The sequence below is a fragment of the Euleptes europaea genome, chromosome 4 (genome assembly GCF_029931775.1).
Source record: "Euleptes europaea isolate rEulEur1 chromosome 4, rEulEur1.hap1, whole genome shotgun sequence".
Lineage (NCBI taxonomy): Eukaryota > Metazoa > Chordata > Lepidosauria > Squamata > Sphaerodactylidae > Euleptes > Euleptes europaea.
In genome coordinates, this window is record NC_079315.1 from 70354509 (window position 1) to 70426597 (window position 72089).

The 72089-nt window shown below is 41.8% G+C and overlaps 1 protein-coding gene across 3 annotated transcripts; it reads left to right on the forward strand.

The window, feature by feature from the left end:
• Positions 1-311: 311 nt before the first annotated feature.
• Positions 312-49632, forward strand: TRIM36 (tripartite motif containing 36). Of its 3 annotated transcripts, none has more exons than XM_056848774.1 (10): positions 312-374; positions 21847-22084; positions 27915-28258; positions 36344-36490; positions 38272-38367; positions 39922-40175; positions 40860-40984; positions 41679-41972; positions 43903-44200; positions 49217-49632. In XM_056848774.1, exons 1-10 carry the CDS (start codon positions 312-314, stop codon positions 49572-49574), a joined length of 2217 nt encoding a protein of 738 aa, XP_056704752.1. In that variant the 3' UTR covers positions 49575-49632. The 3 variants fall into 3 exon arrangements, with proteins under 3 accessions (XP_056704752.1, XP_056704753.1, XP_056704754.1); XM_056848775.1 differs by lacking the exon at positions 312-374 and adding an exon at positions 17724-17760; XM_056848776.1 differs by lacking the exon at positions 312-374 and adding an exon at positions 17724-17760 and having other exon boundaries at positions 27933-28258.
• Positions 49633-72089: the final 22457 nt, after the last annotated feature.

A 72089-nucleotide genomic window follows, 5' to 3' on the forward strand; every position in this document is an offset into this window, starting at 1 on the left:
GTTGAAGAGATCTGCTTGGGGAGTGAAGAGGAGGAGGAGGAGGGGGGGGGGAAAGAAAAACTCTAGGCGGAGCTTGACCGTCCTGAGATGGAGTTCAGCTAATGAAAATTTCCCATCCCTGCAGCCTCTCACGTTTGTTCTTTTTCCGCTCGCTCCTCTTCTCCGTAACCCATTAAGGCAGCGGTTTTCCTCCGATGCGTCCGCCTCTTGCAAGGCCGGAGGAGGCGAGACCGATCGCGGGAGGCTTCGGCTTCTCCGGGGCTCTCGGGCTCGGCCTCTGCCTGCTCGCTCCCCCGGTCCTTAAAGCCGGGATGTCCGAGCCAGAGGGAGGCAGCGAGTTCGGCTACATCGTGGAGTTGTTGGAGAAAGGCAAGGTAAGGCGGCGGGGCGCCAGGCAAGGAGGCGCGCCGCTTCTGCAGCGCGGGCGGCCAGGCGTGGTCCGTTTCCCCTGCTGGGGCGGCCAGGCTTGGTCAGTTTCCCCGATGCCTTTCCCGGGACGGGCGCGGGGAGCTGCCCTGGTTGTCAATTACACGCAAGACAGGTAATTCCCAGTGGGTCGCCGTGTTAGTCTGTTTGCAGTAGTCAAAAAGGGCCAGAGTCCAGTAGCACCTTAAAGACTAACAAAAATATTTTCTGGTAGGGTAGGAGCTTCCGTGAGCCACAGCTCACTTCTTCAGATACAGCTAGAATGTGACTCCATCGGTCTTTAAGTAGAGGAACAGTATGTAAATGTGAATAGCAGGCTTGATGGGATGAGGTGTGATATGCAGAAGAGTCTGTGATGTCCAGGGGAGATGGGTGTGGAGAAATCAGCATTGGTAATGGGCCATGAATGCAAGGTCTTGCATGAATGCAAGACAGAGGAAGACGGGGCTGCGCTTGTCAAGGCAGGTCGCGCTCCGAGCGGTGGAAAGAGAGCGAACAGCGTGGATACAAAGAGCTGTAGTTGTCCCCCCCCCCCAACTACACACACCCACTTTCCCCCTGCTTGGGAGAGACTCGTTTGCATTTCCGAGCGAACCCTGCAAGGGATGGGCGGCTGTAGCAGCCGCTTTGTCAGTCAAGCGGGGGCTCATCCCCTCCACCCCAATCAATAAGCCGTTAGCCAGTCCGGGGCAGGCGGCAGTCTTTGGATGGGCTCTCACGCGTGCCACATAAAGCACTTTCACGATCGCTTGCAAGTGGATTTTGCCCTTTCGCGCAGTCAAATCTAGCTGCAAAGTGCATTGAAAGTGCATTGTTCGGCATGTGACAAAGTACCTTCTCTTGTCCCCCTGATGAGCCCATAGATCAGTGGTTCCCAACCTGGGATCTGGGGACCGCTGGGGTGTGCGTGTGCAGAATTATGGCAAGGGCTCCACGAAACCAGATGTGCACAAAGCTGTGTCATTTTGATCGTTTTCTCATTTTGCAGTTTCTCCATCAGCAGATTCTAACAGGACAGTTACTATCGTATGGGGGCCTGCAAAAGGTTAAGAAGGGGTTCTCGAACTTGAAAAGGTTGGGAACCACTGCCATGGATAGAAAGCTCCTGCTAAATTCAGAGATAACTCAAGAGGGGCCTCTCTCGCCCCAAGCTGCAAGGTGCAGGTGGCAATGCTGATCTTCGGGGTGGGGAGTTGAACGGATGAACTTGAAGCACTTTCAGTTGTCTCCAAAGGTTGTGTCAGTGCCAACTAGGGATCGCAAGATCATCATTTTACAAAGATACTATGAAACTGCGTCTAAGGGGGAAGATGGGTTGGACCCTCCTCTGGTTCCCACAAGCTCAACAAGGCTGGGGACCCTACTGTGTATGCATCTGGAAAACCTTAATTTATCTCTGGTGTGGGGGAGACTCCAGGTAAGAAAAGCAAATCTGTGTGAGGTGTGCACTTAGATTAAACATTTTAAGGATGGAAAACTGCCTGTGAACAGGGAAAAGCTACCTCATGCTGAACTCTGCTATGCTGCCAACATCCTCCTGACTGCTGGTCTAACCCTGCCTGGATTATGGAAATACCAAAGCCGGTGGTGGCATTTTCACAAACCAGTGTTAAAAATGTGTTCTAACCAGGGCTGATTGGAGGGGGCAGCATTTAGCTGGGTCTGATACACAAAGGGGGGCTCAAATTTAGCCACTTGTTAATTTTTTGGCATCTAATAAGTTTCTCAACTTGTCATTTTTTGAAAACAATTGTTATGGCTCCCACTCAAAAGATGGGAGTGGCCCTGGTCTCTCTGGACCTCTGAGAGGGTGTGGTTCTTACCTGTCTCCCAGTATTTGTATTTTTTTCATATCTGATCGGGTAGTCAGTGACGTATCAAAAAATAATTTTCAAGTCAAATGAGCAAGTTCCTGGCCGGAAGATGGATTTACATTGGCATTTAATCTTGTTGAGGTTCCCCCCCCCATTTGCTGGATAATGAGCTTGTTCCTTCTGAATTGCCTTATTGGTTTGGAATGTATATCATAGGGCAGCTACATAATGTTGTACAGTGAGGGGTCTGACTGACTGAACTCGGCGAGGATATGTATCATGTTGCATTATTCAGGATGCAAGTAAAAGTGTGGCAGGGAAGTTCTAAGAACTGGCAATTAGTAAAGTAGTATGGTTGCTCACAAAAAGGGCCTTATATTAAAAGGGGCATATTTGGCCTTGTGCTGGAAGGGGCATCTATATGTCTCCTCTATGGTGTGTGTAGCTTTAAAACCATAATGCTTAAGTGTGAAGCCTTGATCTGTAGATTATGGAATGGGATTTTGCCCCCTTATTATAGCAATTGAAATGAAAATGCTCTTGGTGTTCTGTGTGTAGTGTTGTGAAGTCGCAGCCAACTTATGGCAACCCAGTAGGATTGTCAAGGCAGAGGTGGTTTGCCATTGCCTTCTTCTGCATAATGACCCTGGGTATTCCTTGGTGGTCTCCCATCCAAGTGCTAACCAGGGCCGACCCTGCTTAGTTTCTGAGATCTGACGAGATCAGGTTAGCCTGGGCCATCCAGGTCAGGATGCTCTTGGTGTTAGACCAGTGGTTCCCAACCTGGGATCTGGGGACCGCTGGGGTGTGCGTGTGCAGAATTATGGCAAGGGCTCCACGAAACCAGATGTGCACAAAGCTGTGTCATTTTGATCGTTTTCTCATTATGCATTTTCTCCATCAGCAGATTCTAACAGGACAGTTACTATTGTATGGGGGCCTGCAAAAGGTTAAGAAGGGGTTCTCGAACTTAAAAAGGTTGGGAACCACTGTGTTAGACAATGCTAATATGAATAACCTTTCCAAGAGTTACATGCCTGAAGGACCCAACCCTGATATTTTCTAGCTCATAGACTATAATGGGGGATGCAATTAATTGCATGTACCATGGTTCAAACAAAACCTCTCCATGTCTCATAGAAGATCCTTCTGGGAGGGAGGAAGGAAGGTAAAGGAGGGCTCAGGAACCATTCAGATTCTCATGACCTTTCCCACATGGGTTATATGCCTCAGGTTCAATGTAGTTAGGAAGTGTCTCCCACATTTCCATCCTCACAGCATTGTGGTGCATTCATGTACCTCCCAGGTTTGCTCTGATCTTTCCCACAAAATTTGTGAAAGATTGCAACAAAGCCTGGATGGCTGCCATGTGGCAGGAAATGTTGGACTTTCCTAGTCCCACCCACATGGCAGCCACTGTCATTGGACTTTCCCAGTCCCACTAACCCTGCACCAGTCACAACCATTGCTCCCTCCAGGGAGCTTTTTTTTTTAATCAGCAATTGAACATCATTATAACGATATGTGGATCAGGTTCTTTGAACTTCCAGGTTTCATTTTTTAAAAAGGAAGTCTCTAGCCCCTTTAGTTGCAGCAATATACTTTCCCCCTTACATCACTGCAATGAAAAAGACTAGAGACTTACTTTTAAAAAAGCTGGAAATTCAGACCCCAAAAGCTGTAATAGACCCCAAAATATTCGGAGTCCTGAAAAAAAGCCGGGGAAAAACCCATACTGGTGGGAGGTTTCAGCTTTTTACTGGTAAATCTAAAAAGTTTTGGGTCTAATATACCTGAATCCAAAAAATACCAAAGTGATTTCCAGTGCACACCACTACTGGAAAGCCTGCCACAGCTCTGTTGCTACTGTGTTGTATCATCATAAATGACTTCCTATCAAAAGAGCGATTATATGTAGATATTGTGTCCAGGCAAAGATCCTTCAGTTCAGTTTTTCCCCAAGCCACCCTGCTCCTCTGTTGTTGGGAAATTTTAGTTTGGAGATTGTTCTCAAGTACTTTCAAATCTGCTAACTCCATAAGACTTTCTTTGTCTTCTGTAGTTGCTCTGCTCATTTTTTCCAGCTGCAAGACATCTTTCACAACACTTAAAGACATATAGCTAATATGTGTATGGCACCCCAGAAAGCAGTCAGTGGTGAATCTTCACATCACATGTTTTTAATAGTTCCTAAAATCCAGGGAGGCATTTCCCCTTCCAAACCAAGGATTCAGCCTTCCTAAAGTCAGGGATGTCCCTGCTTACTCAGCCTGTGACCTTTTTTAGGCTCACTGAGGATAGCATTACTTGGACGAACATTTTCCACTCGCCTGCTTTGCAGACTTGCTTACCAGGTCTTTGCTTGGCTACCCATCTGGAGAGGATAAAGTGAGGTTACGCTAATTAGAATGAATGGGAACAGTGCTTGAGTCACTCAGGGTGACTTTATTCTACAAGAACACTTCAACTGACTTCTGTGGCGAATATATACTTTCTGCCCTTTACACTAAACTCTGGAAGAAGTTTCATATTTCAGCACTTACATGGACATCTTGATTTTTTGTTGCTAAACGTTATCTCTGAAGGTATTAAGATATAAAAAGGCTGCAAAGGATCAGTGAGACTTCTTTTGAGTTCCCCCAACCTCTGGTTCCAGAATTGTAAAATGCAGATTTCAGAATGCAGAATTGTAAAATGCAGATTTCAGGAATCTGAAGGGTCCTGTCTTCCCATCCCAGGTGAAACAAGATGTCTTAGCTGCTCCTCTCTGAGCTCACTTGAGCTTCTCCTTTCCCTGCTATTCTGAAGTAAGCCTGAAGGCTCACAAGTGGCATATAAATTCTTAAAGTAAATAAAAGGGTTGACAGTGACTCAGGAATAGATGTAACAGGCACGAGACCAATCTAGTTTAAGCATGTTTGGGGTGGATAAAGAGAATGTTGCTTAGTCAGAAGCAAAGAGCTGGTATAGGCCTTAATTGGATGAAATGTGATTAGGTTAGAAGATGAGAAACTGGAACTATTTACTCTGGTTTCGGTAATTTGATCGTTGTAGCTGAAAGTCTGCTCTAACAGAAGAGAGGGGATGAAAGGACAAAGGTCCTGAGCAATGTATGTTTTGTTTGTTCCTTATTGATTCTGGTTTGTGTTATCTTAAGGCACTTCAAGAAAACTCTGATAGAGCTCGAAAGTCCTTAAAAAAAGCACTTCTGATCATTGCAAGCCATGTTTGTGGGGTTCTTTAGCTTGCAACAGTCCCCCTTTTCTGCATGGTAAGCTAAGCCAAGCATGATTTGTATAGTCTGACTGACTTCCCTGATTATAAGAATGCCCTGGAGGAAAAGGCAGGCCAGGGATAAATTGCCTTCAGGACTAACCCTTAGGAAAGGAATGGTACTGGCCTTGCAAAATGAGATGGATGATCTAAACAGATCGTCTCAACGAGAGGTATTGCATAAGGCTAGTGTTATCATGAATCAGTGTCCTTTTTGGACAGCCTATTACAGAGAGGCATCATTTTCTACCCCCAAAACCTTTCTTTGGATGGTCTAACATAATTTCCAATACAGTGCATGTGCCACTTTGACTTTGTGCCTTTGTGCCAAGATGTCTTACATGGTCACTGACCATGTAAGCAGGATTAGTGCAAGCAGCACAATTTGAAACAGTGCCCTTTGAACTGATAGGCTACTTGGTATCTTTCTTTGTAATATTTATCACAATCCACTCTCCTTGCTTATCTTTTCTTTATCATGAACTCAGCTATGGGAAAAGGTGCTGTGTGGATAAACCCTAAAATATTATAGGACAAACCTCAGATTGAAAGCACAAGGTATGGAGGCCATACAGGAGATACATATGTGGGACTGATGCTTAGCAAATGTTTCTCTGAAGGCTCCTCTGCAAGTAAATATTTTACATTTATCTATCAAAACAACAACAACACAGACATGCCCCTCTCAATCTGTTAAGTAATCATTCCCCCCAGCAAATGTATCTTACAGAGATATGCATTGGAGATATGGGCCTGGCCAGTCCTCCCTGTTTCACCTATAGGCAAATATGTTTGATACTGTATAATCAGTGAGATGACCCTGAGAGAAGACCAGCCAACAAAGACGACTAAAACCTTTTAGGTTTACTCTGTTCTGAAAATGAATTTTCCTGTCTGAGTGGTAAAGAACTTTTATAAGGAAAAGGATGCTGGGTGAAACAAAAGCCTTTCATGAACTGAACTTGGTGTAGATTTTGGAAACTTTTTGCACCAGTTAACTTGTAATTCTTATTTTCATATCAGCACATTGGCCTCAGCCTGAAGAGGAGCTATGTTTTGCAGGGTTAGTACTTATCTCTCCGGCTGGGAGTTCCTTATGGCTATTACGTGGATTAATATATGCATAAGTAATAGCCCTGGGTTATGTGACACTCCTAAACTACTTGCACTTTCTATAGTGGGTAGTGACTATAGTAGGAAAAAGCTGTCATCTTTCAGGAAGTGATCCAGAGTTTTCAGATTTATGTTAAAGGAGAAACTGATGATGATGCATCTTCTTAAAACTGTAAAAACTCTCCCCCCTGCTATGATATCACTTATTTAGTAACTCATGGCTGTTTGTCTTTCCCTATTCCTCTTAAAATGGGTAGTCTGTAGCTTGTAACTAGAGAAGAAAACTTGGCATTGTTATTTTTCTGTCACTTCTCTTTCTTCCCACCATTATTCAGCTGGGGCGCATGTGTGTGCGCTAAGCATACACACATTCACCCATTTCTCCTTCCCCTCTCCAATGTTCCCTTCCCTACTGGGGTTTCCCAAAAGCCACCTCCCCTCCCATAAGCATAATTCTTGTGCCCTTCATATACATTCTATTGTCGCCTCCAGCCATGCATAGGTGTGCCCAGTGATAGAACTAGTCTTTGTCAGTGTGAGATGAGAAATGTTGCACGTCTCAAATTTAGAAAGGAAGAGACTGAAGCATTTTTCTTCACATTTATGAGTGAAGTCTTTTGTACGTCCTCATTAATGACCCGTTTAGAGTGTCACAATAGCCCAACTTAAGACAACAGGAGGCTGATTGTGACTGAAAAGGAATAACGCTGGAGTGAGGTGGTTTCAAACTGGTTTAATAATAATTTCAAGGTAGCCTTTAGGGGCTGTTGAGTATAACTTTTCAAACATTTGTGCAGAGGTTTCTTCTTTGTTATAGCCTTTTTGAGTCAGTCTTCTTCCCTCTCTGGGTTCTCCCTTCAACTGCTCTGTGTGCTTACCTGTCCGTGGCTTGAGGCACAGAGAGGTCTTTTGGATCAAGAAGCCATGACATTACACCCCTCCCAAAGACTTCGCATTGTGTTAGAGAAGCCATAAGCACGTTAACATGTCTAGATCAGCAGCTGCTTTCAAGTTCTGGCTTTTTGATGTTAGGCTAAGTCTTCAATATGATTTGAGGTTGGGGGTAAAACCACTTCCTCAGCTTATTCATAAAGTCTGCTTATAGTGGCTGGTGGGGAAAGAACTTTCTTGTCTGGAATGTTCTTTAAGAGGAACATTCTTTGGAAACAGAAGTTTTAAATATATACAATATGAAATGCACTGCCTTGTGAAGGAGATGATTCCGGTGCACTGCTGGATATTTTATTTGCAAAACAGCACAAGAAAAATATTTGCTTAATTGTATTTGTGTCTGAAAATTAACAAGGATTTAGCATTTCTCCTTAATATTATTTTTTATAGACTGGATATTATCCACCTTCCCCCACTCCACACCCTTGGGTCATATCTGCAGATCTGCTGAAGAAAATCTGCTTCCAGCTTTGCTTGAGCTGGTTCCTTTCAACAAGGTCAATCAGCAATGGGATTCCTTAAAAAAAGTGTTGGACAAAACTTAAGATATTATGAAAGTTTTAGAACCTTTTAAGAACAAACAAAACCCAATCAGTATCCTCAACAAACGAAAAAAGCTTTTAAAATCAAGAGTTATTAAAGCTTCCTGCATTTTAGTTAAGACTTCTGCTATTGCAACCACTTCCTTAACATTATGCAATCAATTTTTGTTGTGTTTTTTTACTTATTGGAGTCCAGAACATTCTACAGAGCTGAAAAACACAATTCATACTCTGGAAGTCATACATACTTGTAGAAAACATAAATATGCTTAGTATTGCATTTTATTTAAAAGTAAGCTCCACTAACTTTAAAGGGGCCTTCTACTGAATGCATTTAAGACTGTAGTCCTAATTTGTAAGGAGTTGGTGGGTGCATGGGGGAAGACAAAATAGATATTTAATTTATAAAAATGACCTCATCAATTATGCTGACCCACATGGATCTAAAAAAGAAATTAAAAATCCATATCTAGCTATATTTGTTATAAAAACAAAATCTTTCCCGCATTTGTTCTGTAAATTCCTGTCATCTTGAACTCTACCAGTGGCATTCTACATTCCCTTGCCCATCTCTTTTGGGTAGCCAATGATACAAATGCTCTTGGCTATGGAAATGAAAACAACAGAGGTGTGCCTAACTCAGAATATACAGATGATTTTCTCTGGTCTGTGCATGCACTCCTGCATTTTCCAAAACAATGGCTAGGAGTTTTGGCACTTTGGGGAACAGAGGACCCCTCAGGGTGCACCCCCCCACCACTTCCAATTATAGTCCTCAGGCACTTTTAGGGAAAAATTAGCCTTTGTAGAACATATAAACTTTATCAGAAAAAATAATCATGCACCCTGCAAGTAACTTGTGGTGTTTTTAGCCTTGTGTTTGTTTCCCATAACATTTCCCCTACATAGAGATAACCTGCATGCCTTGCTTTACTGATTAAGGTGTCCGTTTTGGCTGCAGATAACTGCTAGGAGTAGGATATGGTCTGACTCCAAACAGTAGTGCTTCCAGAGTCGTCGTGTCCAACACAGTGTTGGGATAAGCAATTTTTCTCTGCTAAGTGAAAAATGATTAATTCAGGGGCAGACAAAGAGTTTTATTTGGAAATATTTTGTGCCCTGCATGAGTCTTCATACTTGATTGAGATTTCTGGAGCCTATAACTACTTCATGTGTCTTTCCTGGAAGCCATACACACCCTGTGATTTCCTGCATTGGGGAGTGCAGAGTCAGGGCACTTAGGCCCACTCTGCAATGTATGAAAATGCTCTTAATGTAATCATGGAGGAAATTGGAATACATCTCTGGAGGCTCTGCGATGAATCAGAGGTATTTTGATCCATCTCGGTATAAGTGAGGTGGGGGTGGGGCAAATAGTGAGTTTTGATATCCTAGACAGAAATTGAACATTAATGTGATTAACAGCCCAGTTCTAAAGCCTGCCATCCTGCTTTGCCACTGCTGTTGGCATAGCTAGTTATTCTCCTAACAGGGAAATGACAGAATAAAAATATTCAAACTCCAAGGAACTGAGAGCACAGCAGCAACTGGAGTCCGTAGCAAACTGCCAACAGCTACCAATCACGAAGTAGCGTAGTGATGATGCCTGTTACCAAAGCATGGCAAGAACCAACCAATACAGGCCAACGCAAAACAGAACAAGGGAAGAGACAAAGGCAAGGCATAATCCTAAACTGTATGGAAGACTGTTGCTGGCATGCCCGGTAGGAGCTTTTTGAGAGCCAGTGTGGTATAGCGGTTAGGAGTGGTGGACTCTTATCTGGAGAACCAGGTTTGATTTCCCCATTCCTCCACATGAAGCCTGCTGGGTGACCTTGGCTAGTCACAGTTCTCGCAGAACTCTCTCAGCCCCACCTACCTCACAAGGGGAAAGGGAAGGAGACTGTAAACCGGTTTGATTCTGCCTTAAGTGGTAGAGAAAGTCGACATATAAAAACCAATTCTTCTTCTGAGCCCTATAAGTGCCACACTTCTGGAATCTCTGTGGATGTGGGGTTGAATCCCCTCCACAAACAGCTACCCTTTTGACAGGCAGGCAGACAGGGAAGGAAGAAAAGGCAATCTGAGCATATAATCTACCCACTTTCACCACTCTCTTCCAGACAAGAGTTCAGGTTCCACTCAAGGAATAATGCCCATAGGAGGACAGAAGGCTTTTTGGGAGGCCAGTAACAGTCCTATTGGCAGCAAAATATAAGGAGGCAACAAGATGATAACCCACACCTCGTGCACAGCATTCTTTCAACCACACACAACCAACTGTGCACACCGAATAAAGAGACATCATGGTGATTAGATGCTTTGTCTCTGTCATTTGTGGGAGACACTGTTCTTAACTGTTGCAGGATGTAAGATTGATAAGCCAGTCCTCAGTAGCTACACATCACCAGGGTGTGTGTGGAAAGACAGGAGATAATTTGCTGCAGTCCAGCTTTGAGGAAGGGGATCCCCTCCCCATGCTTACCTGTATGGGGTGCATTGTCCTTGAAGTTGGAGGAGGTTCCTGTTGGGTGTGTGTATGAGGGTGCAGTCCTACTTAGGGTTCTCAGAACAGAAAGTAAGTGTTAGCAGTATGGTATTCTAATATTAATAATCAGCTAAACTGTTTGTGCAAAGCGCACTTTCTTTAGAGTACCCACTACCCAAGTCCCCACATGGACATGAGGACAGAGGAGAGTTGTGTCATACAAAGCACTCTTTCACTGGGGATATGAGTGTCCTGACTAGGGTTTTTATACAGCTCAAGTGAGCCCTGCCCTAAAATCCTAATGTAGCTTTAAATAGGATGGTAAGGAACAGATGATTGTGCTGTCATGATGCAACCCAAGGATTGAGATGTGGAGAAGGATCTTGCACCTTCTTGGGTAGGGCAGTTTTGCCTATGTTTTGTGATTCTGGGGCAAGATAGAGAAAACTCATCCTGAGCCAAGAGAACAATTTGTAACTGTTTTAGTATATGCTTATTCTGACTTCTGAGGCAGTGGTGGAATGTCAGTGTTTGTGTGTGTTTTAAGACAGGTAGCTTTGAAACAAAAGTGTTACAACTTAAAGGACGATTAAAGAGAATGTTTGAAATGCAATGCAGTTGGCCTGGTCTGAAGTATTGTTTAAAAGATAGCAGCATCTGAGTTAAATATATGCTTCCCATGTCTACTAGCTGAAAGACCTTGTGAACAGTTTTATCCATTGCAATATGCCTAGAAAAGCAAGATAACTGAAATCTTGCTCTGAAAGCACCTTAAAGCCAAATCAAAGGTTATCCTCCCAAACAAATCCTCTCTTTGATCTGTCAGAGGGAGGATTGCACAAACAGTCCTTCACAAAAAAGTCTTGACAATAACAAAGGTTGGGAGGAATAGCAAAAACATCAGTAATGGATAATGTACTTCTTTTTGTTGTTGGTCAAATCAACAATTGTTGATCGCACACATTCACTAAGCATTAAACTTAAAATAGACAAACCATGCTCAAAATGGTTAGAAATTGGGGAAGTTTAGATAATTCTTGTTTTCATCCATGATCTACACAAATTCACTGCTGCTGTTTACCAATGAATGTTTATTTGCATAAAATAGAGGATAATCCAAGGGTGGAGTAGCATATGGAAGGTGCAGTTACTACTTACTTTGGAATAGTCCCTGTGGATTTACTAGGTGCATTCTGGGAACTAAAGAGTGCAATTCTCATGTAATATGCAATTTAATTTCACAAATAATGCTGGGTCTACATATTCAGGACAATAAGGTGGTAAATTGATTCTACTACTTGTATGATTATGTTCTCTGCAGGTATTGTGTATGCCAATAAAGGTTTTGATTGATTGATTCTACCACTTCAGACTGCAGATGGAAGATACTGCTTTTAATATAAGGGGAGCTTAGAAAAAGTGTGAGATTTCACCTGTTTTCTCATGTAGTCTGGTCCATTCTACCCCCTCATTCTGCTGAATGCATAGATCATGTCTAATGTTGAAGTTACACTGGTATGTGGCATCAATAACTCAGGCTCTTCTTTTTGTCCTATTTGACTAAGCTGTACATGTGCTCAAGTGTAAAATTATTCATATGGAAATCAAAAGGGCTTCCTGCCATTGTTAAAATTTAGCCGTACAGCTTAAAACTCTAGCAACAATTTTTTAACCAACCTGTTCCAAGCTCCACATCCTGGCTCTCCCCCCTACATTTTTTTTTTAAATCTCACTTTCATGTTTAAAAAGTGGGACCTGTAGGCAATGATGTAATAAAGTTAGTTTTCTTGAATCTTACAAAATCATCCTATACTAGTCTATTCAGCAAGGTTTACTCCCAGGAAAGCATTGTTAATCCTTTGAAGAGCATGAGCTATTTGTCTAGTTGTAGAAGGAAACCAAAAAGTGTTTTGACGGCAGTTGTCTTAATGACCTTTTTCAAAATATGTAGGTCAAGTTTGAAGCTTCTCAAATTTGGCAGTCCTTTGGCATTGTCTCAGACTCTAATTCAATTTATTTTAATTAAGCCTTTAAAAAAATGCCAGCCAAGGACACTGTCTCTGAGTTTCAGAAGTTCTAGACCAGTGATGGCGAACCTTTTAGAGACCGAGTGCCCAAACTGCAACCAAAACCCCACTTATTTATCGCCGAGTGCCAATGCGGCAATGTAACCTGAATACCACCCCCAGAGGGGGCCCAGAGGGAGAGGCTAGGGTTGCCAAGTTCCTCTTCGCCATGAGTGGGAGGTTTTTGGGGTGGCGCCTGAGGAGGGTGGGGTTTGGGGAAGGACTTCAGTGCCATAGAGTCCAATTGCCAAAGTGGCAATTTTTTCCAGGGGAACTGATCTCTATTGGTTGGAGATCACCTGTAATAGCAGATCTCCAGCTAGTACCTGGAGATTGGCAACTAGTTCCTTAGTGTTTTCTCTCTACATATCAAGACAAATGGAAAGGTGTTTGGAGGATAGCTTGTGGGCACTTCAAAGGTGGAATAGGACTGCACGCCCCTCCCCCCGCACAGACCCAGAGGGCGCCGGAGAAGCCGCTGGAGGGAAAGAAGGAAGGAAGGAAGGAAAGAAGGGAAGGGAGGGGGAAAGGGAAGGAAGGGAGGGAGAGAAAGAAAGAAAAAGAGAGAGAAAGGGAGAAAGAAATGGAGCAAGGGAGAGAAAGAAAAGGACAGAGGGAGACAGAAAAAGAAAGAGGCCATTTATACATGGGAGGTTTTGCCTTGGATTTGCCACTCGGTGGGGCGCGGCGGCAGGCTTGTGAGAGGCGAGCAGGGTGGGGCAGAGGGCGCCTCCTTCGCACCCACCGACCAGCCATGCCCCTCCGCCCGCACAGGCCCAGAGGGCGCCGGAGAAGCCGCCAGCCATGCCGAGTGTGAGCGCTCAGCTTCTGTTCCCCGCTCTCCCACTCGCCTGGCTGGCCACGCACGCTCCAGCGGCGGCAATGGCGGCAGCTTCTGTGGGAGAGTCCGGGGGCCACAGCCAATGATGTCGGAGGTTCCCCACCCCTGGGCTACAGCCTCCCCCATCTGGGGTGGGGCAGAGCCGGAAAGGCCAGCGGCTTGGAGGAACCGTGCGTGCCGGCAGAAAGGGCTACGCGTGCCGGAAGTGGCACCCGTGCCATAGGTTCGCCAACACGGTTCTAGACAATATGTTTTCAGAAGCTTAACCCTATATGACCACAGATGGCATTGTTCCCCCTCTCCTGATGGAGATTCTGTTTATGCTAAATGTAGACAAAGAGAATGTCTGCTACCTATTTCAGAATGATTACTCTAAATATATTTTCTTAGAACTACTAACTTTTCATTAATCAGGCTGACTTGAGTAGTATAAACAAAAAAATTGTTATATTAAGTCGTTCCTCTTTTGGGCTTTGGTTTGGGAACATTAACAATCATTTTGAATCTAAGCCTAGTGTGGGTCATTTGGAGTCAGATCCATTACTTTTGTGCAGACACAATACTAATTTTGAGTAAGATTATCTAAAAAGGTCTGCTTTTGCCTTCCACTAATGCTTTTTCCTTCAGTCTAGAAACTGAAATCTAAAAAAAATCTGTCTTATACACCTAAATAACTTTAAAATGGTTCTATTATAAAATGACTATTGTTGTCTGATTTGAGACAGCACTGATTTGGCTTAATTTTAGAAGTAGAAGCTTGTGAAGAAATGCTGCAGTGAAGGGCAGGAGGATGAGGAAAGAAGATTTTTCTTCTTCATGCCTTCCATTTCCAATTTTGAGTTATTTAAAACACTTATCACTTCTTCAGAGACCTCCTCAAAGCAGCTCACAAAATAAAAGATTAAATCATTAAAAACTATCCATTAAAAACCCAAAGCATAAAACATCCAGAGATCTGGCAGATCATCGTAACAGTCCTTACGCTAAAAGCAGATTGTAAAGACAATTAAAAGAGCAATCCCCTAGTTAAAAGCTTAGGTATAAAAGTGTTTTGGCCTAGTGCTTGTTCTTGTAAAGTCTTGCTCTTAAAGATCAGCCCTCAGGTGGAGATGCTGGAGCCACTGTGACAGCTTCCAGAAGAAGGGAGGCTGATTCTGCTCAGCCCCTACCTGGTAAAGTGTGAATTGTTGTATTACAACTAATTGTTCAACTTTGGATGGTGTGGAAATCCCCCCCAAAAGTTTCTCAGAAAAATATGCTGTTGTTCGATTATTCTTTATTTCTGAAGGCTGGTGCTGGAAGCTGGCTGGAAGCAGGATTAACAAGGGAGAGGTTTGCAAATGTTCAGGGCAACTAATTTACATCCAGTGATCTCAGTCATGGGCTGTTTGTTAACCTTGGAAGATTCAGCAATGAGGCTGCAGTGGGTTCCTTGTTCCCAATTCCTTATTTAGCACATTACTGCATGAACAGTTTCAAAAAAGGTACCAAATGTAATACAGGTTGAGTATCCCTTATCCAAAAATCTGATATCCAAAATGATCCAAAATCCAGAACTTTTTGAGTGCCAACAAAGGGTAATAAAATGGCACATATGCAGGCCAGTTGCACCAAACGACAGGTTCCCCATGATGCCCCACATACACAAAATTATTTAAAATATTGTATAAAATTACCTTCAGGCTTTGTGGATAAGGTGTATATAAAACATAAATGAATTTAATGTTTAGACTTGGGTCCCATACCCAAGATATCTCATATATATGCAAATGTTGGGTTATTTCACCCCAGGTCTGTGTTTAGCTAAATAAAGAACTGTTGCTTTTAACCTCTTCCTTGTTGTCTTTATTGGACTCTATAAGACAACCAGGCACTTCACAAGGAATTTCATGAGAGGGTAATAGACTGGGATCTCTGCAGAAAATAATATGAGGCTTCTCATGGCATTCATCCTCCATTCTAGGATGCTGTAAACTGTACTGCATCTTAAAAGTGGGTGGTCACCCACAATAAAATATTTTTAACCTTTAAAGTGCCACAAGACTTCTGGTTCTTTATGTAAACTATTAGGGACTCTGCCCCTGGGCAACTTAAAGAATTCTGGGAAGGATGTAATTAGTTAGAATCAGGAAGGTTATGCTTTTCCTCTGAATTGATCCTGATGCTCAGAACTGTTTTCGTTTCAAAATGTTTGGAACCCAGAAATGGTTACAGCATGCTGGAATGGCAGATGGGAAGGGGATCCAGATTCTAATCTTTCCTTCCAGTTTAGGGCTCCAGCAGGCCAATTCTCACTCCTTCCCCCCAAATTTAATTGCTTTTAATACTTCATGTTTTCTGGAAGACTATTATCATGGTTAGGTTTGGAGGTCGTTTCAACTTTCTAAGTTTTTTTTTTTGCACATACCTGAGAGTGGGGTTGCCTTAGCATGCAAAAGCCCCTACCTGGTCTGCCATTTTGCTGTCCTACTGATAATCGGGGACAGAGTGGTACAGGAAAATTCAATGAACTACTATTCCACCAAAGCAGAATTTGGAGGTTAAATAAGAAGCAAACATAAACTCAACCTATTGTCGAAGGCTTTCACGGTCATAGTTCATTGGTTCTTGTAGGTTATCCGGGCTGTGTGACCGTGGTCATGGTATTTTCTTTCCTGACGTTTCGCCAGCAGCTGTGGCAGGCATCTTCAGAGGAGTAACACTGAAGGACAGTGTCTCTCAGTGTCAAGTGTGTAGGAAGAGTAATATATAGTCAGAAAGGGGTTGGGTTTGAGCTGAGTCATTGTCCTGCAAAAAGTATCAAAGGTAATGTGCTAATCATTGTCCTGTAAGTATCAAGATAATGTGCTAATGAGGGTGTGGTATGTTAATATGGAACCATTGTATCCTGAAGTGATCGGTTAATGTGTGAAATCCAAAGCTAATCCACATGGTTATTGTGGACTGTAGTCTTCTAAAAACCTCCAGACTAACAAAGGCAACAGTCCACAATAGCCATGCGGATTAGCTTTGGATTTCACACATTAACCGATCACTTCAGGATACAATGGTTCCATATTAACGTACCACACCCTCATTAGCACATTATCTTGATACTTACAGGACAATGATTAGCACATTACCTTTGATACTTTTTGCAGGACAATGATTCAGCTCAAACCCAACCCCTTTCTGACTATATATTACTACTCCTACACACTTGACACTGAGAGACACCATCCTTCAGTGTTACTCCTCTGAAGATGCCTGCCACAGCTGCTGGCGAAACGTCAGGAAAGAAAATACCAAGACCACGGTCACACAGCCCGGATAACCTACAAGAACCAATGAACTCAACCATTTGTCTCTTCTGTACTAAGGAGTGAGGGCGGAGCTTCCTTTTTCATACCGATCCGCTGTCCTCGTTCCCCCCTGTTGAAATGTAGATTGCAAATTCCTCTGGAGAGAGACTTGTCCTTTTAAAAGAAAATGTGCACTGCTCTGTAACTTGCCATGGGCATGCTAGGACGATAATAATTCAGCCTCCGTAGCCTTCCATGCCGTCTTTCTCTGCACTTCTGCGCTTTCCACAGCTCCCCGAGGCATGGAAGCAACAGGTGAAGCGTCCCTTACGGACTGCCTCTCAACGTCGGGAAACGCTGCACCCGTTGGATTTCTGCCTGGCAGGGAAGTATAAGGGGAAAAGGCAGCCGCGACCCTAGTGAGGTGTGCTGGACTGGGGGGGGGGGCGGTCCTGGCGCGCGGCGTCCTGCTGGGAGGCCAGGAAGGGCGACCGCGCGGCTTCCCGGCCCCCTCCGCGGCTGAGGCGTGCGGGGGACGCGGCCTTGCCGTGCCGCCTCGCCGCGCCGAGCGAGGAAGAGGCCCCGAGCGCGTCGCGCCAACCGCCTCGGCGGGCTCGGCCGACAAAGGCCCCGCCTCAATTGTGCCGTGGGCGTGGTTGCCAGGCGGCCCCGCCCCTCCCTCGCCCCGCCCCCGCCCACCGCCGGAGAGTTTCCTTTGGGGGCAGAGGCAGCAGCTGCTGGGCGCCTCGTAGCCGCTGGGCGCGCGCTCTCTCGCTCTCTTTCTCCCCCCCCTTCCCTCGCGGGGAGGGCGGACCGACCGACCGAGCCGTTCCGAGAGTCAGCCGGCGAGGAGGAGGAGGAGGGTCGGCGGCACGCGCGCGCGCGACCGGGCACCTTCGACCCTACGGCCCGGCGGCGGTGGCGGCGGCGGCTCCAGGATGGAGGGAGACCGCCTGGAACCCGCCGTGAGTGGCCCTGAGGGGGGGGGAGACCGGGGGGGGGAGGAGCGGCCCGTCTCCGGTCGGCCGGGGTGACACGGGAGGCGCGGCGCGGGGTTCTGAGGGAGAGTGCGGGGAGGGCTCTGCAAGCGGTGTGACCCCCCCGCCCCCGCCCCCGCCCCCAGGAGAGCCAGGATCCCGCTTCTCACGGGTCGAGGCGAGGGAGGATCCCGGTTCCCCTTCTCTTGAGGCGGCTGTGGAAAGAGGGCGCCGGAATAGGTGACCCACCTCCCTCCGCTCTCTCGGAGAGTTTGCCTTGTGTGTGTGTGGGGGGGGGCTGCTCCTTTGCCCTACTGGGAAACTGCCGCGCGTCTCTCTCTCTCTGTGTGTTTAATGTAGAGAAACCTCAAGCGCTTGAGGACTTGGGCGTGTGCCTTCCTCCTACCGGAGCTTTGTGCAAACTCATCCTCCTGCTGCAGTTGTCCACTTGGTGGACTCTGCCCTAAGGAGGAGCTGTCAGTTGCTGCAGTCTAGCCAGGGGCGCTGGAAATCTTTTAGGAACGAGCGTGCTGCTTCTGCAAAGGACACACGCGAAGTGCTGATAATAGTGTGTGAGGGCGGTACTGGTGCTGGGAGGCTGTGGTTTCTGGCTGTTCGGTGCATGCACACACGTAGGTGCGTGTCTGCGCCACACCCAAACTTCGTAGATGCGAAATTCGTAGGTGCACACATATAGATGCATCACAGTGGGTAGCCGTGTTAGTCCGTCTGCAGTAGTAGAAAAGGGCAAGAGTCCAGTAGCACCTTAAAGACTAACAAGAATATTTTCTGGTATTCTCTTTCGTGAGCCACAGCTCATACCCTACCAGAAAATATTTTTGTTAGTCTTTAAGGTGCTACTGGACTCTTGCCCTTTTCTACTACATATAGATGCATGTCTGTGTCATGCCCAAAATTCGTAGTGTTGAAGCTCAATTCACTCCTGCAAGACTCGTGGTAGATTAAGGAGAACAATTATGGTGCCGCAGAACTGGCTGATGTTCAGGAATCCCAGATCTGATGTCTGTAGCCCATATTAATTTGGAAGTCTTTTTCTACACGCCAAGCATGCATTGGAAAAGTACAGGTTTACCATTCTGTAAATCACAGTGGTTAACTATGCCACATTAAAGGTCTTGGTCTTGAACACGTACACTGAGTAGCAATGCTTGTTAGCCACTGGCAGCTAGCTATGGAATGAACTGGGATGGCAACCTGGGATATTCTTCTGGATTGCTTTTGCAGAGCAGTCTTTTCATGTCGCTCAGACTGTTGCCAAATTACTAAAGGCTGGAGAATTGCAGATGGTATGATGGAAACATTACGCATAACGTAGGCGATTGTTATACTGTTCTGGCTGTTCACTGCATCTGCAGATTTTTGTAGAGCTTCAAAAACCCTGCTTGCTCAGAACAGCAGTTGCATGCGACTAAAGTGTGTGTGCACCTAGGAAGGGATGCCTCTGCCCTTTCCCTTCTCATCTTCATTAAAAACCATTGTCTCTGGCTAGCCACTGTATTGGTGACTTAATATACACAATGCCTGCTTCCTTCCCCCTTTTCTTGGAGGAGTGGAAGGTGTGGTTTTTGCTTCAGGAGAATGAATGGAGGGTCGATCATCACTCACTGAATGGTTGACAGCACAGTCCTACAAAGCTCTGTTCCCAAAAGGCAGGGCACTGCAGCGCCATCTCCTAATTTATTCAACCAGGCTATAACTTATTCTGACTGAATTGTAACTGGGACAAACAACTCTTCTCTGTTACTTAACAATGTGCTTTCTTATTCTTCACAATGCTTTTGAAGAGGGGCAGAGCAAACTGATACATACACACCAGAGTGTGTCTGTTTAAGATTATACTAGTAGCGTATTTCAAATACCGTCTTTCAAAATACCACTTTTCTAAGCAATGCATGGAAATAAAGTTAACAAATGTTGTAATATTAGTACTGTAATGTGCATAAGGATTTTTAGCAGTTATGTCTTGATTAGAGGGACATGTTGCGAAACAACGCACAGAGGCGTTGGAGTTTAACGCCACAAGAAGCTGAGACTGGCTTTAAAATTGGAGGAGATTTTCAGTGATTTATTCATTTATTTAGGATATTTTGTGCCACCTCTTCAGAGTCCAGCTTGAGGTAGCTTACAATTAAAGCAACATCACAATATAATTTTTTTTTAAAAGCCATTGGATATAACAGCATGAAAACTATTCATAAAACTGAAACAGACCATTAAAAAGCTGGTAATTAAAAGCCTGGGTAAAAAGGTGTATTTTGGCCTAATGCCTAAAAGAAAGTGAAATAGGTACTAGGAGAGCCTCAAGGGGGAGGGTGTTACAAAGGCAAGGTGCCACCACAGAAAATGCCCTGCCTCTAGTCGCTACCCCCTCACCTCTGAACGCGGGGCGGGGACACTGAGAGCACGGCTTGAGAGGTAGATTTTAATTGGCAGGTTGGATAGTAAGAGAGAAGGCAGTCCTTCAGGTACCTTGACCCCAAGCCATTTAGGGCCTTAAAGATAAGACCCAGCACTTTGAATTGTGCTTGGACATAAATAGGCAGCCACTGTAGATCTTGAGTTCAATGGCTTACATCAGGTAAGTATGTGTAGAATGGCAGCTGTAGTAAGTTTTTACTGTTTTGAGGGGGGGGTGAAGTCTGAAAAATAAGAAGTACCTTCCTGGTAGTTTTCTGAGGGGTACCTTTTGCATGTGTATTTTGGGTTTATTTCCTTCTATACAGTGCCCCCCGCCCACCATTCGGAGAGGAACATGTGCACAGGGGGAGTACCATATGTCCTTCAGCAGCAGATCTCTTATTTACAGTGCAAGCAAATGCATCGGATGAATCACCTGAAGTTTATTCATTAACTTTCAGTTTACAGCTAGTGATGTAAATAGGAAAGAAAGTCTTATGCTTCTACCCAACCACGCAGTTCTGAAGACTCAAGGGCACTTGCGTTCTTTTAAGACGTGTTGGTAAGTTCTGCTGATTCCCCCTTTTTGCTGCATCCCGTTAAAATTGTATTCCTGGCAGTCTGTAGATCCTCAGGAGCAGCACAGTGGGGGCAGCAGGGAGATGGAGGAATTGGCAGAATTCACTGCTTCCTCTTAAGTGCCCTTAAGTCTTTGAATTGTGCTTGGATATGGGCTACGGTAAGTCTCAATGCTGCAGTTGCACCCTCTCTTTATTCATGCCAGTTTAGTACCACCCTACTCTGTCTTTTTCATGCCCCTTCTTTAAAGAAACAAATGTGAAATAATAAAGTACCTCTGGACATGTATAGAGTGTTTTTTACAGTCCTGATGTACTTAACAAGCAGGACTTCTTTTGGTACAGATAGTTGGGCTTCCATACAGGTCTGTGTTCTGGTACCTCTTTTTTTTTGAATGAACACTGTCTCACACCCTTTGACTAAATTCTGAAGTAAGTCCAATCCCCCTCCACCAAAACATTAACAAAAAAGGATGCAAGAACACCATTCCTGATTGCAGTTACTCATTTTTCTCCCTCTTTACAATACTAAATCAGAACAGCAACAATTATGTTGGCTTTAGTTATAATAAGAGTTGTCTTTAAAGCAGCTCTGTGTTTGAATACACCGAGGATGGATTCCTATATGTTACAATAAATTGAGGTTTCTGCAACATATGCTGGTTAGTTACTAGACCTAAATAAGAAATCGTGGGTTGTATATAAAACTCGGCTTGTCTGTTTTTTGGATCTTTATGTCAAGTTTGTGCTCAACAAACTGGATGTAATTTGGATGTCACACTAAGCCTGCAATTAGTACAAACTTTGATTAAGAAATTGGCTACTAATCCTAGTTTGAAATCCTGGTTTGGTGCCAACTGACAAATCCATTTGTAGGACCGCCTGCACGTAGATATCACAACTAATGAAGGTTTGATGAGGCACAGTTTATCGTGATGTCTGGCTATATCCTGAACCTAAGGCGGAAATTTTTTAAACATTTGCAAGAAGGTTTTATTAAATTATCTGAAATGAAATGAATACACACTATTTTGGTATATAGTCTTTTTTCTTTTTATTCTATCTTGTTTTCTTCCAGGTTACCATTAAGAATATTGAACGAGAACTCATCTGCCCAGCATGCAAGGAATTATTTACCCATCCGCTTATTCTCCCTTGTCAACATAGTATCTGCCACAAATGTGTAAAAGAAATTCTCTACTTCACACTTGAAGATTCGTTCAATGATGCTGCCTCCGAGACTTCCAATCAAAGTAGTCCTCGTATCCGAATTAGTTCACCTAGCATGGATAGAATTGACAGGGCTAGTAGATCAGGTATGTACAAGAAGCCCTGCTTCATCAGCACAAAGTCTGAGTAGTGGAATTTGTTTGTAAGTAGTCAAAGCATTCAAAAAACTGTAACATCCCTTGTAACTCTTTAATGATCATCAAGTGTTCTTAGAACATATGTTCTGAGCGAAACAGGTTCCATATAGTTTCATCAAGCCATTCTAGTAAGTTGTGACTGCTTGATGAGACACCACTTTGCTTAGAATATACCTTGTTTTATACTGTTCTAATTTCTGCTCTTGCAATTGGTGTTCATTGCCATTTTTTATCTTAATTCTTTTTCTACCTGGGAGTAAGGTAGACTAGTGTGACTAGAACTGTGTTCCCTGATTGTTTCTCAATTATACATAGTTTCACCACCAGTGCAGTGCTGAAATTCTTCCCATAACCAACTAAAATAACTCATTGTCTAGCATTCTTTCTTGTCGTGAACTTCACTGATGTTACTGTGATAGATGCTAAATTCTTCAGAATATCTTCTGTGAATATCTACATATATGAGATTTTATTCAATAGAGAAATGTTAATGCTGTTACATCAGCTCTTCCTACACTGCTGTTCTGCAACTAGTTAGTTGGCCTTGGATTGTTGAGCTGAGGGTTACAATTTACTTCCTCAGAAGAAGTGTTCTGTGGGTCCAAGCTAATAATAAATAGTTGAAACGTGTTAAAATAATGAAGAAAGGTAACCCCTTCTTGCAGTCAGATACGTTGAAAACTTTCTGTTGTTATTAGAGGACTTTGTATTATGAAGTAGTGTTTCCTTATCTCATGTCTCGTAATAGTTGTGCTGCCTGATCCGATGCAGGTTCACCTGGATAAGTAAATGTGAACAGAATTGCAACAAGCCGTTATTCTGTTCTACACTATTTAACTGCAGTGGGAAAGAGGACAACTGGTACTTTATCTTGGGTATATCATGATAGACTGTTAGAGAATCCTTTCTGTTTTTTAAAACAGCTCTCTGTTCATTGTTTACAGCTTCGCAGAGGAGGTCTCTTGGGTGGAGAGGTAGAAATGCTTAACTTTTGTATAAATGTAGATAGTGTAGTACTTGGATCTTATTATCTTTGACCTATATAGTTCTTTAAACATCAGTGGTCAAACTTAGCAAGTGGCTACAGACAATACTATTGGGGGGAAGGGCAATTACTTTGATTTTTGTGAAACAGATTCAAAGGTGAACTGGATTCCCATGTGTAAATGTCTCTCTGTGTGCAATCTAAAATTCATACAAATAAAAATCCCTCTGAAATATGTTATACTGGCCTTTTTATTGGGCTTTGATATGATGATTCCATTTCTTGTAAAGTCATAGTTTGTAGTAAGATGAGGATTAGTGATGTAATATATTCTGATCTAGTGCATTGCATTATGAAAGGAAGAATATTGCCCTCCAATGGCAATTGTACTAAAATGACGTACTGTTCTCTGGTTGCCTTAAACCCATACTTCTGGGAACAGTGATGCATGATTGCACCATTGATTTTAGTTGGCGGGATTACAGATACCCTTTAGGTTGTTTCAGAGGCTATTGTTAGCCTTCCATCGATCTCTGCTCATGTGCCATTTCAAAACTTCATATGGCAGGACTGTGCCTGTAATAATAATGCTAGCTATTACTACTGCTGAACCAGCATATGTGCTGGATCTATTACTTCTATAGTTTTGGCCCCGAGTTCAATCCCCAACCTCTCTATTTAAATGGACCAGGTAGTAGGTGATGTGAAAGACCTGTGATTCTGGAGAGCTTCTGCTAGTCTGAGTAGGCAATACTGACCTTGTTGAATCAGTGGTGTGATTCAGTGTAAAACAGCTTAATGTGTTCAATCTCACTCTCTTCTCATGAAAGGCCTACATAAGTATCCTGGATTCAGCCATGTCAATTGTTGTGTATGAAACTATGCACAAATGCAAAAGCTTTGCACTGATTGTTCATGTCAGTTTCTTTATTCTCAAGTCAATTTTATGAGGAGGATTGCATTTCAGAAAGTTTGGAATTGGAAACAGTTTACAGTACTAGATTGAGGAATACATTTTATTTATCTTTAAAGCAGTAGTTCGCAGTCTGTGGGTCAGGGCTCCAAAAGTGAATCAAGGCTCTCTTAAAAGCTGGGTTGTGAAGGAGGTAGAGATGTAGAATGAACTAGGAGAGGATATTCTGGGAGGCTTGATGACAAATTTGAGTTTGCATAATATTTGAAATGGCCATGAAATACAGCCTATTGCTCTATAATGGAATGTAATTTTAAATACTAAACCCCCAAAAAATCAAATATAAACTTGTTCAGTATTAATTGATATAAGATTTCCATGCTTTATGTTGGAGAGGGGGAAAGTAGCATGGAGTTACTTTACTAATGGGGTCCTGAAAAGTACCATAAGCTTAGAAGAAACTTCAAAAGGTTTGAGAACCACTGCTTTACAGGAGACCAAAGCTGAGTATCTTGTATCAAAATATGTGTCACTGAAACTTAGTAAACTTAAAATTCTCAGTTTGTGAATATTCATGCTTTCTGTAACTCAATTTTCTTGTGTCAAAGATCATTAAGAAAAATTTTGTATCTGATGATAGCAAAAAATTCATTTATAAACTATACATGAATCCAGTTGACCTTAAAATGTTCACTTTTAAAAAATCTCCACCGTTTTTCCCCCATGGTCCTTCATAATGCTGGTGATATCATTGTATCTAAACAATTAAGTCAAATTCAATATTTTTAATCCCTTTTCTAGCTATTCTGATATTTATTGTTCTAAGTTACACTTCAGAATGCTGAGCATGCTTTTTTGGACACAACTCATTGCACATTTTGGACTGGGCTTGCCGGAGAGCTGCCATGATTTCTAGCAGTCAGTCATGTGGGAAGCAGAATTGGGAAGGTGGTACTGAATATGTGTATATGTATAGAAAGAACTGTGTATATGTGTAGAACTTGTTGGTCAAGTTCTGCACATATACACAGGAGAAAACATTGAGTAGAGAACAGCTCTTCTCAGCCACTGGATCCAAAATACGATTGAAGTAATGGAAGGCGAATGAAGAATAAACAGTTCTCATTAGCCCTTTTAAGAGAGTTCTAAGGAATTCATTATCAGAATCAAATATGGAGAACAATATGGAGGTATTTGTGTCTCCTTTAATTATAGCCTTTTTTCAGTTAGGTAGGACATAATAATAACTTCTAAATACTCTACAAAAGTACAACATATGCATGACTTAGTTACTGGTCTGAGCAAAGATTACCGTACATGAAAAGGGATGGAAAATCTTGGATCTTGTGGATTTATTTATTATTTGCATGGTGTCACCAGTATGTACATTAAATAATGTTTTCATTATCATACTTTAACTTTTAAGTGACTGAACAATAAGGCTCACAGGTGTCAGCACTAAGAGAGCATGCTGTTGGCTGAGCATTTCAGATTGCATTGTCTAAACTTGACCACGACACTGTTATGTGTAACTTACTTTGGATTTTTTCTTTGCCTGTGTAATTGTCAAATAGCTTGAGTTGGAGTGACAATGGATGGCCTGCTGTCCTAATCAGCATTAGGCTGTTTTAGTGCATTCTTCTTGCATGTTGCATGTTACATCATTCCTATTCTCAGACTTAAGTTCTTCAAATTGCATGTGGCATGCTTAATGTATGTTTCAAAAAAGGTTTTAAATTAATCATTATTTTGTATCATGCATGTGCTGCTCATATCCTTGTTGCAGGGTTTTCTGAGATTGAATCTACTTTAACTACAAGCATAATTTTAGTTTGTTTATAGTTTGGGATAGACTATAAATATAATGTAATTATAATCACTATAATTACATATTTTTCTATGACATGTAGAGTAGTGATCTTTCTGAGGTTTTCCTGGAGCATTTTATGGGGCAAACATCTTTGTATCACTTATTTGCTCTTAATTTTAGAACATGGTTTTGAGTTTTGAAATGTACATGTGTAACCAATATAAAAGTATATTTTAAGTCAATGATGTTCCACTACAAGGAACATGATGATATTTTCTAAAAATTGTGTACCACCCTCTTAATATACAGTTTTTGATTTAGGCAAATGCCAGACTGACAGTTGTCAGATGTTGACCAGCTGATTGGATTGGAGTCACTTGAATGTTGGAATGTTACCATATGCAAAAAAGTTTGTGTTTCTTGTCTCTATGGGTTGTTCACATTGGATTGGACACTGGTTGCCATCTTGAGAATCCCATTTTTCATCTTTTAAGAAACAAGGTTCTTACAGCTTGGGGGACTAATTTAAAAATATGAGTAATAAAACCCCAGAAACCAGTAACTTCCACAGATTTCCGATTTTTCTCCAAAGTAGCTGCAGCTTGGTATACAGCCTTGGCTGATAGTTTGATATTTAGTATTCAAAGAGGGCTCTATTCCCGGCTGGTCCAAGTCATTCATGCTTACATTGGCAGCTATATATTTCTCAAGTTTGAAATAAAAATCCATCCTTACATGCAGATGACATAATTTTGGTTATGATCCAGGAAGATACGCATTCGAGAATGAAATCAACCCATTCACCTGCTCAGTGTGAGAACAGGATTTGATAACTAGCCTTCATATTGAGGAAATCTTTCCATAACTGGGGTTCCTTTGTTTAGATTTCATTGTTGCCATCTCCCAATATTGCAGTCAACATGCATCTTCCAGCCTTTCACAGCCATTTGGATGTAAGGGGAATTGTGAAAGCCTATGAAGTGAGCTTCAGCTGAACAATGAGTTGCCATATCCAAATATTTATCCCATGTATTATGTTCATTCCAATATGGTTTTATTAGGCAAATTCCCCTCATCTTACACATTGGTGAAAGGGTTGATGGAAGTAGGCAGTGCCGGATTTACATATAAGCGAAACAAGCTATAGCTTAGGGCCCCACCCTTTTGGGCCCCCCCAAAAAATGTAAAGGAAAAAAAACCTGGATGTACGTTTCCAAAATATAAGATAAAAAACAAAATAAAACCTATATACAGCAACAGTGTTTTGTGTTGTGTAGGCTCCTATGATGTAAGTAATGGGCCCCGCCTGCTAGCCTGCTCCCTAAAATATCACTGGTTTGCTCATTTCTATATATAGGGTGCCTACATTCTGCATGGACAACAATTACTTTGATAAAATTCATATTTTGTTATGTGCAAATGGCTTTAGATACCTATTAGGTCCATAAATTACCATATAGCATATATTCAACACAAAAAACAGCGACAGTTTGTTGTTTGCAAAGGACAGCGGGACATATAAAGGGCCCCATTACCTTCAGTAGCTTAGGGCCTCATCAAACCTAAATCCGGCCCTGGAAGTAGGTTTACACTTTGGCCAGTTCTGCTGGGCAAACTCCTGCCCATGCTGCCTCATCCCCACTGGTGCTCAAATGACAGGTGAGGAGGTAAATGGGAAGGGAAACGGATGTCAATTGATGATACAACACTCTAGGAATTCCTCAAAACTGTATGGTAAAACAATAGAGTGTTGGTGAAGCCTGGAAGTGATGTCACAATGTTGATCAATGCTTCCCCTCCCCATTCTCTGCCCTCAAATGTTCCCATGGATTGAGGGCAGAAGCCTGGCAACCCTAGTCAGAAGATGAGATATCCCTGGGTTGTCCTGTTTACAAAGATGAGCAATTTGAACATGTTATTTAGAGGAGTAACATTTGTACAGTTCCACTTTGAATGGTATTTACTAAACAGAATTTGGAATTTATATTCCTGAACAAGCATCTAGCAGGTAGAACTTATTTGCTTCTTGATCTATCAGGCCATTTACCTCACTGTATTGTAACTCAACCAGATTCTGCCATCCACACAGGTTGGAAACGCAATTCATTGACTCCTAGGACAACTACTTTCCCTTGCCCTGGATGCCGGCATGACATAGATCTGGGAGAGCGTGGCATCAATGGCCTCTTTCGCAACTTCACTTTGGAAACTATAGTGGAGCGATACAGGCAGGCAGCAAGGGCAGCTACAGCTATTATGTGTGATCTGTGTAAACCCCCACCGCAAGAATCCACAAAGAGCTGCATGGATTGTAGTGCAAGTTATTGTAACGAATGCTTCAAAATACATCATCCCTGGGGAACTTCAAAAGCCCAGCATGAATATGTAGGACCAACTACCAACTTCAGGCCAAAGGTAAGTAGCTTGTTTGAGATGGTTGCTACAGTGGTTGGGGAATGAACCCTAATGCGCACACATACCTACTATGTGTATAAGGTGTGTTTTGGAGAATGCTGTGTTGTAGTGGTGTAGTGGTTAAGATCAGTGGTTTGGAGCAGTGGACTAATCTGGAGAACCGGGTTTGATTCCCCACTCCACTTGATCGGCGGAGGCTAATCTGGTGAACTGGATTTGTTTCCCCACTCCTACACACGAAGCCAGCTGGGTGACCTTGGGCAAGTTACAGCTCTGTTAGAGCTCTCTCAGCCCCACCTACCTCACAGGGTATCTGTTGTGGAGAGGGGAAGGGAAGGTGATTGTAAGCTGGTTTGAGTCTCCCTTAAGTGGTAGAGAAAGTCGGCATATAAAAACCAACTCTTCTTCTCCTCCTCCTCCCTCTCCCCAGACTAGAATTTGGGTGACAACACCGTGCTGTGGTTTTTTCCTGAAAATAGTACTCTAGGATATGTTTACACTATTTTAAAATTCTTTCAGATGATACAAACACGTTAAGATCTAGCAGTGGCTCAAATTTCCTTTTTGGTAGGATTACTTATGTAGATTGAAGTTGCGGTTTTATTTTATTCATTTTATTTTTGATGTTTGCTCAGCTAGCATTAACAGACTAGGTTATGGGAGTAGGTATTGATAGTGTTTGAATGTGACTATGGACTTAAAAAATGTTTAGTATCTTTTTGCTGTGTTTTACTTCTGGTTTCAGTTCAGAAGCATGTTGCAAGAGCAACAATTACAAGTTAAACCAAGTTGAAATAAAATACCCATTTTGACATTACGTAATCATAAGGCAACATATATTAATTACCTCGGGCTTTATCTATTTATGACCATTTAGAAAAAAACGTCCATCACTCAGGACTGTAAAATCTTCATTATAATTACATATGCAAAAGTACTCATGCTTGTATTTGAGGTTTTAAAACTGTAGGTTTTTACTTAAGTACATGTAATATAAATGGTTGCATATACTTGTCCAAGTGTTTGTGTGAATTATTGAGGAATGGCCTTTGTGAAATAAACTTTGAAGTAACTTGATCATGCTGAGTTCAGCTCTGGGAAGCTTGTGGTAGATTTGAGGAGAATAATATGACTATATTTTTTAAAAGAGGAATCACCAATGAGGTCTAGTAGCTTGGGCTACCTAAACACTTCTGGTAGCTTCAAGAACTGAATAAAAACAATCAATGTGCAAGTCTGATAATGCATTTTTAAACTATTTAAGAAGATTTTACCTTTTCACGACCTTTGATAAATGGGAAAATATCACTAACCTCCCATTTTTCTTAAGTATGTGCAGTTTTTTATTAGCAGAAAAGGTACACTGTAGGTCTTGTAATTTATGTGCAGCTGGTATTCTTGTCCACTGCTAAGTGAGATGAAAACCAGGAGCTCAGGGAGGGAATAGTGATAACCAACAAAAAGGCAAATTAAGGTTAGATCTAGCTCACTCTACAGTGAATGAAACTGTATGTTGCACAGTAGTAACTCAGACACAACAGGGGTGACACTTTCCGCCAATAGTGGGTAACCCTAAGTCACATGACAGTCGTGATGTTTCACAATAAATAAGCCTTCCTTGGAAAATGGATGGCTGGTCACTGAGGTGAATGTATTCAACTGCATCATGGGTGGGGCTACATTTTTTTACCCCAGTGTGATCTGATAAGAATTTTTTTAAAAATTGCTGTCATCAAGCTTTGCTGCTATATCATAGAGTTAGTTGCATGCTGTTGTCTGGCTTTGGTGAAGATGGTCACAGACTTGTGTCCATGTGACAGTCTCCTACAGTATAGTATAAACATAACTTTTATATACACTGGGAAACAAAAAAGAAGTGTGTGACTCCTTATTGTGGTGGTCTGGAACCGAACCTGCAATATTTCCAAGGTATACTTGTAGTTCTGTAATTTTGGTTGGTCTTTCAAAAAAAAGCTGTTGCACAATTTTCTTGCAGTCATTAGGTGATTCAGTACAGGAAACTTCCTTTGGCTAACTAGCCCAGTCAGGGCAGAATTTAATATACCAGTATTTGGAATTAAAAATATGGCAGACTATATTCCAAGATTTCTATAGTATTTCACAAATAAGCAGCTGGCAACCTTCAGTTTCAAGGCAGTGTAGTGTGCTTATGAACTTTATTAAGGTTCTTTAGGGAATGTGTGTGTGTGTTAAGTGCCGTCAAGTCGTTTCTGACTCATGGCGACCCTATGAATCAATGTCCTCCAAAGTGTCCTATCCTTAAAAGCCTTGCTCAGATCTTGCAAATTGAGGGTCGTGGCTTCCTTTATAGAGTCAATCCATCTGGTCTTCCTCTTTTCCTGCTGCCTTCAACTTTTCCTAGCATGATTGTCTTTTCCAGTGACTCTTGTACTTTGGACATACTATGAGAAGACGACAGCCTCAGTTTAGTCATTTTAGCTTCTAGAGTCAGTTCAGGCTTGATTTGATCTAAAACCCACTAATTTTTTTTGGGGCGGTCCAGGATATCCGTAACACTCTCCTCCAACACCACATTTCAAAGGAATCTATTTTCTTCCTATCTTCCTGATGAAGAAGAAATTGAAAGTTTTTATGTAAGTGTTCAGGAAGAAATTGATCACACACCTAAACAAGATGTGCTGTTAATCTTAGGTAACTGGAATGCAAAAGTAGAAAACAGCAGAATCAAATGTTGTTGGCAGACTTGGGCTAGGAGCACAGAATGAAGCAGGAGAACGACTCATAGAATTCGGTGAAGACAACAATTTGTTCATTGCAAACACATGTTTCAGGCAACCAAATAGACGATTGTATACATGGACATCACCAGATGGCCAGTATATAAATCAAATAGATTACATAATTTAAAAAGCAGAAGATGGAGAAGCTCTATTCTCTTGTCCAAAACAAGACCAGGAGCTGACTGCGGTACAGATCATGAATTGTTAATATCGAATATCAAGATAAAGCTGAAGAAAAATACCAGAGCATTCATAGCGCCAAAATACAATCTAAGCAACATTCCTGAAGAGTTTAAAGACGATGTAAAGAACAGATTTGCATTACTTAGTTCAAATGACTGTAAACCAGAAGAACTATGGGTGGAAACTAGAGATATTATCAAGGAAGAGTGTGCAAAGTCTATTCCTGTAGCCAAAAGAAATTAAAAGTCTCGATGGATGACTGCGGAAACTTAAAATTGCTAAGGATAGACGAGAAGCAAAAGTAAAAGGTGACAGAAACAGAATCAAAAGTCTAAGTGCAGCATTCCAGCGACTTGCACGTAGAGACAAAGAGAACTATTATAATAACCAGTGTAAAGAAATAGAAGAGAACAACAACAAAGGAAGAACAAGGGATCTGTTCCACAAGATCCAAGAAATAAAAGGGAAATTTAAAGCACAGTTAGGCATGCTGAACGATCAACCTGGAAATACATTAACTGAACAGGACAAAATAAAGAAAAGGTGGGAAAAATACATTGAAGAGCTATACAGAAGAGATGAAAGGATGACAGATACCTTCCAAGAAGAATCTTTTGAAGAAGAACCTACAGTATTAGAAAGGTAAGTGAAAGCTGCACTGAGAGCAATTGGGAGAAACAAAGCACCAGGAGCAGATGGGATATCAATAGAGCTGTTCCAAGCCACAGAAACGGAGTCCTTTAAAATCTTGACAAGAATATGCCAACAAAAATGGAAAACAAAACAATGGCTCACAGACTGGAAACGATCAGTTTACATCCCTATTCCCAAGAAAGGAGATGTCAAAGATTGCAGCAACTATCGAACCATCACATTAATTTCTCATTAATTTCTCTTTTGGGAATATGACCTTATAATTCATTCACTAAGCTATATGGTGTGTGTGTGCTGCAGAAAGTGGTATTCAATTTCCTGAGAACATTATGCATCCAAACATGCAGTTCCTCTAACCAACAACACTTTGATTTGTGGGAAAAGGAGTGGCAATTTCTGCCAAGTTTCTTCTGTAGTATTTCTGTGGATCTGCTGATCCCCTCCTGGAGCAAAATTTGGGGGTGTGAGTGGTCTCAGTGAGCAGAAGCAGAAGTGGGAAGGCCCCTTCTGGGATGTATGTGAATGGTTGGTTACATACGCATTTCTCTTTCTCCAAAAAAATCAACTTTCTAGCATTTATAGCAGTGATAAGAATATACCATGCTTACTGAATGGTGAGATTTCTATGCCCTTCATAGTTGCGCTCTCCCTGAGAAATGAAACTATACAAAGCAAGGGAAATTTGCTGTACTGCCTGATGTGTACAGTCGAATAATTATGTTTTCTTGGTAGAGAAGGATTGGGTTGGTGTAGGCTTTTATTTGTTTTATTTATTTTGAACAGATGCATACTGATAGTTGGTTTTTTAGCTTTCATGGCTATAGAGATTATTTAGAAGTATATCTAATACCCAAAGGGTAGCACCCATTTGGATTAAAAAATCTACCCAATGGTCAGCCATGGCTACTATTTATGTTAGCCACTGGTGTTTATCCAGTATGCTAAAAAAAATGAAAACAACTCAAAATGCTGTCCAATACTGAGGCAATGAACCATCAGCTCCATTTGGAGGAGGTGGTGAAGGTAAAAGAAGGGGAGAGGTTAAAAGAGGACAGATACTCCCAGTGTTAACCTATATCACTGTTTTTGAGACACCTGTTGGCTTCCAGAGTGGCTGCTTCTGTTTTAGGATAAAACATGCGATAAAGTGATGAAAGCCCCTTCTGGCTGCATCTCTCACCATTGGGTTGTGTTGGGTTACTGCCTAGCTCACAATACAGTGGCTAAGAAACTTTCCTTATCAACTCAAAACCAGTTTACTCTTTCTCACATTTCTAGTTGCCTGAGAAGGAAAGGAGATCCCAAAATCCTAATGAATGCTTTGATGGCTGTTGCTGCTGCACAGCAGTGTCTTAATTTTTATTTGTCTTCCGGTGTCCCCATTGACATTATTTTCACAGTGGCATGACTGAGGATGTCCTCTCCTGTGCTTTAATTTAATGTCAAATATGGCCCATAGGGAAAAGGTGAGTGGGAATGAGAATTGTTCTTCCCCGTGAGGCTGTCTAATGAATCCTAAGATTAAAATTTGCCATGCAGACTACATCAGCCTATGCAGCTTAGTAAAACAAATGAGGTTATTTGCTTTCACAGTTTTATTGAGGTTTCATTTTCCAGATGGTTAGGAGCTTGCTTCTAGTTTCCAACATAGAAATAATTGTGGTTGCTTTCTTTCTTTCTTTCTTTCTTTCTTTTTTTTTTTACTTTTCCTAGATTCATTTAATTATTGATTTCAGTTTTATCCCATCCATTGTTCATGGAGGTCAGGACAGCTTACATGATCCCCCCCCCCATTTAATTCTCTTAGAAATCTTGTGAGGTAGGTTAGGCTGAGAGAGAGTAATCTGCCCAATGTTGCTCTCATGCCAGAATAGGGATTTGACCCTTGTTCTTCCCTGTCGTAGTCTGACATTGTAGATATCACATCACACAGGGCATCGCGTTCTCCTTTAAACTAAACATCAGTTTAAATCCCCCAAAACCCACAGATGTTCTTTGTACACAGTGGTCTTTCCTGCCCTCCTTCCTGCTGCAGCCTCCTGTGTTCTCAGAAAACCTCCTGATGTTTAGGGAGACCCTTTAATGACAAATGATGTGGCAAACAGAGATTGGGAAAAAAAACAACCCATGAGTGGAAGCGCCTGCCAGTGGTGCAAGTAACTCTTCAGACCTGTGCCTCTAACTGTGAAATAAATAACCAAGGTTTGTGCCAGCTGTTCAGAAAGGACAATCCTAAGGGAGATAGTGTTAATTGGATAAGTTCCCATTTGCCAAACTTCCGGAGGACAATGTACTCTTTCTGCTATAAAAACAACCAGATGGAATCCTGTAATTGCTAGTAATCCCCTTAAACGAATTAACCGTATAAAGTTAAATTTGAGGCTGTGGGGGTTTGCTATTCAAATCTAATGATAACATCTCTCAGTTGGCTAATAATTATAGAAATTGACAATTAGAATTGATATAATAAAAATTAAAAAGTAAACCTTGTAAGCGCTTATGTTAAACATATTTATTGACCTTCTGAGGAAAACAGAATATTGTGTGGCATTTAATGTTTCCCAGTACCTCCAGTATTGTGTAAAGACTGTTCACAATGCAGTTTTCTTGTGTAGAAAAAAAAAGATATTGAAGCAGGTAGATCATTGTAAGTTGGTGAGAGGCAAAGGTATATGTACAATTTAACTAGGTAGTTTCCATATGTAAAGTCTTTGAACTATTGAACACACAAGAAAATGTGTTGCCTTGGACAATTACTTCTTGGACTTTTGCAAGTCACTAATGGAAAATATGCTTTTTCGTCTTGCTGTTCTGTTTTCGTCTCACCATACATGAAGTGATTGCTTTCCCCCCCCCGAAGGGTAACTTGGTTTTTCATTGGACTTGTATGCTGTCACCAGTCATCGATATCTATCTTATTATTAAGTACACCCTCGTTGCTTATTGCTATACTAGGAAGTTCTGTTGATGTTCTGTTGACAGTTGAGAATTTGAAACTGAAATTTTCCAATGGATATAAGTTTCTTATGCAAATACAACTACTTTCCCCCCTGACGAGGCATTAAACAGCATGGGGGAGAAGAACTGACACCTACTTCTCTACCATTGGTGGCCCTGATTGCGATTCAAGCCCCATGTGGCTGATTATACATCTGGTGTTTTAGTCAAATAACTCCAGTGACACGTTAGCTTACCTAACAATCATGTTAGCTTACCTAACAAACAAGCTAACTACTGAATGCTATTAAAGTGATATGTGAACTTTGCCAGGAGGAACAAGATATTTTCCTGTAAGTTCTAGTGAGTCAATAACTGTACAGAAATCCCAGGAAAAAAGCATAGAATGGCTATAGAACATGGCTGGTTTCATTTGATGAAAACATTATTTTGTCCAATCCCACCCTTTTAGTAGCTTCAGATTTTGAGGGCTTATCAGCCATATTATTTGGTCCTTTCTATCATATGCTTTTGTGTCACTTCCTCCCCTCAATAAATGAATAGGAGGAGAAAAAGATTATACCAGAATCAAACAAGAGTTGAAAAGTCTCATAAAACAGATCAGATCATTATTTGCTTATTATGGGGCTGGGTTTAAAAAAATGGGTATTAGCTAAAGTTTAAGTAAACAACATTTTCCCAAGAATATAACAATAATTCTTTAGTAAAGTATGTTGACAGATGATGTATAGAACAAAGTTGAAATAATCATGAGTCAAGGCTATTGATTTTATTTGGTATTTTATTAATAGATAATAGTGTGGGGAGGTAAAAATGAGAAAGCGGGATACTTTGAGCATGGATATGAAATGATATGTTATTTCCCCCTTTTTTATTTTCCCTCTTCCCTTTTTTCTTTTGTATCCTCTAAATATAAAATAAATAAATAATTAAAAATAAATAAATAAGAGGGAACTCAGTGATGATTTGTTTTTTGGCCATCAAGTCACATCTGACTGATGGTGACCCCTGGTGGGGTTTTCAAGGCAAGAGGCATTTGGAGGTAGTTTGCAATTGCCTGCCTCCTGCTCACGACCCTGGTATTCCTTGGAAGTCTCTCATCCAAATACTTGCCAGGGTCAATCCGGCTTAGCTTCTGAGATCTGATAAGATCAGGCTAGCCTGGGATATCCAGGTCAGGGTTCAGCTATGATAGCTTATATGAATTCCTAAGATAACATTTACTTGTGCTTATCACAAAGTAGTCATAGTTCAGTGTCTTGATTTTGTTAAAATAAAATTCCCTTGCTATTATTTACATATGGTTAGATTCTATGGTTCCTCTAATGGTAGCACCTGCTGCTGGTAGAAGGACTGTGTTCTGCTGGTGGGAGGTGTTACTATTAGAAAAATGGAGTTGTAGGATCCAGGTTGTAGTCTATAAAATCAGAGCATGTTAATACATATGGCAGTATGACCAGAATACTAGTACTTGTATATTTCTTGGCAGTTCTTGAAGTACATTTATATTCTGTTTTTTCTTTGTCAGATTTTGATGTGTCCAGAACATGAAATGGAGAGAGTAAATATGTACTGTGAAATATGCAGAAGGCCTGTTTGTCATCTTTGCAAACTGGGTGGCACGCATGCAAACCACAGAGTGACTACCATGAGCAGTGCCTATAAAATACTCAAGGTAAATGGGAATGTTTTGCTTTAAAAAAAAATCTGGTTGGAAACACAAAACTTGAATGATATTTCTTGGTGTAAAAGCAAACTTAGATCACAAATCTGTATTCAAGTTCATCTATCCAATGGATGTTTTGTCTATAGTTGAGATATTTGTACCAAGTATTGGCTCTGAAAGAAAATGCTAAGCAGTCAGTAGCTGGTCACGTCCATTTCTGCTGGTGTTGGATACAGTATCACTAGGGATGTAGTGGTGGTGATGGGTGTGTGAGGGGTAGTAACAGAACTACTGGCTTCATATGGGATGGTTGCACAGCCTAGTGGTTTCTGGCAAGGAGACTGGGTTTCTGGCATACCCTAGGAGCTAGGATCAGCCCTGGCTGTGATTCACCAAATATACTGGTCAAATACAGACAGTTATTTTAGACGTACCCAAACTCTTGAGCATTCCCTGTGAGATTTTTACTTTGAACAGCACACCCTTCCCCCTAGAGTTTCGTGGAAACTTTTTCTTAATTCTTGTTAGTTGATAAAGGGGTTTCCCATGTGGCAGTGAGGATTGCCATTTCAGGAACATAGGCCTAAAGTCTCTTGGGCACTTGAACCAGTTGCACTGTTCTTTAGATCCTAGCCATATATTTTAAACAGTCATGGCAACTTCCTTCTGACTGCTTTAGAATGAAGAGGGTTTCTGCTGGCTTTAACAGAAAAAAATCTAAATACAATGAGATCGATCTTGTTGAAAAGATCTGAGGAGGCAAGGGGGATGATTTTTGCTGATTCACCCCCTTTATGGCAGTGTGGCAGCCTTCCAGCTTCTCCCGCACGCTGCTTCTGGGGTTCCCTCGTCACCCAGGAGCAACATTTCGAGTAGCATTGCAGGTTGCAGTGGGAAAGGGGGGAGGCAGGGGAGTTGTATTTCCATGCCTAGAAGTCCTGCTTTATGGAGTAATTTTAGATGGAATCCAATCCATTTGTTTCACAACTTGATATATTTATTTTTATTGAATATTGTCCACCCTAAGTATGACTTGTGAATTCTCAATTTTTTTCTACTCATCATAAATTGTGTACATTTTAAATATATTTCGCTCATACCAGTTGATAAAGTTTTCTTTTCTGACAGATTTGGTAAAACGTACATTTCAAATACTTGATAGTTTCATGTATAAAATATATCTTTTTTCATTATTAGCGGGTTTTGATGGAAGAAGTTCAGAGTTAGTGCTAAGCCTCTGAGTGCCAAAAGACACAGTGCGTGTAATACAAGTCAGGTTGTGGATGCCCGACCCAACTGTCAGCCACACGTTCACACAGGGACTAACCTTTAAAAACCTCTCAGTTACTCCATGTAGCTCCAAATGCTGCGAGGGGGAAGGACAGGCTTTAGGCTCCCCCACCGGTGCTGTTTTCATCAGCAGAAACAGCCATGGGGGGCATATTTGCCCCTTTCTTGGGCTTTATGGGTCCAGAGCATCAAAGCCAGTGTTAGGTAGCAGTTCTGTGATGGTAGAAAGACCTTTAAGGATTGTGTGACGACTGAGAGAAGAACTAAGCATGTGTTTCCTACACAGTGATAGCTGTTGCAGTAGCTCTGAAACAATTGCTAAGCTGGTGCTGTATAAATATCACAGTGGTTTGTAGCATTGGTTCGTGTTCCCTGTTGATTCATAAGGTGTACTGCAAAAGTAGCAAAGCACGAGCATTGGAATTCTTATTTGTAGATTAACTTAAAACGTATAAATGCCGTTTATTCTTTCTAATCAGTATTGCTTATATTTATAACAGGAGAAGCTATCAAATGACATAGACTACCTCATTAGTAAAGAGAGCCAAGTAAAAAGCCAGATCACAGAACTTGGTCTTTTAATGAAAGAAGCAGAGGTAAGAATTTGCTTAATGACATAGCTAAACTTCTTTACAATGCAGCTGTTATTTTTTGAAGATAGATAGTAATGGTAATTTCTACAAGATAACTAGGTGAGGTGTTGCATTTTGTTGATAGGCTGACACTGATCTTTGTAATGAGCTAGATAATTGAATTTAAATATCTAGTTTTTTTCCTCGAAAGTGGCTATCACTGAAATACTTAATTACATATTTTTTGAGATTGGCATAAATATTTAGTCTTTCTCTTTTTGAGAGGCACAATGAAAAATGATTAGAGTGAAGCTGTACACCTTGAATTGCTGTAAAGAGCCAGTCTTCTATAATGATAAAGCAAAATATGTAAACCCAGGAACTTTTCCTTAGTATGGGTTAGATCAAATCCTAGGTTTCTGTTTTTAAAAGTCTCACAACTGTTTTGAGAAACCCACAATTTCAGCATAACACAGGAATACTTCTTGGCAGATTTTGTGATATCTGAATTGCCAAGAGTGCCTCTACATTCTGGCTAGGGCACATGTGTGGTTGGCTATAAAAACCTGGTTCATTTTTAATGAGGTGTTAATTAAACTGAACTGACTTCTGCCCCCCTGTAACTTAGAAAGAAAAAAAGAAATCTGAGGCCGCAATCCTTTACACAAACCCTGTTGAGCTTGGTAGGACTTGCTTCTAAGTAAGCACACACAGCACTAAATGTAAATGTAGGTGGTACCAATCACTGAGATTTTCTATTTCATTATTCTGATAGTTAATGAAGAAAAACATTTTCATGACATTAAGCATTAATTTATAATGGAGGGATAGGCGATCCCCAGTATGTGTAGAGCCATCATGGTGTAGTGGTTAAGAGAGGTGGTTTGTTGCGGTGGAGTCTGATCTGGAGAACCGAGTTTGTTTCCCCATTCCTCCACATGAGCGGCGGATGCTAATGAGGTGAATCGGATTTGTTTCCCCACTCCTCCACATGAGCGGCGGATGCTAATGAGGTGAACCGGATTTGTTTCCCCACTCCTACACATGAAGCCAGCTGGGTGACCTTGGGCTAGTCACAGCTCTCTTAGAGCTCTCTCAGCCTCACCTACCTCACAGGGTGTCTGTTGTGGGGAGGGGAAAGGAAGATGATTGTAAGCCCGTTTGAGTCTCCCTTAAGTGGTGGAGAAAGTCGGCATATAAAAACCAACTCTCCTTCTTCGTGTACCAAACAGTAGCATTCTAGACCATTTTGCTTGTTCTCCACCCAAGCAGCTGAGATGAGTCCTTGAGACAATGGCATCACTGAGGGGGCGGGCATCATGGGAGAAGAAAACAGGTACAGCTTGTACCTGTGTAGCCATCAGCTGCATCTGAGGTGAGCTCAGGTGGCTCTGTCAGCACCGGTGGGTCTCAGTTTGCCCCCAGTGCGTCTAGCAAAATGTGACCCTATTTTCTCCTTTCCCTGCTTGCTGGCACATCGGCATCCTCAAAAGGCAGTGCATTCTTTGAACACGCAGTCCAAGAATGTTGCCTACCCTGATATAATGTATAAATAAACCTGTGTTTATTTTTAAATAGTGCAATGGTGAAAGAGCTAAAGAAGAAGCATCAAACAGTTTTGACAAGTTGTTTGATGTTTTAGAAGAAAGGAGAGCAACTGCACTAAGGGCTATTGACGCTTCCAGAATCCTAAGACTGGAGAAATTGCAGTCTCAAATAGAAGAGTATCAGGGACTTCTAGAAAATAATGGCCTTGTGGGATATGCCCAAGAAGTTCTCAAAGAAACAGACCAGTCTTGTTTTGTTCAGACAGCAAAACAGCTCCATGACAGGTATGCGATTTATCTTCTAAAAGGAGTTTAGTTATTCTTTGAATCATGCCTAGTATTTACTATGGCCATGATGCAAAGCAGTGTGTATGTGTGGTATTCCATGTGTATTCTATGATTTTCCTGAGCCCTCTCTCCCCAGCTGCTCCTGAAAGTCATGGGACCCTCTGGAATGGTCTTCAGTGCACCTTTAGAGTGCCTGCAGCCGGGAAGGGGCACTTGGTACCCTGAAATGCATTAGTGGAAATGTTTTCCGCTCATCCGTAGGTGCTTGGGATTCAGCCACATGTCTCAAGATTATGGAACTCTTGTGTAGCTTATTCATTTTAATGGGGCTTGCACAGAAGAGTTTCCATGTGGGCATGACTTGAATAACCTTCAAAATCTTAATTCGATTTAACACTGCAGTCTTAAACAGAGTTAAACCCTTCTTTCTAATTCCCTTGACTTTGATGCACTTAGGAAGGTGTAAGTCTGTTTAGGATTGCACTGCAAAGTGCTCAGTTGACAATGGTTTCCATACCATTGTGACACAGAAAGCTTTTTAAAAGACACATTTTGGAAATGACTGCACAGTGAGTAGAAGGAGAAAGGGATGGATTTGGTAGTATTACCATTTTGAAAGCTCTTTTCTGATTCTCTAAAATCTTTGTGTATATCTGGTGAATAAACCTTTCCCACGTGCAGAATTCAGAAAGCTACTGAATCTCTGAAGAGCTTCAGACCTGCAGCACAAGCGTCTTTTGAAGATTTTGTTGTTGATGTAACGAGACAACAGGAAGCTCTTACAGACTTGTCTTTCCATTCAAATGGTAAGTTTATTAGGAAGGACTTCCCCTCACCCTGAACTTGCTCATAAGCATTTTCTTTCCAAACAGATTTTCTCTCAGTTCTGGTTTTTTTTAGCATTCTTAAAAAATCTGTTGTAATAGCTATAATTTATGGGAGTCTCATAGTACTAGTGACATACATAGGCACAATTATGAACTGGGAACATTTGGAGGAAAGCAGATCCTGGAAATCTGAGAAGTACATTGTTGAGTCTCATGACCAGACCATAACTATATATGTGTCAGGAGGGTAGAGCTAGACTCAAGTCCGGTAGCACCTCAGAGACCAGCAGGGGTTTCAGGGTATAAGCTTTTTGAGAGTTAAAGCTCCCTTTGTGAGATTTATGTATGCTCATATGCTGTGTGTGCTGGAGAATTTTTTCCTTGTCTTGATGAACTTATATTATGTAGATTGGTGATGTGATTCCCAAGAGAATAGACAAGCATTTTCCTTGTTTTCAAAGCCTTCTTACAAGGTGGAAGAGGAATGGTATGAACAGGGATGCTGTTGGAGACTGACAACTTAGGGCAAGGTAAACTGTAGCAGTGTTCATTCTGTGAAATAAAAGGAACTTGCCCCCATAATATATTTAGGATGGATATGCTTTTCTTTATCTTACTAAATAACGCAACTATCTTTTGAACTCTAAAACATATTCTTGTATGTTTAATTTAGGTCTTGATATACCAGAGATCAATGAGGAACAGAGCAAAATGTATAATAAAGCTTTGATCTGTTGGGATCATCCCCAGAGAGCAGGTTTAGCTGATACCTACATCCTTGAATACCGTAAAGTTAATAAAGAAGAGGCAAATCCAGCATGGCAAGAAACTGAAGTTTTCAGCAAGAGCAAAGTTATCTCTGACCTTGACACTAATAGCAGCTATACTTTCAGAGTTAGAGGATATAAAGGATCTATCTGTAGTCCTTGGAGCAGGGAAGTTACCTTGCACACACCACCAGCTCCAGGTACAGTAAGTCATTTAAGCAATTTCTGAACTTCTGGTGTTGGGAGGTTACAATTCCATTTTTAGAAAAGCACAAGTGAGGAAGGGCCACACAAACACATGAAGCTGCCTTATACTGAATCAGACCTTTGGTCCATCCAAGTCAGTATTGTCTACTCAGACTGGCAGCGGCTCTCCAGGGTGTCAGGTGGAGGTTTTTCATATCACATACTTGCCTAGTCCCTTTAAGTGGAGATGCTGGGGATTGAACCTGGGACCTTCTGCATGCCAAGCAGATGCTCTACCACTGAGCTACAGCCCTTGCCACTTCATTTCACCCTGTATCTCCTTCCCTGTATCCCTTTCTTTCCCCCTGGCAGCCCTCATACGCTCTTCCCTTTTCCTGCTTCCTTCCAACTTGCCATCCAACCCTTCTGTTACCTTTCCTCTGCACCCCAGCTTCATTTGTTATTTGTTAGCTTCATTTGTACCCCGTCTTTCTTCCAAATAGGGACCCAAAGCAGCTTACATAATTCTCTCCTCCATTTTATCCTCACCACAACGCTGTCAGGTTGCTTAGGCTGAGAATGTGCAACTGGCCCAAGGTCACCCAGTGAACTTCCACAGCAGCATGGTGATTCTAATCTGGGTCACCCCCCCAGATCCTAGTTCAGTACTGTAGCCACTACACAAAGCTGGCTTTTGTGTGGTGGCTGCTGTTGAACAGTAGCAAGGCCAGTCCTGGGTGAGTCATGCAAGTAATGTAGTCACCTGGTGGTTGCTGCCGATCCTGGCCCTGATGAGTCTTTCCTCAAAGGCCAGAACGAAAATGAATTCCAGAACGTGGAATGAAAAGGCCCTCCCCCCACCTTTTGCTGACAAACCAAGACTGGCAATATTGTTGTGGTTTCCTAGCAATCCTCATAGTGGTCACTGATATCTCCTTTTTTAAAGGTACATGTGCTGCTTCTATTGATTGTTGTTGTTTTTTAACTCCCTTATGTATTATTAATTTTTTTAGATTTCAGATTTGTCTGCAAACTTGAGGCTTTTCTCAGGTTTGTGGAAAGATTTGTTTTGTCTGTTCATGCTCCAGTCTCGAGATTTAAGTATCCACTGTGGGGCCACACTGAGGATTAGATATAGTGATACAACTCTGTGTATATGCATTAAAGGCATCATCATCATCATCTTTTGTTTATATCTCACCCTCCCCCAGCAAGCTGGGCTCAGGACGGCTCACATCACAAATTAAATACAGTACATAAAACACAATACAATAAAATATACAGTGCAGTATGAGTGTGTGTGTGGCATATATATAGTATATATGGTGTGTATAGTATAGTATTGTGTGTGTGTGTGGATAGTAGTACATTCTACTATCGGCCAACTCAATCTCAAGTCCCAAGCGTTAGTCCAAATTGGTTGTTCTTACTACACATTTGAAATACATTATATGTTAGACTTTGGCAAATTTCTAAGGGGAGCTCCTAGGGAATTTAGACAACCATAATCAATTCCTCTCTCTCTCCCGTTGCTGTCTGAATCTAAGGCATGAGTGTTGTCATTCGGAGGGTGCCCTTGGTTGATGTTTGGAAAAGCCTATCAGTAGCTATACTGAGCCTCAGAATTTTTATAGTGTTTTTTTAATGGATTAAAGCTAAGAACTAGAATTGTGCTCTAAAGAGAATTGGAAGCTAGCATAGAAATTGGATCACTAATTCCTAATTCTTCTGGTCGCTCACCTTTGTTAAAAGACGAGCTGCTGCTTTCTATGCTAATCACTTAAGTATTGTAGTAGTATCTGAGAGTTCTTCATAGTATGTTATGTAAAGTTTTGTACACGTCTACCGGAAGCTGGAATGTTTTGATGATCTGTTTTTCCCCCCTTAAGAGATGAATTATAGCTGGATATTAAATGTCATTCTAATGTGCACATATATTTTCAGTTTTCAGCTTTCTTTTTGATGACAAGTGTGGCTATAACAGTGAGCGACTCCTGCTGAATGCAAGGAGAAATGCTGTGGAAAACAGGGCTGGGTTCCCTCTGCTTTTGGGAGCTGAACGTCTCCAAGGAGGCTGCTATACTACCTTAGACTACATTGTTGGTGACACTGGCATTATAAAAGGAAAGCATTTTTGGGCTTTCCATGTGGAGCCCTATTCATACCTTGTGAAAGTAGGCGTGGCATCTGACTCTAAGATCCAAGAATGGTTCCACAATTCTCGTGATCTTACTAGTCCAAGGTAAGTAATATTGTTGCTTTCTTATTTCCTAATGTCAAAAGTCTTTGTAAACAAGATAGTATTGAACTGCTTTGCAGTGGTTCGGTTTACATTAACTGGGTGCTGTGATTAAAACGGTGAATATTTCCAGATATTGGCATGGATCCAGAGACTATATAAATGCTTCCACAGTCTCAAGCTAGTTTTGGATTTGTATGCCTAAAACAGCAGCCCCCACACTAAATGTCTTTACAAACTGAAACACTGCTTAGTTTGTGATGTCCATTGTGTAAGCTGGGATGTGCCATTTGAAGGAATACAGTTGAGAAGTCTATTGGGCTTACCTAGGTTCTTGGTCATTGTATATTATACATTTAAAGATACTTGGGGCCAATACAGTTGTTCGCAGCAGATATCAGAATGGCTGGGGTACGCCACAAACTAGAGGCTTAAAATTTAGAGCATGTGTAGTCCAAGACACCGTGATTATGCCTATTTCTCCTTCAAAATGCGAGGGGGGGGGAGGGACAAAGAATATACACCAAAATAGTTACCATATTGCCATTCTACTCTGAAATTGTTTTATGCTCTGGCTGGGTTTTTAATACTGGGTTTTAACTAATAACGTTTATGATGTTTTATTTTGTAAGCCATCTGACCAAAGGTGCCATAAAGTCGTCCCGATAAATAAATAAAACTTGGTACACATGTAGCTGAAAACATTCCTATTACTAAAAAATGGGATATAATAATGGTGGTAATAATAATAATAATAATAATAAACCTTTAATGGTCAAATCTGAATATATGAACGTGGAAATATATTAGTAAGTTTTCTTCACTGGTCTACTTAAAAACTCAGTATCCTTCTGGTTGATCCAGAAACAAAACGTTCTGTTAAAACCTACATTTCTAAGCCCTGGTTTTTCACATACAGCTCATTCCTGAGAGCTGCAGTGGCCGGGGATGGCGTGACCGTGGCGGCACTGTGGCACCTCCAAAGAGGTTTGGCCGCTGCAGCAAGGGGAAAAAAAGAGGGTTTTAAAAAAGTAAAATTTAAAAAGGGGAGGGACAGCCCCCATTGAAAACAGCAATGCTGCGCCAAAAAAACACTGGTTCAGCAGTGCTATTGTTAAAGGGGATGTTTCTGGACTGAAAGGGGTTAGGAAGCTGCCTCCTGGCAGCTCCGCCACCCCAGAACGCCCCGGGAACGCCTCTCAGGATGCCAGTGTGAGGACTTGTGCCTGCAGGACAACAATGGGAGGCCAAGCTGGCTTCCGAAGGCTGCTCTGCCACGGCAGTCCAGGGGGGCCAGCGCAGGTGGCACTACACCAACATCTGTGCCAAGTGGCATGGACGCTGGCGTAGGAGTCATGGCGCCTCCTAAGCCCATTCAGCCCCCAAGCTCAGGAATGAGCTGTTAGTACTGTTGTATCTACACTGCAAGTATTAAGAAACAACAGTATAGAAGAAAGGCATTCCTACCTACAGGAGACCTCACTCTCTGATTTATGAAATTGGTGTAATTTTAGTTGCATTTCAGTGCCCTGATTTTCCCTGCCTTTATACAAGGGTCCTGCTTACTTTGTTTTAGGAACAGATTTCAAGAAACTCCCAAGAAAATAGAGGGTGGTAAATGGAAAACTGGTCAGTGATTCAAAAGACATAGCCTGTTTCTTAATGGGGATGGGGTGGGGGAAACTTTACAAATTATTACATTAAATAGTTCTCTGAAACCATGCGCAATGTCTTGTCTTGTTTAATTTCATGCTAATCTGACTTCCAGAAATCTGTACATCCTGTATAACGGCTGCTTTCTTTTATGAATTCTGAAAATGTTATGGTACATCTGAGCACCGATAACATCTGCCCTAGTGAAGAAGTAGGTCTGAGCACAGAATTTGTGTTAGTAGTCATACATCAAATGGTACTTGATATAAAGAGAGGCACTATTCTTCAGAGGTATGAGGGCTAAAGAGACAGGCAGTTCAGTGTTTTGATTTGTCTGACTGAACAATAGTAAATCAGCACTCTATGCAGTGGAAATATTTAAATTTGCAAGGTATGTTAGTAGTGTGAGCCAAAAGAGGGCTATTGCAGATAATTATTCAATGGCCTGAGACAGCTGACACTAGTACCAGATGAGAGCTTTTTAAATGCAATGTAAATATAATATAAATTGAAATGAGGCAGCAGGGCCAGGCAGATAGAGGTTCACTCATAAACTACCTGCCTAGCTCAGCCAAAACTGTTCAGTCTCTGTATCTGGAAGGAGATGAGAACAGACCCAACAGCAGTGTTAGCCTCCATCAGCTCCTTATCATTCTTTGTTTACCTCTGCCGGGGAAAACTTACAGATTCTCATAAAAACCATAGGTGGGAAAAGAATTGGGAAAAGGCATGAAGGGGAGAAGTTAAAAAGCCCTCTTTTCCTTATATCATTTTTCCCCTTAAATCACAGCCTCCAGTGTAAAAAAATGTAGGAAAATGTCAGTGTAAGGCAGAATTACACATTAACGTGCCCCCCCAGAGGAGGATTGCCATTTTGTAGTTGTCTTAGATAAATGTGATAGGTACTCTGCTGGTAGTGTTTGCCAAAACTTGACCATAAGTACCCTATTTACCTGGAAGGATTACTAGGTTTTTTCACACGTGCTGTCAAGAAAAAGATGGGCCCGTCTTAAATTCACATACAAGTCAGAGTTCTGCACAGAAATAAAAACCACTTTGTGTATAACCATTTTTTTTAGGGGGATAGTCTTACATTAGGGTCGTCTTCCATTTGGATAAATATGATAGTTACTTTGTTCATAGTGCTTCTTTTAATAGTTAGTATAGATAAGTGCCATTTTTATATTTTAAGATTACAGTTGCATGGTGCTATCAGGGGGAGAGAGATCAGTTATCCGGAAGAAAAGGGCCTGAAAGAGAAGGTGGGAAGAAAAGAGAACAGGTGGAGAACTATTTTTTTAATTAATATAGTTTAGAAATGCAGATATACTCAATAAATAACCCCCCCCTCAGATATTTCGTAGTGGAGGCACAAGCTTTTCTTCCCAGGTGTCTAATATTTTGTGTCAGTTCGAAACCAAAGATGCAGTTACTTGGCCCTTCAACACAAGTAGCAGTGAACCGTTTTACCTGCCCACCTGAAACTCTCTTTGGCATGTCAGTTAAAGTTCGTGCAGCTAGGGGTGTGCGCTTGAAAGATTATCATTTTCATTCCTTATTGGAAGGTTGGCAAAGACATGATTATAATTTCCATCAAATATCAGGGGTATTGTTATTTTCCAGACAATGGTGTTTTGGATTTTTTTTTTCATTTTAATAAATATTGGAGCAGTACTTCAGTTGAGGAAAACAGTAATCGAGCCCTTTCTAAATTTGAGGTGCCTCACCTGAGGCAGTAGAAGGGAGAGGGAGAGAGTGGGGAAGTGCACCCTGGATCCAGCTGCTCCATGGCACACTGGTCCTTTTAACTTTAGAGGGGCATTATTTTCAGTGGGAAGACCTGGCCTGCAGATTGTCTACCTGAGGTCTACCTCCAAGTGAAAATAATGGCCTTTTAAAGTTAAAAGGTTTAGTGAACTACTGACCAACGGGATGCTCTAAATAATGGGTAGTACACTTGGCCTTGCTGTGGCCTACCCCACAAAGAACGTAAATTTTAAAAATACAGCCATTAGGAATATAACATATTCTCTGTTGTTGTTGCTCTGCATCTTCATCCATCTTTAAATTAGAGACTGTAAAGCATCAGTACATTTGTCATAAGAACCAAGTAACACAAGCAAGACGTAGTCACAAACATAGATGGCTTTAAAAAGAAGTTTGGTAGATTCATGGAGGACAGGTCTATCAGAGGATACTAGTCATGGTGACTAAAGGGAACATCCACAGACAGAGGCAGCAAACCTCTGAATCCCAGTGCCAGGAGGCAATATCAGGGGAGGGCCTCGGCATCTCTATCTTGTTGGCCCTCCAGAGGAACTGGTTGACCACTGTGTGAGACAGGATGCTGGACTAGAGGGAATCATAGAGTTGGAAGGGCCCACCAGGGACTACTGGTCTGATCCAGCAAGGCTCTTATACTTCCCAAACATTAAATTGGCTTTCCAAACTGTTTGTAATAAAGATATTTAATCTTGTGTTTCGTAGGGCTGAGAAACAAGAGGTTCAGTGTATAGTGAATTGTAATTTGGACATAGCCCTGACCTGGATGGCCCAGGCTAGCCTGTGAAACCACACTGGAATTATAGTTGTTTGTGTAAGACACTCTCCCCCTCCTTCCAGTCTATAGCAGCATATGTAGGGTAAACCGTATTTAATAAAGTACTATCTAGGATAGATGCAGCATTTCCAGGGTATAACCCAAGTTCTTCACCGCTGTGCTTGCAGACCACACTGGCAGATCCAGAAGAGAGCAATATCCAGTCTTAAATGTGGTTAATTGGCATGACTCTGCATTGTGTCTCTCTCTCCCCCCCCCCCCCCCGGCACAGAGGATCTGACTTCATGCACAGTGTTTTAAAGATCAGAACTTCGTTGTGCAGTCTGGAAACTTTGGATTGGGCCTGTGGATTGGGCACGTGGTGGCTCCATAGGGGCTGTTTCTGCACCTGAAAAGGCCAAAGGGGGGGGGGAGAGAGGTCCTGGGGCCACCGTATGCCAGATTTGGGTTGGGGCCAATTTTTAAAGAACAAGTGCTTTTAAAATGATGTCAGCAGCCATGGGATAGATCCGTGCCTGCTGTCACTTGTAGTTTGGCTCCAAGAGGCTGATTTTTAAACATCTTTTTTGGGGTATTTTATGCTCTGTGTTTGAATACTGGGTTTAAAGAACTTTTATGAGGTTTTATGTTTTTATTATGTTTTACTTTGTAAGAAGCCTTGGGCAGGTTCCCTGGAGAGGTGACATAGGAATTTGCCAAATAAATAAATGTTAATGTGCCATACTTTGAGAAGTTTGTTGGAATTTGTAGCTGATGTAACAATACAAAATAGTGCTTATAAGGATATTGGTGTGTGGTTCTTCTAGGTATGAACAAGACAGTGGTCATGACAGTGGGAGTGAAGACATCTTTGTCGAGAACTTGCAGCCTTTCACCCTCGTAACTTTAGGCATGAAGAAGTTCTTTATTCCTAAGGCTTCCCCTGCTCCTAAGGACTCTGTGAGTAGAATTCTTCCCATGCCGTCATGCATAGGAATCTGCCTCGACTATGAGAAAGGCAGAGTTGGATTCTATGATGCAGACCGGATGAAGTGTCTTTATGAGCGCCAGGTGGACTGCTCTGGCAAAATGTATCCAGCTTTTGCATTGATGGGGAGCGCAGGAGTTCATCTGGAAGAAACAATTGCAGCAAAATATTTGGAATACCAAGATGAAGACATCTGATGCCCAAGAGTCCATCTTTAGCCTAATGTCTTAATTACATCATATCTCCTAAGTGCACCACTGCTTTTGAGTCCTTCTGTTTTTGTTATAATTGCAGAGAGAGGTTTCCATCTTTTCTAGCAGTCTGGTCCCCAAGAACGTCTTTCTGCCTCACTTATTTGTGTGACTTTTGGCAGGCTGTAACCTTAGACATTGAAGAGTTTACAGGAAAAAAACCACATGGGATTAGCAGCCTTGTTGCCTTTTCACAAGCGGGAAACCTGCCTAATTTAAATCCTTTCTTAGCTGGCACTGCTGGTATTCACATTCCATTTTTAAATGGAAATAGAGCCCATACAGTGGTGCATTTCTTATACATTATGTACGCTCCTCATTTAAAAAGGAGCCGATTTTGTCTACAGTGAGTGGCCCAGTGTCTCAGAAAGAATCCCTTAGGTATCGGTACTGGATAATGTATTTTTCATCCATGCAAGGTACATTGTGAATCCATGCTACAACTGTGTGCTGGTGATATCTGGGAAATCTGTATTGAATACGGATTTTTGGTGACTTCTAAGATTGACTTAAACAAACTGGTGTAGTTGTAATAGTGATTAACAACAAGAAACACGTTTGTGTCTTCAGTACTGTAAGTTATTTCCTATATACTGTATATTTAAATAAGTGCAATTTATCTTGAAACATCAGCCCTTGATGTTAAAACTGTGTACATAACAATATTTAGTCTTATGGGAGAGATAAAAACACAGGCACAAATAAGTATAGGTTTTTTAAAGAAAAAGAAATGTCCGCAGTGTGATGTTGGTTCCTTTTATACCATAACTTTGTGTAAAAAAAAAAAAAGGCAATAAAAATAAAGAATTTTAGTGTGTTTATTCTAAAGTGCACTGATAATTAAGTGTGAGAGATTTTGTCTTAAGGTGTTCCTATCATCTGTTAGCTAGAAAGCAGTTCATTCATCCAAAACAAATGTATGTAGTTTTGTTTTACTAAACACTTAAAAGAATGTTGAACATGTAAGCAGGCTTTCAGGATTTGGTAGTCATTATGGATTATAAACTACAACCCAAAACAGTAACTTTAACTTTTGTTAACTTATGAAATGCTGACTTTGCCGTAACTTATTTATTGTACACTGAAATGGTACTCCACTTAAAAGAATCCATGATCATAATTTAATCTTTAAGTGGTTTTGGACATGTCTGTTATTTCTGTGTGTTACTGTAAAAATTAAAAATGTAACTTGTGCTGGGACTCCAATGAAAGAAGTGGTGCTTGCCCTTCAGTTTTAGGGACCAGAGAAAAGTCTATGCACTGGGGCTTTGCAGAGGAGGCTACTGTCCACCCAAACAGAAAACTTTTTCCAGTTCAATTATGCTGAGCTATCCAGAAGGGGTTCGTTTGTTCTGTGTGTTTTTAAAAAACAAACGAGTTTCTACCTAAAGAAAGCACTTTATAAACAGACGAAGCTAAACTTGTTAGACCATTCACCATGTAGCTGCTATAGCTAACAAGCCTCTTAGTGTGACTACTGTGTGATCTGCAAAGCTCTATACACGTGTCTATCATGTTAACAGTTTCCAAAAGAATATTTAAAGCTTTAATACAAACCACAAGGCCTTGTTTGAAAGTATTGTGAAGTTGGAATGTAACTTTCTCAAGACTTCTTTTAAAATAAATGTTAAAAATAAACTTGCCTTCATTATTACACTTTTCTTTTATTTCCGAGATATAAATAAACACCTTCATTATTACACTTTCCTTTTATTTCCAATATATAAATAAACGCCTTCATTATTACGCTTTCCTTTTATTTCCAATATACCAATTTGTCCTCAGTAGTAGTTCACTGATCAGGTGCTAGTACGGACCAAACCGATTCCATCTTATTTTCTGTTTGCAGTTCAAAGCTTTAATCTTTGTACAAAAGTGAAGTAAAGCAATTGTAGGGTTTTCCCCCATATTCTGACAAAAATGGCATCATCTCTAGGCGATTGTTGTCGTGGCTCAGAAGCAGCTGATCTTCATAATTACTAATGCATTCTGCAGGTAAGGTATTACAAAATTTCATAGTCTAAAAAGTAGTGTCACATCACCAAAGTTTGAGGCTTGCCATGTATCAGGACTTTTTAAAACTAATGACTGTGATTGAATAAAGTTTAAAGGTAGCCTGTACCTTTTAGTATGATCCATTATTACCTTTTTATTCCACCCTTCCTCTAAGGAGCTCAAGGTGGCATATATTCTCTTCTTCTCCATTTAATCTTCACAACAACCCTGTGAATAGTTCATTGGTTCTTGTAGGTTATCCAGGCTGTGTTGGTATATTCTTTCCTGACGTTTTGCCAGCAGCTGGCAGGCATCTTCAGAGGAGTAACACTGAAGGACTGTCTCTCAGTGTCAAGTGTGTAGGAAGAGTAATATATAGTCAGAAGGGGCTTGGATTTGAGCTGAGTCATTGTCCTGCAAAAAGTATCAAAGGTAATGTGCTAATCATTGTCCTGTAAGTATCAAGATAATGTGCTAATGAGGGTGTGGTATTTCCTCTTCTTTTTCAGCAGATGAAAAGCGTGGCATGGTTCTTGCCTTCAGTGGTGGCTTTGCCTTCAGGCTCATACACTGAGCCGGAACATGGCGTGTGAGTGGTAAGCAGGAATGCTGGAGCCAGGTTCACGGGTCTTTTGAAGGGGTGCCAAGTCCTCAGTGCCTGTGCTGCTTGAGATTCCAATGCCACAGATTTGTCCCTTTTAAAATATTCATTTTAGCAGGAAAAGGTCAGCAACTATCAAAACCATTCATACCTGTAAACTACGGATTCATCCAGTAAAGGATGTTCTCTCTCATTCTGGCTGTCCAGTGTTCGAGGAGTGATTTGAACACGTATGAGATTGACATGGTCAGAAGAATATTTCTAGGTCCTTGGCTCTGTGATGACGGCCTTCTGTGTACTGACTGCCAACTCCAAACATTGTGCCAGGCCAGTCCGACTGTTGATGAAAGGATCTGTTTGTTTAGCTAGATGGTTTAGTTGGACACTTCTCTCCACCCCGTCTTAACCCCTTTCCTTCTCTGTTTGCACAGATACTTTCTTTTATTTGTCTTAAGGATTCCCAAACTTTTATTGTAGTTGTTTTCTCCCCATCTCTCAACACACAAACATTTGTGTGCTGATCTGCGTCTCAATGTCAACTGGGCTTAGATCTAGTCATAAATGAAGTTGTTGAAACATTGTCCCTTTGAGTTAGTTCACAGTGCCAAATTTCTCTGTGCCCTCCTGAGAAAATCTCTTCCACTAAGACAATAATAAATGCCACATTTATTGAGCTAAAGATGTGAAATGAAGGGTATCTGGTTCTGGAAAATATCCATATTTTATGCAGACACCAAGGTTAAGTAAAAACACTGCTGTTCTACTGGCAAGGGATGGATAGATAAGAACTTGCCTAAGGCCTCTGAACGGAAATTAGAATTTGAATCCTGCCTTTCCAGTTCCCAGTTCCTACTTGATGAACCATGCAGAATTCTAAATTTGCATCTCTGTTAACACCTTAGTAAAGGAATCAAGAGGCAAGTTACTACAAATCAAAAGGTAAGCAATAACTATATAATAAAAAAGAATGTAAGTTCAAAACCATTTAGCTATCCAGTCTGCGTAGTTTCCCAATTTTTACTGACCTCATTTGTGTGCGTGAATATTTGCCTGATACAGAAATTAAATAGAGCAAAACTTTTCTCAATACTTTATTTCCATAGTAGGCAAGGTGACTTTACCTAATTTTTGCATGTCAAGATACTGTTCAAGCCCAGAAGCAGGAAGCATAAAAATGAGCCACTATACATTGTGTGATCTATTTAGGCACTGTGTTCGACTATATTGTGTTTAGCATGCATCATCACACTTGGTGCTCATCACAGAACCAAGGGCATCTTCTTATAGATTTAAGTAATTTTATGCCACCTCTCAGACAAACAAACAAAAAAACTCGGCCAGGGAATAAAAACCCCACTGAGCAGCTTAAAATGAATTTAACAATTTTAGACCTAAAATAATGTATTTTAAAAGATCATATCCTTCATTAAAATCCTGAGTAAACAAAAACTTTTAGGCCTGGTGTTTAAAAGAGCAACCTTGGTGCCATATGGGGTCGCCATAAGTTGGCTGCAACTTGACAGCACTTTACACAGACACACACCAATTTCTCACATTCGTCTTTGGAGCTAAGCACAGAGTCACAAGACAGATGCTTTCTGGAGGTTGCTGTTTCACCTGAGGGCCAGCTTGTCTGTGATGTTTACCTTGCTGCTGGTAGCACTGTTGCTCTTTATGGTGCATGTATTCATGGCAAGGCGCATTGAATAGCCCCTTAGACATCGCTCTGGGAAATGTTTCTTCTAGAAAAAGCAAGCCTAGTAGAATTGCTCTCCTGGCTGCCAGTCCCTTTGAAGCGCACACAACACTGATGAATGGTTCATGTTGACAGTCATCAAAGCATTTTTGGGAATCAGAAAATCAAAGGGGGGGGGAAAGGAGAGATGGGTTCTTCCTCTTCGCTTGTTTGTTTGATGCTGTTTGCAAAAGAGACTTTGTGTTCTTTTTCTCTCTCATTTTTTTTAATAGGGCAGGGCTGTTGGGAGCACACCCAAATATTTACTCATGAATAGTTTTCTTATAGAAAATAGTTTTCCCATGGCTTTCAAAACTGATGTAACTGAAGATGACTCCTTTGAATTGGGAAAGCTGGGTAACCACCTAAAAATCTGGATTCTACTTTACAATACGCAATCCAAACACCTGGCAAATACCCAAGAGTAGCACCTTTATTTTTAAAAGACCCATATAATAAATGTGGAGTGCAAGAGGACTTTCTGCTCTTGAGAGTTATTTGAACTTAGTTGGGTTGATATGGATATGGCGCTGGAGTCCAGGGTCCAAATGCTCACTTAGCCATGAACTTCACTGAGATGCTCTGGGCCAGTCGGATGTTGGATTTCCGCTCTCTACATAGGACAAACAGGTCAGTCCCTACGAAAAAGAATAAATGGACATATATCCGACATTAAAAACTGCAAAACCAGTGGCATAACATTTTAATCTTCCAGGTCATTCCATTGCTGACCTAAGAGTGGCAGTCCTCAAAGACATTTAAACAGGAAATTACAAAGCAAGATTGCTGAGCCCCAGTTAATTCACAAGTTCAGAATAATGGGAAACCCCCCCCCCCCCGGCTAAATATGGACATAGGATTCTCATCTCACTACAGATGCTAATTTTCTGCCCCCAAGCATCTCCCCTCTGTTCAAGCAGATTACAATACACATTGTACCTTTGCATCCTTTACAAGCATTTTTTACAACACCCCTCACACCTTCTGGCTAGGATAAAAGGAGTCAGAACTCCATTTCTATTCCACTGTGTGTAATGAAGGGAGCTGTGACTCTCGAAAGCTGACACCCTTTGAACTCTTGTTGGCCTCTAAGGTTCTCCTGGACTAAAATCTATCTGTAGGAGCAGTGAGACAGTCTGTGGGCTACACAGAGACCTACTGAGAAACACTCTGGGAGACATTTTTGGGACACTCCAAGGCACGCAGGATGAACTTAGAGCACATGGTCAGAAAGGAGGCCATCAAAATGGTGAGGAAAAGTAAATGGATATGAGCAGAGTCTGAGCAAAGAATTGGGCAACATTTAGATTATTCTACCTCCAAGCTTATGTTATTAGGTTAATTAGAACAAATTGGCAGCGTTATAGATTTATATATTGATTGAAAGGTATAGCAAACTAATATTATTACATAATAATAATTGCAGAATAATAGTAATTAAGTATGGCAACTCATTTAGTCGGTCATTTTTTGAGTAAATATTTAGATATTTCTTGTTGGGGTAAAGATACTTTTCTTAAAGATTTAAAGATTCTAAGAGAATTGCTTTAGAATAATGCAAAAGGCAGCATGATAAAGTTCTGCTCCAAATAGTATCTGAGGAAGGTCTGATTGCAGATATGTATGTACAAGGTGTGTTTGTTTTATGTTTGCTGTATGTTGTATATTTTGTGTGGATTTAAAATAACAAAATTAATAAATTATTCTGCCGCTGTCTTCAGCATCATAGAGAGGTGCTTTTGATCTACATTACATTACTACTATTTTCTTATGCTGTGATATAGTTAGCTAGATGTTGCTTTTGATATGTTTTTCTTTTTATAACCAATGACTACATATACAAGTAAAGATAAATTTTTATATTTCTGAAATTGGTGTTTTTTTTTGGGGGGGGGGTCATAAAGTGGTGGTGGCAGCAGGAAAAGAGGAAGACCCAACAAGAGATGGATTGACTCAATAAAGGAAGCCACAGCCTTCAATTTGCAAGATCTGAGCAAGGCTGTCAAAGATAGGACATTTTGGAGGACTTTCATTCATTGGGTCGCCATGAGTCGGAAGCAACTTGACGGCACTTAACACACAACGCACACATAAAGTTAGCTAAACTTGGTTCATGCTTACGAGATAAAGAGGGAGGGCAGGGAGCCTCCTAGTTAGCTCTGACAATCTCTCAAGAGGGACATTCCCAAAGTTTCCCTGCACCCAGGTTGGATATGGCATAGGAGAAGTGATTTTTAATTTGGAGAAAGGTTTCTTAAGGGACTGCAACAGAGGATCTCCTTGCGGGTCACCAGACCAAGATACCTTTATTGGCCTGGTGGTGGCAGCAAAGAGTAATCTTAAAATCTACCAGGGATGGTAGCGTAAAACTGAAGAGGTAAACTCCTCATTGTCTAACTTGGACAGCTGAGTAAATTCCACATCTCTATGGCAGAAACTAGTGACTTAAGGGTCCATTTTACTACAGAGAGAACTTACAGTTCCTATAATGTAGTGGCCATATGAGAGTTCTGTTCAATTATCAGCTGTCATGAATGCTCTGGGTGAGACAACTGCAGCAGCATTATCCTGCCTGTGTTCCACCGCACCTAATATAATAGGCATGCTCCTCTGATCCTGGAGTTCATCCAGTTACCCTTTGTTCTGAGGGTTGCAAATGTGGGAAATTCCAAGAGATTGGGGGAGGGTGCCTGGGGAGAATGGAATCTGGGGAATGGACAGAGGTCAATGGGGATATGATGCCACAGAGTCCACCCTCATAAGAAAAGCCCTACTGGATCAGACCAAGGCCCATCAAGTCCAGCAGTCTGTTCACACAGTCGCCAACCAGGTGCCTCTAGGAAGCCACAAACAAGATGACACCCTCTGAAGCTGGCTGTGCTGGCCCACCAGGGCGGGGTGCTGCTGTAGCAGTGTGGTGCTATGAAGAGGCCTGCAGTGGGTGGGGCAACAGGCTGGGGTTTCTGAAGCCAAGGCTTCTACAGCTGACAGCTGTACTAATTGGGAATGGGTGTAGTAGACACAGTCCAGTAACAGTCCAAAGTTCAGTCAGGGTGAAAGGCAATCCATCAGAGCAAAAGGCAGAGGCGAAGTCAAGCCGGTCCAAGGTCAGGCAGGGAGTCCAGAAGCATTCAAGGCTGAGAAACAGTCTTGAGTCGATGCACAGTCATCCAGAGCAGAGTTCGCAATGCGTTGCTTCCACAGCTTCTGCTGACTCAGCCCTCCTAAATACTTGCAGCTGTCTGGGTGAGGCAGCTTCTGTAAAGACTCAATCGCTATCTCCATTGCTGTCCCGGTTCCTTCGTTGTTGCTCCAGCCTGGTCAAACGCTGGTGGTGTTCTGCCAGGACCCAGCCCATTTTCCTCCAACGAATCCCAGGAGACATCTGTTCCTCATGGTCTCCGGGCTCCCTTGGCAGCTTCCTCGATTTTCCCGGGTCGGCCAGCGTCTGGTTTTCCTTAGGCTGCTCTTTAGCCAGTGACTTTAAGGTTTGTCTTGGCAATACATCACCATCAGCTGTTTTCTCTATCAGTGTGGGTAGGGAAGGAGGACTCTGCCCCTGGATCTGGTCTTCGTCAGATTCTGAATCTGTTGTCAGGCAGCCTCTGACACTGGCATTTCTTTCAAGGGAACTGATCTCTGACTCTGTAGACTGGGGATAGTTGCAATTCCAGGAGAACTCTAGTCCCACCTTTCTTGATGTTGGCAACCCTACCTGGCCTGTATGGTGGCCCACCAAGGACAATCTACAGTTTATGCTGCAGGCTAGGACTGCAAAACAAGGAAGTTATTAAGCACATAGTCGGCCACGATACATGGCTATAGGATTCTACATGTTGCAAGTTGCACTTGGCTGGCTTAAAGTAGAGGCAACCCTGGTTGAAGTCACTGACATACAGAAAAAGAGGATGGAACCTGTAACAATTTAATTAATCAAGCTGGGGGCAGTGCTTAAGGACCAATGTTGATGTGATGGCTAGCAGAGGGGATCAATTTATGCTCCCATTCATGTGTAAATGCGGGGTCTGTCTTTAAAAAATAAAATAAAATTGAGTGTGTTAAAGGAAGGTGTTGCCCCTCCTCTTCTGCCTTATTTCACTCCAGTGCTTGAGGGATTTTTGCCTGATCATGGCTCCTGTACTAAAGCAAGTGCAGTAAGGGAGTGAGAAGGGTCTTCTAGGGCGGGGGGGACCACCACACTTCTATAAGTGAGCATGTGACTAAATATATATGAATGAATCCACTGTCATGTCTTGTTTACCCTAAGAAACAGCTTATCTTTTACCTGTACCACATCTAGGTTGTATAACCTAGGTAAAGAATTCTCAATATGGCATTATTACAGATTAGATTGGAAAAGGAAGAAATGCAGAAGAATATTGCTCTCTGCTCCAGTTGCAAACAGTATTGGCCTACTTGCGTCAGTATTGGCCTACTTGCATCAGCCGGTATTGTCAACTCACAGCTGACTTATGGTGACCCCGGATTTTCAAGACAAGAGACATTCGGAGATGGTTTGCCTTTGCCTGCTTTTGAGTGGGCTGAGAGAGTTCTGAGAGAACTGTGACTGGCCCAAGGTCACGCTTCATGTGGAGGAGTGGGGAATTGAACCCAGTTCTCCAGATTAGACTCCACTGCTCTTAACCACTACACCACACTGGCTCCTACTTGTTTTGGACCACACTGCAAAAGCTCTAACCTGTACTCACCTCTGGTGGTGCCAACAGATTGCAGGTATTTCGAAAACACCCAGTCCTTGTGTTCAGACAACCTCCAAGTAACACACAAAGTAACATTTGTTCCAGAATTATTGTTTATTTCTTTTGCTGTTCTTCCGTCTTACCAGCAGATGGTAACCATCGACTGGACTACAACTGAGGGAAAGTGTAATTTTAATTCACAGCTCTGACTTACTGCATAGTAGACTTCTCTTTGGTGTTTATTCAGGGCAGAGAGAGAAAACAATATTTTTGGCTTTTGTTTCTTTGTGCCCTAGGGTTGCCAATCTCCATGAGGAGCCTGGAGTTCTCTTGGAATTACAACTGATCTCCAGACTACAGAAATCAGCTCCCCTGGAGGAAATGACAGGTTCAAAGGGTAGACCCCATGACATCACATCCTTAGTGAGCTCCTTCCCCATCCCATACTCTGCCATCCCCAGGCTCTGCCCTTAATTCTCCAGGAATTTCCCAAACTGGAGTTGACAACCCTATTGTGCCCCTTAAATTAATCTCCAATAACTTGCAAGGAGAAATTGTCATACAGAAATTGTAGTCACTGAGGCTTTAAAAAAAACATTCTGTAGAGAAAACAGCAGACCACATTATAACATTCAGGTTTTGTGTAAAGAAATCTAAAAATGCTTTTGGAATTCTGGAACTGAACAAATGTTTGATTTTCAGCAGATGATTCAACTCAAGCTTGCCTGGATCCCATGCTTTCTGACCTCACACCATAAGCTGCAATAGTACCTGTGGAAATCCCAGACTCAAAACACTCTGTGACTGAAACATTAACAATTCTTTATTGTTGAAATTAGTACACAGATTGATCAAGAGAATAATTTATAGTCTCTCTTAACTGGAGTCTGGGAGTCAGGGCTAAAGGGTGTTGGAATAGGCAATGCCTGGTGTACAAAGAAGAAAAGAAGACCCCCTGGAGGCAGCAAGAGGACAGTTAGATAGGATAGTGAGGTCAGCACCTTCTCTCCTGTTAAGTTTTTTCCCTTGCCTGTCTCCATATTGCTACTCTTAGGGTAGTATCCTCCTCCTTCTCGGAAGTTCCATTCTCACTCATGCGCTCTCTCTCTCAGCTAGTCATGTAGTTAGGACACACTCTCTCTCTTTACTATCAAGTGTGTTAGTTCCTGAATAAACCTTTCCCTACATTTAATCAAGTTGTGCACCTTTGCTGTGTTCATTACTCTGCCAACAAAGGGAACTCAGGTTATATTTCCCTTTACTACTCTCTGAGTTTATATCTTGGCACACTTTCTAGATCAACTTCTGTTTTGGTCTCACATACAAGATTCATCAGTTCTTGAATGAAAGTCTCTGAATAGGTTGTGCATACTGATAAACCTGAACCGAAAAGAAACCCGAAATTAGCTGTTTTGGTAATTTCAGGATTTGGGTTTACTGGATACCAATACCTGGGGATAAAGCTGAAGCTGAATAGGTGATTCCCAAAAAAGCTGAATAGATATTCGGCTTTTCGGGTTTGGCTATTCACCTTTGCTCAGAGGCATGGCTCTGTGCTTTCTCCCCCTTTTCTTTCTTTTTTCTTTTTACTGGTTTTGTTAGGGCCCCATAGTTGGGGCCCTTTTGAGATGGGGATCTTGTAATGGAAGCCAGCTTGGTCTGACCAACCTTTCAGTGGGTTGATGGATCAAGCATAAGGGTTTTTTAAAAGACAGGGCTCCTCAAGTCCTCTCCAGAGGGATATACCCCCCAACTAAAAATGGACCCGAACTATAATGGGCCCGAATTTTCCAGAAAACCTGAAAATAAGCTGAATACTTAAATTTACTGGTATGGGTATTTGGCCTATTTTGGGTTTACCGAAAACATTGGGCCCAATAAACCTGAACCTGAAATTTACAGATTTTTCTTTCTTTACAACCCTAGTCTCTGATGTTTTGAAACAGCCCCCACAACCTACATTGTAGGATGAATTCACTAGATAGCTAAGGACAAGTTACTCCATTTCATTCCCTCCCCCACTTCCAGCTGGTTGCACTTGGCATTAACAACCCCGGTTCAAACGATTCAATCGCTACATCTTCTTCACTGTGTTTAATTAACACATTTCAAACCACCTCCTGTAATAAGTAATAAAAATCTTACTTTTTATTCCTGGCTTGCTGTTGGCATCTCTTATGTCTCCAAGCCACAGTGCACTTAAAATGTGTTAGTTTCTGAAGTCTTTTAAACTTACTCCCAAGCAAAGGTGTACCAAATTTCATCCTTAGTCTGAAAAAAAAGAGTTCGTAACTTTGTTAAATTCGCTAAAAATCTATTTAGAGACAAATATCAGAAGGCCATCATATCAGACTATTAAAGCAAAATTGAAAAGCAACCTTACAGCACCTATAAGTCAAACAAGTTCTCTATTGCTTAACTTTGAATGAAATGTGGGTTTCAGATCAAGTTATCTATCAATCCAGAGTGCAATCAGAATCCTTGAACCTTATCTGATGTCGAGTAAACTTGCCATTTTTAAAAATAAAAATGGTTGGTTGGATTCATTTGTCTCAATGTCCCTGTAATACAATGTTCAAATCTAAACATGTCAAAAAGGGAAAGAATAATTGTTCTCTCTGCAAACTATAAACTTCAAGGCCTTTCTGGAGCTGCATCGTGGATTATCTCATCTCAAATGCATGGAATCAGATGAGACTGCACTCTTGAACTTGCTTCTCTCTGTTGTTACCTATGCTGGGAAATAGGAGTGATAATCCTGGCGATTTTGTTTTCCTGGATAATGCGGCATTTATGTTTAATTTGCTGCTTTGCAATCTTTGGCTGTTGCTGTCGCCTCTGAATGGTAACTTGAATACTCTACATTGCAGCATTTACAATAGTCACAGCATGCTGTGTGGTTTTTTTATTCTTCTGAAAAATGGGAACAATTTGTTTTTTTTCTTCTGGATATTTGTATGTCATTTCATGCTCAGTCTGGGAATGACAATAGTTTTAAAATAATCACTGCTTCCTTAATCTTTCCACAATTCACCTTGTCATAGTGCTTTTTATATGTAGATTTCATGAAAATCATGATGACTTGCCCACGTCCACTTATTTTTTGCTCAAGTTCTTTTAGTAGCTGTGTGTTAAGAAATAAATATTATAAATTTGTGTGGAAACTGGGAGTTGTTCTGGGACTGGTAAACGAGTGCCAGGGTGCTAGAAGTCTGCCTGCAGTATCACTCTGTGGTGAATGCCTGTTTACTCATGAAAGCGTCAGGTCATTTGCTGTGTGGAGATACACCACTATAAACATTTCAGTGAATTGAATAAGGGGCTATAAAGTTTCATCTGTTTCCCATAAGACTATAATGGACCTGAATGGGGAGGGGCCCTGGCTCAGTGGCAGAACATCTGCTTGGCATGCAGAAGGTCCCAGATTCAATCCCAAGCATCTCCAGTTAAAGGGACCAGGCAAGTAGGTGACGTGAAAGACCTCTGCCTGAGACCCTGGAGAGCCGCTGCCGGTCTGAGTAGACAATACTGACTTTGATGGACCAAGAGTCTGATTCAGTATAAGGCAGCTTCATGTGTTCAAGACTGAAGAACTGCTTTCCTGAATCAAACCAAGGTCCACCCACCCCAGCATTCCTTTCCCAATAGGGTCCAGCCTGTTGTCTCTGGGTAGCCATAAGAAGGACATGGAGATATTGTCCATGAGTATTGGTTGTCCTCTGCATGTGATATTCAGAACTACAGTGCTTCTCGACATGTTCAATTCTTAAATAGGGATTGATCAACCTACCCTAATGTGAATGCATGGAAAAGGTCCAAGTGGTCATCATTTGCAGAACAGCTGTGTTCAGTGTCCCTCTTTGCAGGAATGTGGGCTAAATCTTATATTTTGTGCATGACTTGAGTGCTTTTGCTATTTATGCCCAGGCAAAAAGTAGCCCACCCCCTTGATTCTGACCTCTTACCCTGAGACTTAGTCATTCTCCTAAAGGTTGAAACCCTGAAACTGCAAGAGAAGCACTGCAAACTAAAACCCTGATTTATGGCATTTACTGTTGTTATCCTTGAGTGGTAAGATACTCTGGGGCAGCACTATTGGGTTTACTTCCCCTTGGATGAGAAAACACTGGAGACGGCGTCTTTAATATTTGCTTTATTCACTAAAATATAAGTAAAACATGAGTGCAGGAAAGCTGGCACAAGGCAGAAGATGACCTGCATGAAAGCACATTGTGCCATTCTTCAAGGCTGCTCCTCCAGTTCCAGCCTACTGTGGGTAGAAGCGCTCTCTTTCTCTCTGCCCTTCAGCTGTAGGGTGTCTCCTTCTCGATCTTCTGAGGGGGATCTCATTTCTAACACTATTTATAGTGCAGAACTATTAGGAGACAATCTCCTAAGGGTTAGCTTCCATTATTGAAACATCAAACTCCCATTTAAAAGTATTACCCAGCAATATACACTACAGAAAAAAGGAGGGGATCCCCTGGGCCTTTTCCCCAACATCCGTCCTGCTAAAGAATTCTGGAGAACTTGAAAACTAGCACACTGGGTAGCGTTATTTTGGTTGGCTTTAATAAAAGCTATGAAATGGCCTTGGCTTTTGGATTTTGCTATGGTGTGTGTGTGTGTGTGTGTGTTGTTGTTGTTTGTGGTCTACAAAGGGCATGCTGGTATTAAAGATCCTTTTCTCAGATTTGCACTTCTGGTGTTTTATCGTGAATTGATTAGTTTTACACTTTTCAGCTATTTGTTATCGACTGTTCTTATCTTTGCTTTAGTAGAATGTTACTTACCCAAACTGAAAAGAGAGATATCAATAATCCATCAGTATGGTTCTCTGTGGCTATCTCGAAATTGTTTCCTTGCTGCTGCTTAGCAATGTTTTCAATATAACCTAAAGTGTGGGTTGTTTGCATGGTCAGAGGAAAGATTTGCAGACAGTAAAAGGACTTCCCTGGTATTTTAACCTAAACATCTCTAAAGAAAAGGCTTTCTACAGAGCTAGCAGGTTGGGAGAAGAAACACAAGAGGGCACTTCAGTCCACTAATGAAGTACAGTTTATTTCTGAGTCCATTGTGGCTTTCCAAACAGTAGGGGGAGGGGGAAGTGCAACCGAGGCCATTAATATAATCACTGAAAGTAGCCCCATTTAGCTACTTTGCAGGGGGGAAAGGCACCAAGATGAAACCCCTATCAGTACTACAAATGTGGCTCTTCAACCAAACTGTTCCACTGATGGATATATTTGCCTGAGTTATTTTCACATATTCAAAAGAGCTGACTTTACTCCCAAAAGAGAACATCAAAGAAGAAGAGTTGGTTTTTATATCCCACTTTTCTGTACCTTCAAAGAGTCTTAATCACCTTCCCCTCCTCACAACTGAGAGAGTTCTGCGAGAAATGTGACTAGTCCAAGATCACCCAGTTGGCTTCACGTGTAAGAGTAGGGAAACCAACCCGGTTCACCAGATTACACTCCGCTGCTCTTAACCATTACACCAGGCTGGAATAGGATCTTCTCCATCTGTTGATTCCTTTATTTTAAAAGTTCAAATTTTAAACTACTTACTGACTTTAATTGAAGTTGCTAACCCATCAGGAACACACACACCCCTGAAAACTTAGGATAATTTCAAACTATCCAGATGTCAAATCTACTTTTCTAACAGCCCATTCCTAAGAATCGGGCAGAAAGCCGATACGAGGTGGCGTGACCTCGCCGCTGGCGTAAATGCGTGTAATCATATGATTACACATATTCACGCCGGCGGCAATGCCAGTCCCGCCGCTGGCCAAGCGCCGCAGGACTGCGCCTTCCCCTTCCGCCGGCACGACCTCTCTGGCGCCGGCAACGGCGTGGAGAGGCCCCGCCAGCTCAGGGGGTGTTTCAGGGGGAGGAACCGCCGCTTAGTTGGCTTCCTACCCACTTTCGGCCACTTGCACTGGCAGCCAGAACAGCCTCACTGTTTTCAATGGGGCAAAAAGCCCCAGTTAAACAAGCAAACAAAAAAAGCTGCGAAATAGCTTTTTTTTTGTTTAAAGGCATTGGGGAAATGGCTGAGGAAGAGGTGCCGCTGCGCCTCTTCCCCGCCGTCCCCATACGCCTCAGCTCAGGAATGGGCTGTAACATTTTTGGTATAAAATTACAATATTGTTGTTGGGATTTTATATTTGGTTAATATAGCAGAGTTTGCCCAGTCATGGAAGCGAGATATTGAGTGCAATAAATTCAGTCTTCCCAAGAAGTAAATTGCAAAAAAAGTAGAACTTACATTTATTCAGGTTCAGTTTGTTAACATTCTTGTTGCAGTTGATAAAAGATAGAAAGCCTCATCTAAAGCAGGGGTCTCAAAACTGCGGCTCCAGAGCCTCATGCGGCTCTTTGGCCCGTTGAGTGCGGCTCTCCGAACTTGGTTCGGAGCCCTGCTCTTGTGCCCGCTCACGCCGGCAGCCGGGCTGCGGAGCCGGCGCACCTGAGAGAGAGAGAGAGCGGGCGAGCAGGCGCACTGTCTCCCCCCCCACACACACCGTGGAGAATGGCCGGGTCCCCCTTTCCCTTGCCCTCAATGGTTGGGAGGCTAAAGCCTCCCCTCCCCTCTAGCCATGCAATTGCTGGGCGGCTCGGCGGTTCCTGCCCCCCCGCCTATCAGCTGTTGGGCGGGGCGGACTTCCTTTGGTAGACCTGGCCTCCGGCTGAGTCCCATTGGGAGGCCATGTCTACCCACTGGCTTTCTTGGCAGTAGACCTGGACTCCGAGGAGGGGATAAAGTTCCCCTTCAGAGGCCAGGTCCACCAATTGGCTTCTATGGGCCTCAGGAGGCCAGGTCTACTGACAAGAAAGCCAATGGGTAGACCTGGCCTCCCAATGGGACTCAGCCGGAGGCCAGGTCTACCAATAGGCTTTTATGGCGATAGACCAGGCCTCCAGACGAGGACTCCGGACGGGGAGGGGGAAATGGCAGGGACTTACAATTTAATTTTTATCAATAAATAAGATCATTATTAAGTATGATATCAAGTTTTATTCAGTGTACCTATAGTTTAATTAAGACTTAAAACTTTAATTAAAGTTTATTAAGTTAATAAACAGTGTACCTACCTATATAGTTTAAGAAATTTGGCTCTCAAAAGAAATCTCAATCGTTGTACTGTTGATATTTGGCTCTTTTGACTAATGAGTTTGCCAACCCCTGATCTAAAGAATACATGTCCCTATACAAGTGGCTAGCTAATCCAGCGTCATGTGAGTGCGAGTCTGATTGTATGGTTTATGCAGGAGAGACCTGTAGAAACATCTGCCTCCTTTGCAGACCACGTGGAAAGAGCAGAGAGACAAAATGGCTGCTGAGAAAGGAGAAGGAGGAGTTAGAGTGCAGCCCCCCCCAAGTTCAGCCAAACAGCAACATCTCATTAAAGAAACAGCAACTACAGACTTAAGAGTAACATAGCGCCCCCCAATGTCCAGGCATGCTGAGTCGCTCTCACTCCAACAATTGTCCCTAACAGAAAGGTGCAGAACTGGCCTGGTCTAGCAGAGGAGATTTGTGTACATGCACATGTCTCTGTGTAAAGATTATCCTGCTAGACTGGGTCCTGTTCATTGGCGTGGGGGGGGGGGCAACATTTGGAGTTTGTACAGGTAATCTTCCTGTCTGAATCAGAACTCTGAATGTCCCACTGGAGAGGTTGCTGGCTTTGATAGCACCAAAAAAACTGAGCTCCTCTTCCAGAAAGAAATGATGTGGATGGAAACTAAATCCAGACACCTCCATCAGTGGATTGCTGGTTCAGAAATGGTAGTAACATATATTCTTAAGGGAGATTCTTGTTTGCAGCCTGCTGTGGCCAGCAAGATTCTCTATTTTGGGGGATTATATATTTAGGCACATATGCAAAAGAAGCTCAGTATTTTGTATAGCCCAGTCTAAAATGTTTGCGCAGTTATTACAATTGAACAGGAACTCATACAGGGTTACAAATTCTGTCTCAAAGGTAATAATTCAAAATAGTTTGAAAATATTCTGTCAGTCTGTAGCTAGAAAAATGAGGCAGCACCAACCTTCTTCAACTCACTATGTATTAGATAGTAATCTTTCATTTATGATATTAAATTAATAGCTGCTGGTTTGCTAACAGTTCACTTGTAGAGTCAAATCTATGGCCCTTTACTGTCCTTCGAGGGAGTTTCACATTGCTATAATACAGCTTGGGCAGCTAGATCCACAAATCATTGGAGCTGAAAGACATGGATTTATCTGCCCTCCCTCACTGAAATCAATGGCAGTATGGGATTTTCTGTATGATAAGCATATGGTCAAGCTTCACTGTAATCTCTGTGCAATATTTCTATAAAGACCCTATGCAGCAAACATAACACAGTATGGGAACAATCTTGAGCACGTCTACTCCAAAGCAAAACCCGTTTTATTAAATGGAGCTTACTCCTGCAAAAGGGTCTTTAGGATTGCAGTCCAAGTGTCCCACCTGCTGGGGGGGGGGCAGGAGAGACACTCATGACAGTGGGGTGTGTGTGGTTATTTTGCTTCCCTTTTTTTTAAGTCTGTCTGCATGTGTGCTCTAGCACAAGCTCTCTAAAGAAAATTAAGTTTTAAAAGTGCCCAAGGGGAGGGCATAGTGTGTGTGTGTGTGTGTGTGTGAGAGAGAGAGAGAGAGAGAGAGAGAACCTTGCTGTTTTTGACATTTTCCACATATTTCTGGATGAACATTCCCATGCTGTGGAACACACAGGTTTTAAAAATATGAAGTAAGGTTTTTAAAACATGTTTGTGAGGATGGTGGATCTGGAGTCAACTGTGTTACTTACAACTTATTGCTTGACAGGGAATATCTAATAGGTAGCTGTGCTATTTGTAAAGCCACATTGCAAACAGCAGTCACAATAATGACACGTGTTCTGTGTGAGGTAAATATACTCTTTTCCTGTCTACAATATTGCTGTTTGAGTGCTGAGACAAAGCCATCTCTTTACAACAGAAGGGCAAGCTGAAGAGAAGATGCAAGGGCCATAAACAGCAAATAAATACCTATCATACAAATAGCTGGTCATGTGGACAGGTCCTACATTGGTTTAATCCAACACCTTTGATGCTATCTATGAATATTGGTTTAGTTCAATTTGCCTGGTATTATAGGTCTATGGATTGGGCTACTAATAGTTCAGTCAACAGAAGTTTAATTTTTAAAATATGTTTTACCATACTTATTTTTCATGAAATAACCAATTTGTAAAATCAACATTCTTGGGTCACCGCAACATTATGGCTTGGAAGGAATTTCTTCTAATGGGTTTCAACTGTCTCTCGCCACAAAGCCAAGCCATATGAAATTGCTAGCTGGGAACCAAACCACTGAGGAAAACTGTGGCTTTCAAGCCCAAATTTTCTGGAGACCTCTGGCAGGGCTCTGCTGGAAACAGGATGCTGACCTAAGCAGACTTCTGGATGTGTTCCAAAAGGTAAGTGCCTACAGCCATAGAATGATAGACATTTTATTTTTACGTTAGTTCTGAGAAAGTTAGTTCTGAGAAAGGAGGAGGCCATACAACGAGCAAAAGGAAGGAATCAAGAAAACCACAGCCTTCAGTTTGGAGGTTGTTAATTCATAGGATCACCATAAGTTGGAAGCGACTTCACACACACACACTCACACACCAGCTTGTGAATGTATACTCTGGATTTAGGTCATTTACAATTTCGAAGGTCAAAGCCAGAACTTTGAATTTGGCTCAGAAATAAACTACAAATTGCTACAACTTGAGCTTGATGTAATAATTTTGGTGCATTTTTTTAAAATCCCTGTAGTCACATTTTGAACTAACTGCAGTTTCCCAACACTCTGGAAGGTATTTCCACAAAAAGAAGGTTACAGCAGTCTAATCTGGATATTACTGCCCATAGACAACAGTGGCCAGGTTGGCTTTCTCCAGGAAAGCCTGTACTTGACAAATTTTGCCAGTGATGATAAAAGGTATTCCGGACAACTTTGGACAAGCAACAGCCAAAAAGACCCCTCACACTGGTAGTGGCAAGTGCCGCGGTGGAAAGTGCTGTAAAGTCACAGCTGATTTATGGTAACCTGGTAGGATTTTCAAGGCAAGAGTTGTTCAGAGGTGGTTTGCCATTGCCTGCCTCCGCATGGGCTGAGAGAACTGTGACTGGCCCAAGGTCACCCAGCAGGCTTCATGTGAAGGGGAAATACCTCTTCCTGAATTGGCTTTATTTACTACTTCTGTATTGTCTGAAATAAGTTTTAAATTACTTCCCCTCAATTTATTGACCTCCAGAACCCAGGTGAGCACCGCAGCTACGGCCCTATCATTAGCTGGAAGGGGTGGGGAAGCTGCATGTCATCTGCATAGTGATGGCACTGCATCTCTGGATGATCATCTGAAGATACTGGTGGCAGGGGGTGTATGTATGTTTCTTCTTCTTCTAAGCCACATAGTTACATCAGCTTCCTGCCCTATGTCCAGTAATGCAGAATTTATAGAAAGGCCAGAATGATTGTGGCAAAATGGCAACTGACAATATCTACTCATGAGAAATGTGGCAAAAGGCATTAAAATATTGTCATGTTGAACTTAGTGAAAGCAAGTAAGAAGCCTCACCTTTGGTCTATAATGAGCTTACTCTAGTTACAAGTATTCCTTTGTAGCAGTATTGTTCATGCTTTGCCCTCAAGGGAAGACTTTGTTGTTTCCCTCTCATAATGGGACTATTCTAGTGTTCCAAAATAAGCTCTGATACACCAATTCTCTGCTGCTACCAGATTTTTGTTCATGTTAGTACACAATGGTAGTCATGGTTGCCTGTGGAATGGCACTTCTCTACGGCATATATGTAATTCATTCCTTCAGAACTCTATAGAAAAGGAACATAATAATACAAAGCAATCTCTTTGCAGCTTTCTCTAAAGTGGGATGAGACTACCCACTAATAATGATTAACTACTTTTGTTGGCGACACTGAAATTGACACAACCTGGACTATTAACTCTCTAAGAATCGAGTCTCTTTTCAGCAGTGGGTACAAAACAACAACAACAAAAATTGGCATCTAGAGAAAAGACTTATAGGACTGGACTGATATTCAGCCATACAACCCGTGACCGACATGAACACACACACAGAAGTATAGGTGGTCATTTGATTGAAAAATAGAAAGACAAATAGAGATAAATAGAAGAGATGCATAATAATTTAGGGGATTTTGTTAGGGTTGCCAACCTCCAGGTACTTTTGATGCTAGCTTCCATCTTATTTCTGGCGAGACCCATTCAGGATTGTGTTCCTGGTCTCTAAGAATTTTGTTCAACTTGGACTTTACCTTTGGACTTTCACTGCACCGTCCACAGTATACATATTTATTCACTTGATATATATTGTGTTATTTCACTTGTGTTATTTATATAATTCTGATTGAATCACATTCGTTGCATACTTACGCTGTATCTTGTTACTACTGTTTTGTTTAGCTCAACTACTTTGGCAGCAGGCTAATGTTTTGTTTTAGGACCTCCAGGCAGTAGCTGGAGTTCTCCTGCTACTACAACTGATCTCCAGCCGACAGAGATCAGTTCACCTGGAGAAAATGGCTGCTTTGGCAATTGGACTCTATGGCATTGAGGTCCCTCCCCTCCCCAAACCTCGTCCTCCTCAGGCTCTGTCCCAAAAACCTCCTGCCAGTGGTGAAGAGGGACCTGGCAACCCTCGTTTTTGTAGGAATTAAGCTCTATTCACAGTATTTAAAAACAACACCTGATTGCCCCTGGCCTGGTTCATAAACTTCTGTCTATCCCATTGTTATTGCACTCTGAGGGCATCATACACAGTTCTTCTTTATTTTGACCTCACACTAATGCTGAGAGGTAGGTTAGGCTGAGAGTGCCTGACCCAAAGTCACCCACTGAACTTTATCTCATAGAGGGGATATGAACCCAGGTCTTCCCCCAGTTCTAGTCCAGCACATGGGCTTTCAGAACTGTTGGACTATGGAGGCTCTTCCATTAATGCGGAAGTGGAAACATCCTCCTAGCTCCTCCATGAAACTTCCAAATTCTGTGATATAAGAGCTTTGTTTGGATGGCTATATATGTGGCATTCCAGTTAATGTCATTCATCGTCCCGTTTTTTGAAGAGGAAGAACCTCAGAGAGGCCAATTAGTCCATTGATCATTGTATGTTTTTAATTGAATTATATATATTTTAATTGTTTAAATGTTTTTATGTGTGCTGGCTTGTGGACCCTGATTGGGTAGAAAGGCAGCATAAAAATGTTTTAAGATATAGAAAATAAATATATGAATCTTAGCAAGGTAGGTCCAAATGGCAGTGAGTGCCCCCCTTGGACCTCCCTTGTGGAATACAGTAATGTTTCATCCTGTCCCTGCTTCAGTTAGGGTTGCCAGGTCCCTCTTCACCACCAGTGGGAGGTTTATGGGGCGGAGCCTGAGGAGGGTGGAGTTTGGGGAGGGGAGGGACTTCAATGCCATAGAGTCCAATTGCCAAAGCCGCCATTTTCTCCAGGTGAACTTATCTCTATTGGCTGGAGATCAGTTGTAATAGCAGGAGATCTCCAGCTAGTACCTGGATGTTGGCAACCCTAGCTTCAGTTCTTCATGCAGGCAAGATCAGGGGAAGCGGTTATGCAGAGATACAGAGAATAATTCTGTTGGTACCTAACCTCATTCATTCTTTTATAAGAGAATCACAGCTTTTTCTTAGATTTCCTAAACTCTTGGAAGAAGCCAGTATACTAAGGCCATCTGGGGAGTTGTCCTGAATGATTGTTTCTCAGATCCGGAACTATCTGTTCCATCTAAAGTTTGCCAAAGATCAAGTAGGAGCATCTTCGGGGGAAAATATGAAATCTTTCTGCTTATGCAAGCCTTCATTGGTTATGTACCTTGGAATCTTTCACCTCAAAAACACAAACAGCACCTGCCACTTATGTTTGTTATATTGCTATATTGCTCTTGAATTAAGTCAGGATGACTGAATAGCTCTCTGAAGCACTTATTATCTTACAAACCCCAGCAAACGTATTTTGAACAATTCCTATTTACTTGCTTCTCTGTCCACTCAGCCAGTCCTATAATAGACGCAGAACTGTATTTGAAGTGTTCATGTGGTAGCTTTTGTGCTTAATGGTCTTGTTTTTATAGTGGTATGGATTAAACAACAGGGTTATTGTAGCACTACTTAATTTACATAGTGATGTCTCTTTTATTTTGCGGTAAAAGCCTGTGGATGATTATATCCAAGTCCATAAATTATGTACCATGGAAGAGGAGGAAGAGAACAAAAACACAAAATGAAAATACAAATTCAGAGATGTTGGCATGACTTGGAAGATAAAGCATACATGTGAAAATCTTGAATACTGATTCCCCTCTCCCCATTTACATGTAA

What these genes read in the sequence shown, in the direction of transcription:
- TRIM36 (XM_056848774.1), top strand. Translation starts at nt 312, where the DNA reads ATGTCCGAGCCAGAGGGAGGCAGCGAGTTCGGCTACATCGTGGAGTTG. An exon ending in CTACCAACTTCAGGCCAAAG is followed by an intron (nt 28,259 to 36,343) that starts GTAAGTAGCTTG and finishes TTTCTTTGTCAG; the next exon opens with ATTTTGATGTGTCCAGAACA. An exon ending in GCACACACCACCAGCTCCAG is followed by an intron (nt 41,973 to 43,902) that starts GTACAGTAAGTC and finishes ATATATTTTCAG; the next exon opens with TTTTCAGCTTTCTTTTTGAT.